Consider the following 64,297-nt stretch of genomic DNA (forward strand, 5'->3'; position numbering starts at 1 on the left):
AAATTATTTAAAACATTACTTCAGATTGGTAGCTCTTAGAATAATGGATGGAACGTGATTCATGTCCCTCACTTACGAACGGTACTCGAGATATCTTACGTGCTTCGAAAAACATATCATTCTCGTTACGAATCGTTACCCCCCACTCACATGAACATGGAAATTCAGAGTTCACGCCGAATCGCTAATGACTGATCTGCTTGGCCTGGTTAGTTAGCTCCTGATTAGATCATCCAATAATGAGGAATCATAGCGTTTCTGGACACAGTTTATAGTTTCAAAGCGGTAAAACGAGGAATGTATTAGCGTTGTTGCCGCGATTACACACCATTCATCAGTATTGATTTCTCGCAGGTTTCATTAAAACATCTTGGAGGACAAACTCCCCAATTGCGGTAGTTTCCGTGCAACTTTCCTGAATTATTAGTTGGCACCGCAGCTATATTTATCGTTGCTTGTGACGTGACTGAAATATCTCCGGTTCTGTATTTATATTTTTACCTGCACGGCTTTCGGTGGTTTTTATGTTTGGTTCGCTTCGATACAGATATTTAAATCATGTTTGGACATTTTTAGAGAGAAATGTATTTGAGTTATTGCAATTTTCAGATGTTCGGGAATTTCGGTCGGGAATAAATATTGGAGTTGGGCTTCCTCAAACTCGCCATGAATCAGATCGCCGGCAATACAGGTAATAGCTGCGAGGCGCTGCCCGATGAGTTACACTCGCAATTTTGTTGAATAATGAATTTCGCTAGACCGCGAGCTGCCCCGTCCTTAGCGGGGAGGCGTCTGCGTCATCCTTACACAAATTTACAACATTTAAAATGAAAATCTACTGATTTATCTCCGGCTTTAAATTGCAGAGCTCTGTAGATCCTAAACAAAGAACAAGGAGGGCTTTTGTCAATGTCGTCTGCACACTTTACCAGCTAGTGCAAATAATGTTTGTTGCAAGTTTTACATTTTGCGAGTTTACATGCATCGCGCAGGCGTTATAAATATTTGGGAATCTCATGAGATTACGTCTCTGTAGCGAGGACTTATGTCCGTTGTGATATTATTCTATGCGATATAACTACATATATAAGTATCCAATTATCCTTGGATTTGATCGTCACGGTACTTATTTTTACAGCCGGCAATCTAACAGAGTTTTCGCAAATTATTATCTAAAGATCAAAGTCGATAATGTAAAATGAACTGAAAACAAACTTTAGGGAATTTCAAAATCTTCGGAATAAAGCTCGTTTAATAAGTTTCGTCACTTGCTTCAAAACAGATTACGAATTCTTTGTAAAACAATATAGATGTTTCGTTAAGGAACGTCTTTGTAAGTTTATAAAAATTGCTTTGCTGATTTGTTTTAAACATCTTTGTAATTCAAAGAGATTTGTACTCCTAAATCACTGGGAATTATAATAAACTACTGCTGTAACCTTATCTTATTATCCGTAAGGAATAACAGTATACTTTTTTCGCAATGTTTTTTTCTTTTCATAATAATCCTCTACAGTATGACTTAGGTAAAAGAAAACACAGACAACTTTTAAACTTAAGAGATGAAAAAGCAGAATAAGAATTCATTTTTATACACACACGTAACATGGAATCCGTAACTTTAAATTTCATAGCTCGAACTCAGCGATGCAACGGACATCAAACGTGTAAGCACATGCCCGTGGTTGTCACACAATACTGCGGAGTGCGGAGCGTGTGACTTTGTACACGTTACAGCGTTCATATTAATTGGACGGGGTCGCACCTCACTTGCGGGCCTCGCGTGGCTGCCAGCCAGAATGGAAGATATAGGCATTAAATAGCTGCAAGCCTCGCATTAGTGCCGTGTTAAACACTATTTTAACAGCTTGTTTGAATATTGTTTACAAGTTGTCTCTGAGCTTCTGTTTTCAATGTTTTGTAGTGATACAAAAGTGAAAGTAATTCAGCCTGTTTGGTTTTAGTTTTGACAGTTAAATAACTAAGTTTAAAAATCAGAGAGAAGTCAGCTTGAAGTTCTAAGGATGGGCGTGCGTGAACACTCACGTATTATAATAATTATAACTTTAGACAGCGGTCTGTTGCAAGTTTCCTTGTCTTACCATTTTATTACTGATTCCGTTCTTTACTCGACTTTACTTTAAGTCTTCCGATTATCTGAAAAGATAGTCTTGAGCATTAATGACCGAGAAAAAAATCTTCTATCTTAAGCTTCTTGGCTTTGAATATTACTTGGCGAAAGTTTCCCATTTAACGTCTTATATTAAGGTAATTTTTTAAACCATCTTTTCCCGTACAAAACCATGAAAATGTCTCCTTTTAATTTATGTATAGTAGAAACATTATTAGGGGCTTACAAAATATGGTGGATTTTCTGTATGTCAGTTATAAGAATTGATATACCAATGTTCGGTGAACAACTATAAGTTTTAAAGCAAAATATTACTGCAATTGTAGCCTTAAAGTTGATGTTTTATTATTTGTTGCAAGACTGATCGCTCAAAATGAAAACAAACATATTGGTCTGTAAGCTATTCAACTTAAACCAGCTGGCTGGCTACCTACCATTAACCAACTCCTTTTTTATTTACTTGCTGCGCTAGGAAAAGTAAAGAAAAGCTTAGAAACGATAAAAAAAAAATATAGTCATCAACCCGATGACTATGTTTTTTGGTTAAATAGAGTCAAAAATACGTGGTTTATGTTCAATCATTATCTACCTAAGAGACTTAAAAGATTTTTGCTTTTAATCGTCATCCCTACTATGTGTATAGGCATAGACATAAGAAATACTACAGTTCCAGTCGAACTATCAGCCTTGCATATTAGCCTCATGTGTTTCTAAGCGCTATTGAGCACATAAGCGGAATGCTCCAAGTTCGAGAGCTTGTTATTTTGCATAAAGGTCCGTGATATATTGCTGGACACAGGTGAATTGATTGAGAGGCCAGCCGGAGCAATCGCGTGGATTGTTTGTATGCCAATAGCTAATACCGCCGGTATACCCGGTTGGTTTCATTGTTCTAATAAACCTTTGATTGCTTGAGTTCACTGTTTTTGGCGTTTAATTAGTAATGTCGGTCGTGATTGCTTGGTTGTGATAGAACTATTCGTGGTGGTTTATTTTTGTATGCGGAGATTTTGTTCTTTGTTAATAGTACTTTACTATCATGTTGATATTTAAAGGTCCAATTTGATGTCACTGAAAACTGTAAAAGTATTTTCGTGAATTAAGGTTCGACAAAAATTCTTTTTGAGATAAAAACTGAGGTCTTCCCTCTAACTCTTGCATTTTATTTTGGCAGTGGTGGAAAAGAGACACAGCTTTCAATCATGTAGAACGTTGTCACTCTTTCACATCTGAAAGCAATGTTATTAGACTAGGCGGCTAATTCATAGGTCAGCGACGGAGTACTTAAAGTTTCAAGCGAAAAAACAATAATATTAATTTAGCCGGCTATAAGATTATACGTTTTATATTTTGACTCTTTCAGAACATAACTCCTTATACATGAAATCTGTATAGCACTTTGCTAGTGTTGACATTAGGTAGGAAACAAATGGTGTGTTTGTGTTTCTTCTTTCGTCGCGTCGACAATCACCAACGTTGTAAATCCCACTTCACAACGAACAGCGAGTAGCGAGCTATCTCTATTTGCACACTAGAATTGTATATGTGATATGTGTTTCAATTTAATTGTAACCTACGATGCGGAAAATGTTAGTTTCAATGTTGCATGGATACTCTACTCTTTTTATTCCACTTCGCGGTATTGCAGGTCGATAATTGGAATATGAAAACAAAAATCTTTCTTTGAAATTAGGAAATAGCTTCATATAGCAAACTTCATACATTTTTTTCATGTTATAAGTCAATACAATCAATGATGTATAGATCTTAACAATACTCTTTACATCCATTTAATATTAATTATTATTTGATTTAATAACATGCAACTCATTTGCGTTATTATTTTTTAAATCTTTTTTATACATTTTTTTTTGTAAGTATAAACCTTATGCAGGTATATTATCAATTTATTGAAATACTCTGCATTAGTTTATACACTCGAATTTGAAAATTGTCTGGACTTTAAAAGAGACTGCGACCCCTGAGTTTTTTTCGACATTTCTTCTTAGGGTAGTCAGCTAGGAAATGTCGGCTCCATCGTTCTCAAAAAAGACATGTAAAAGTGATAAAAAATATCCTATTTGCAGAATAAATAATTTCATTTCATTTCCAAATCTCTCCAAATCGGTTCAGGAATTTCGAAGTGTCTGTGGAATAAAGGCACTAAATTCAAACATTAACCAACTCTCAAGACTTTATTATTTATAAGACGTAGATTTCATTTTAGAAAAATCACGTATAAAGTGCAATGGCAGACCAAAACAAAAGAAGCGTCACTCGAACGAGAGCAAGATGAGTACAGACAATATAATTAATGTTTCGGGTCGATACAAATGAAGTCGAGACTGTTACAGAACAATGACCATTACGAAGTGGAACTTAAGAACTATAGCCGTGTGAGAGATAAGAGACAGTAAAATAAGGAAAAAAAATATTTTTAAGTAACGCTGTACAATATTTATGAAATTATTTTGTAACTAGCTGTAGCCACTAAAGTTCGAAAATAATCCCATGGGAACATAAAATCGGGAAAAAAATCCTGTGTTAATCCCAGTTATAAACTATCTGTATACCAAATTTCGTCTAAATCCGTTCAGTAGTTTTTGCGTGAAAGAGAAACAAACATCCATACATACAAACTTTCGCGTTTACAATATTAGTTTTATTATACTTTAATAGTAAGTTTCCTGTAAGTGTATTCTAAAGTTAATGTTTATTCTCTATAATAAGCCGCTAGATACAGCTTAATGTGGCTGAGTAATGGCGCTTGAGGTCGTTATTTTTATTTCATTTCCCACTACTTGAGTCTCGAGTCATTTTGTGTAAGTATAATCACAGTATACGAGGTATAAATGCCTGTTAAAAACATTTACTAATAAAATGTATGCATTTACGAGGTTGCAGAAGGAGGGTTATGTTTATAGTGTATGTCGTATACAAGTCTGTATGTATACTATATGTACATGCGTTTAGTTTGTATATATGACGAATTGCATAAGTCTATCGCTCATTTTTTTTACAACTTTATTTTTTCTTGTGAGTGTGTGAATGTAGGTGTGTATGTATACGATCTGTGTTATTTGTTTCAATAAGGTAATGCAAAAAGCAATCTCATGCAAAAGGAGAAAATATGTTTTTTACTATCTACATATAAGAACATATGGTTATAACATTATCATTACATTTTATTCAACCGCGTAAACATTTAATATTTGTTCCTGTTGTTTTCCTCCTCTGATATTATTTAGCTATGCATGCAGCATATTAAAAATATATTCTTGAATTGTATTTGATCACGGCACATAGAAAGGTACGGAAGAAGAAGACATGTTGCGCCAACCCCAAATAATAATTGGGATAAGTGCAGGGGAATGATGATTATCATTTATTATTTATTATTACACTTGAGCTTTACGCGAATGTTAGACATTGAAATGAAACTACTTTTACGGATTTTATCGCGGTTTAATTTTAGATTTTAGTTCCCGACGTTTCGAAACCTTTGCAGGTATCATAGTCACGGGCAGACTGAGATGGCGTTGGGTAAATAAACTCAAGGCCAAACCTAAGAGCAGCGCTGCAAGACATCAAGACACAGTGAGCTCATACTGCGTAGGTCGGACCACAAATAATTAATTAAAATATGAAGGTAGAACGAGCAACATCTTCTGTCAAGACGAACGCCATCTCAGTCTGCCCGTGACCATGATACCTGCAAAGGTTTCGAAACGTCGGGAACTAAAATCTAAAATTAAACCGCGATAAAATCCGTAAAAGTAGTTTCATTTCAATATTACACTTGAATTTTATTTGATAAATTATTTACGTGTTGTCCTTTCTAAAGACAAAAGATTTCTTAAATGCAAGACATTTACTAAGCCACTTCATTTTTTAGCATATTAGTGACGCTACATTTCTTACAAATGTATTCAGAAGAAAATAAATAAGGTAGATTTTAAGAATAAGATATAGTTCTAAAATTCTAGGTTTCGTTTTGGAATTTTATTTCTAATACAGACGTCCAATTTGTAATAAGTTTATGTTGAGATTTTTGAATTATTCATTCATTCTGTTAATGTCTTGAAAAAAACGTTTTTTAAATTGTTATACTTTATGTTGTTTTTCATCGTTAGAATATCATAAGACTTATAATCGGTTTAAATATATAAAGCGATTAACCTTTGCTTCAGTGCAGTACATTTTAGTTGCTTGTGTCTGTAACATTTTAGTAATTAACATTAACCTATTTAAGTCGTGACGTCATGTTTCGGCATGTCGTCACACCACTTTGAGAATAGTCGAACAACCTACAGCTTTATACTTGTCTGACTTACGTTGACGTAATTATCTTGCAAATCATCTACTCGCGATAAGACCACCAATTGCAGTATTATGTAGGTATTTATTTTTATCGAACCCTTTACTTATATGGTATGCAATAAAGAATAGTCTATTCTTTTCTTAACGTCTATAAGTCGCCAGCAGCAATTTGTCTCCACAAACGTCACTTTTTAATATCATGCTATCTCTATCATTATTAAGTGAAATGTAGAGACAGAACATTTAAGACATCACTAAGCGAAGTGTCGTTTGTGAATACGCTGGCAGTCTGTCACAGTCGCAGTCTATTCGTTGGAGAATAATTAATAGCTGAGAGAAGGTCCTTGAGTGAGTGTAGATCGTCAAACGCAGTGCAGAATGCCTCTCTAAGTAGAAACTGACGACACGAAGAAGGCAGTTATGGTAGTTGAGATGTAAGAGTTGAAGTACATAATGAGGCTCTACTTGAGCGTGGCTTGTGTTAGAACTGTGCTCTTAATTCAAAAGTTTAATTTGTCTTGATATTTGAGTCAGTATTTATTTTTAAAAACTTTTGTTTTTATGTTTACCTGTCTTTTGGACACTAATCATTTTTTTCGGTGAGCAGCCGAAAGTGCCGTAGCTGTGGATGAATAAGGGCTGATGGTGATGATTTTTTTCAAGATACTAATCCAATTCCCGGTTTATGATACAAAATTGATTCACTAATTTATATACTTTATTTATTGATTATATGTGTCCAAACAAACCAGAAATATCTAAGCAAACTTTTTTCGTAATTTTAAGTGTTTTCTTTTTTTTAAAGTCTGATATGATTACAGTTATAAACAATCAGAATAGAATACACTACAGACATACATTTTAGTGTTTATTTAGTTAGCTTTTATATTTATTTGACATGACGTAGGTCTCGAGCCAGATCCCGCACGCTACAATCCTCTATTCCGTTTTGCTTAGTCAGCTAGATTTTTATCTGCGAAACTAAATTTTACAGTTGCGTGTTGCCTTCTGATAGTTTAGGCAATTTTTCTATGAAACGGGCATAATACCTATGGACCACGTATATTTAATTGGTAAACAAGTCTATATATAGTAATCATACCAGTACAGTAGACAAAAAGGAAATAATGCTAGTGTCGGTGGCTTATATGTATTTTTTAGATTTTTTACGTAGAACTAGACTAGTACATAAATCTAAAGTCTTTTACTTTAAATATCCGTTCATAAATCCCAATGTTTGAACAAAATTTGTGTCTTTAATACCATTTTCTAAGAAGTAACATTTTGGAAGCCATATTTAATTATTAAGAGAGAGTTATGTTAAGCAGTAAAATGTTCCTGGTTGCTATGCCAATCATGTAATTACGCCCACATCCGCCGCCTGTACTCATAAACAGTAAACATCTTTTTATTAAAAATGTATTTTTGAACACAAGCTTTTAATTCAGCTAGGTTTTTAGTACAATTAAAATTGGAGTGCAAACTTTTTTGTTATCTCATCAGAATCCTAGATCTTTTGCAAAAAATTAAACTCTCATATTATATTTCTGCTTTGCTATTGGCTTGGAGCAAACAAGAATGAGAAATATAATATGTCAGGAAAGTCATTTACGGTATCGAACAGCTGGACGAGAATCTATACCGAGTCTTCTTCTAAACCTTTACCTTGAAACTTTTTGAGATGAACGTTCAGATCGTTCCGTCACTTCTTCCTTGACTGAGCTTATCAACCCCGTCCATTAGTCGGCTCCCATTAAATACCTACTGATCCTACCTATTAAATACCTAATGATACCTAATGATCGCTATGTACACGTTAATACGACTTATTTCAAAACATTATTTCATGTAATTAAAATCTTCTTCGTAAACGATTTTTTTACTGTTACAAAGTATATTAGATCAGATAGGTTCTTTGTCGTGAAATTATTTACTTGATTTATTTGGCACGTGCCGACTTTAGCCGGACAGCAAGTATAAGGAAAGCTGGCAAAAAATGTACTGATCCCCAAAGACAGTGTACACCCTGATACCTTGATCCTCTTGTTTTTCACCCAAAACATAAACACTGTGTTTCAGAAAGGATACTGTTAAAGCTGATTTAGACGGGAGAGTGAGTGAAATAGTATAGAGAGAAATATCGTATGAGTTGATACACATTGTATCAACCCTGCGAGTCTTTGCAATGTATTGCAACGCGCATAATCTGAATGAACCTTTATAGGTTACGTTAATTAATCTTGCAAAAGAATTGATGTTGAGATTTCAAAAATTGCTTCATAGAGTGAACGCTTTTTTTACAATTTAATACAGACTATATGTTACTTACGATATAACCCATTTTTCAAGACTTTCAGAAGTCATTTCAGAATAAAGAATTCTGAACCACGGTACATATATATAACTTGAAAAACAAGCTCTCCTTTTTTGGACAGTCACGTAATAACGGCAACACCAATATTAGTTATTCAATCAACGCAATGGATGTTACTCACAAACTTGGATTTCATTTGAAAAGGTTTTAAATCAAAGAGTTGTGAATTCCTTCGTTATGTTGTTATGAGCCTTTCAATTAACGTTAACTTAATCTGTTAATAATTTACAGAAAGTTGACTTCGGTCTTTGAAATGAAAGAACGTCTTTCGTTTCTCTGAAGTAAGAATTTAAATGAGAGAAAGTTGCGGATGGAAGGACCCCGAGACGTTCATCAAACCTTTTTTACTCAAACACGTAGTATTGTTTTTTATTAAAATGTGTTTGATCTCAGCCGGTTTTCTAACATTGTGTTTGAAGCTCGTTTTACTGACATTTTATTTATTTTAGTTGTGCGTTTTTTGTGCAGTTCGGTTTGAAAGACTCTCAAACAATTTCACGGTTTCAACATACTCATAACGTTTAAGTAAAAGTGTTTGATCTTATTTTTGGTTCTTAGTTCGCAGCAAACCAAGTCCTGACCTGCCCTTTAAGTTAAATTGTGTTAAAGTACGGTTTTATCAAGATGTATTTAAGAGTGTGTTAGGTTTATTTATAAGCCGTGATATGAAGGGCTTACTGTGGTAAGCACGTGTCGTTGGATCGGTTATCCCGTGGCGTTGGGCGACGGATATAGGGCCCCTATATGGGCCATCGCGCTTATATCCCACGCAACATCGGGAATACACGACCTTTTCTTTTGTGCCCCCGCTGTAGAAAAAGTTGTATTTCAAACACAGACCAGAAAAAGTGGTAGAGGTATATAAGTAGATAAAGAAGTTGTATGATACATAGAGCAAGAACTTGTTCATGGTGACGGGAAAAAAAACTGCGAAGGGAAAAGTGACTATAAAGTATGGAAAATAATAAAACGTGCATCTCCCAAAAAATAACTAAACTCCTATTAGTATATGAAAGTTTTGTTTTAAAATGTAAAAAATACTAGTTTTTCTTGCAATTATAACCCTTCATTTTACTTTCAACAATAACATTTCAATTTATTGAAATATTGCACTCTTTTGAGCTGAGTTTACTTTTGATTTGATTCCGAGTACAATTCTATACATTTTTCTGCTCTATGGAATAAATGTGTAATAAAATTAACAAGAGCTCTGACCTTTATAATGCCTACGCATTACCATTATTTGTTGCGAAGTAGTGAGTTCCATCTAGAATATTCTATGAAGATAATAACAGTGAATAGAAATATAACGCGAGTCGTTGTTAATATACATTTTAATGGATGGCTACACAACGTTGATTAGCTAATATTTGCGTTGATACGAATAGTTAGCATTGCCATCGAGGGGAGGTAATTATATGCAGGCTGTGCTTGCGTTAAATTTTGATGAAGGTTCTGTGTTATATTAGTAAAACCTTTTTGGTTGGCGGATTCATAAGTATTTACTGTTTATTTTTTACCCAGATCGCTCGAATAGTTGTGTATCCAATCTACAACGTTCATAGGAACAAATTGATTTTAAATTGTTAAATACGTGATTTATGTGTTTGTGAAACTGCTGTAACTGCTTTGGCTTCAATCCATAGAAATGAAACTAGTTTTTATAAAATAAATTTTATAAAAATTGGATTCAATATGTATACGACCAGATACGAGGATTCATCAATCCACTGGCAGCTATTCAAAAGTAAGCATCTTTGCATCTGTAAAATGTTACCGGATATAACATCAATTCTATTTTATATAATAAAGGAATTTAATTTAAATTTCATGATCTCTGACTCGCAACTTTAAAAAAATGCAATAAAGCAGTGCCGTACCTTCACTTAATAAGTTCCATAAAATGCTACGCGCTTCTGTAGCGCTACGTGATTGCTACGCTAAGTCAATTCCTACGGTGCTACGCCGTAGTATTTGAAAACACTATTCGATCGACAAGAGATTGTATAGTTACCATATTGGAATGTAAAACTCTTAATCATCATGTCATGACATTTCTTTAAGTTTTACTCATACACAAAGAAGTTTTAATTAAAAATAAACGAAGTGAAGTCGAATATCGCTTAAACCACATATTTAATTAAAATAAGATTTCGTCGGATGCACGATAACAACTGTTATTGTTGACCATGTTGCTGTCTGGTATTAATCATAATCTGTACTTTGATTACTACTGGTGTATTCAAACATTTAATTTATCAGACAGAATTTGGCTCTGTGATGCTTGCATATACTCTGCGATTTCTAAGTCACTAATACGAGTACTTTCGAATGACATTATACTTTGGCTGATTGGAAAGTGCATGAAGAATTCATTTATATCTTGAACTACAGATTTCTTTCTGCGACAATCCTATGTAAAATGCAAACTCGTATGGCTCTACCATACACTCTACACAGCAATAACGCTAGGCGTGGTAAGTTCCAATGCCGCAGTTGCCGACACTGTATTACGTTTTAGGTTACAGTTTGGAGCAGCTGTGTTCGTATTAGTTCAGAACCGTATTGCACCAGCTTAGAAAGAGACGACAAACTTTTTGTCAATTACAAGAACTTTGTTACTGGATTTTCCTTCACCTTTATTTAAACGGGATTAAAATAGTGTACTACTATAACGCAGTGTGTAAGCTCGTGTTATGCGAGAAACGAATTGGCATTTTTCGGCCGCAATCCAACCTCGGGGCTTTAATTGAAAATTTTCTAACGGAAAAATTGGTTTGCTTTTTTCAGAGCTGAGTCGGCGTCCGCCTGACCAGACAATTGTTTGAAACTGTTTCAGGCAGTTTGCTAAAGAATACAATTGCTCGTTTAGGCGACAGTTTCTCTCTGTTTGTTAACAAGCCTCTTTCGTTTAGAGCAATCGAGTCGAGACTCTCCACAGGAAGCAAAAGGCATAATAAGCCAGTTCGCCAGTAAATGTTGCCAGTTAAATGGCTATGCTAATGTTCAGTACTGTTCATTTAAACTTGCTAAGGCAGTATGTTTAAGTATGTATTACATTCTCGCTAATTTATATTTGGAAACTTATTTAATAATTAAGCTGAGGTACTTACCATATGTTTCCACAAGAACATTATCAAGAATGTGTGCATTTTTCGGCACTGAAATTATAGAATTCGAAGAAAATTATCATTGGTACCATTATACCGTTGTTTCATTACATATTTTTAAAATTAAATAACCATTATAAATTAAATTATAATAATAAGGAATATGGATATTCCTTGAAGTTATATCCAAATGGATCCATTTCTATCAGTTATATTTTTACGGCTTTAATTTAAAGCCAGCCTCTCAACTCGATTGTGTTTTTGATCGTTAACAACATCATCATTACGTCCACAGTCGCTTTAAACTTTAACAGAACTTCTTTGAGCACTTAATTATGCCAGCCATATTCCTACAAGTCTTTGAAGCACCCTTACGAGTCAGGTGAGTACTTTTAAATTACTGATAGCAGATCTCCGACATTCAATAGAATATAAAAGATGTAAGAATCCGATATCTTGAATGTAGAACCTTTGGAAGTTCTTTAATATCGCAGATGAGTATAGCGTAACTACCCAGCTGTAGTATAGGGTGTCAAGCGAGAAAGCCTTTCTGTGTCACCCCTCGCAGCGCGGAAAGCGCCATGCCCTATATTTTCTATGAAAACTGTTTGCGTGCGAAAAGCTGCTTTTACGAACGTTTTCTTCTGACTATCATACTGGAGTTCTTAAAGCAAATGAGGCTGACTTGTGTCGCATACACTCTGCGATATTACAAAAAGTAGAGTCGACCGCCGAAATGAAACACACTTATGATTAAGTTATTACATTTATTTTAATTTATTCGTGACAAATAATGACAATACCTACATCAATTATTATTTGTAATTACTAAGTTTTGAGCGTATGAGTTCTCTCAATTCCTAAATCAGCCAAGCCAACCAGACGTCCGCCGTGACCGGGCACTCGCGTGTGACTCCTCGAATATTTACAATATTCACATAAAACGTGACTTATGTATCGGTTGTAAGTATACAGTAATAACGTAATGTACTTAGTTATACATATACATATATATCTTGTTATAAAATACACTGTGACCCTAGAATTTTGAACCGGCACGAGGAGTAGAGCTTGCAGAGTAATCGAGTTTGTACTGCAGACTGAGGTTGCTGACTCTACGTTATTATAATAACATTTACTTCTTCAAATATATGCGATATATAAATAAACAGAAACATTATTATTGTATGGATACAGTACGCCTTGTTTTCGTGGTCCTTGCCCATTCTTTTCAGAGTACCTTCATGACTATTTATAAGCAGTTTACATGAATACAAAACCTTTTTATTATTGTTTTGTACGTTTTCGGAGGTTATTTTGCTAGTTACATATATGTACGTGTTACTAAGGTATAAGATACAGGGTTCTGATCGTTAAAACTTTATAATTGGCACAATGAATATTTACAAAGATTGTAACTATCTAAACATTTTAAATTCATTCTAAAATATTCAAACCTCAGTCTACGGTACAATATTCAGATAAAGGAAATAAAATGTTTGACACCACTGAGGATTTAACTATTATCGTAAAGTACTAGAGTCTAGTAGAGTTTCAATACAAAATATCTTTCAAAATGGTTGTGATTGATTATGATCAGTTCAATATTAAATGAGATTATAAATATTACTGACACTTAAAGTACACACCTCAAGAAAATGTGATCAGAAATAATAAATTCCGATCACAGTAGAATCAAACTTTTTTTTGCATATTACATTAAGATTCATATTGTATAAATTTAAATAAATCGTATTATTCGTTTGGCAAACAATACAATTAACGTTACTTCGTTACGTTTCGATATAAAAATCTATGGTACGTTTAATGTTTATTTAGCAAAATGACACGGACATTCAACATGGTCTATCAAAATAATTAAAATTACCGTCTGTCAAACTTTAGCCTTTACAAAACGTTCACCGTACAATTCTACAGCCCTCGCACAGGGAACACTATTAAAAAAGTACATCGTTTTTTAAAATGGCGCTCGAATTTGACAGATTGTAATTCAGATGTTGCCATTTGTGCGTGTCCCAATGTTATATAATGTGAACAATGGATAAAAACGCCTCTTCCCATCCGTAAATCAATTTCACCGTTCAGTATTTTATTCCTCGGTTCGCAATCGAACTCTATCAAATAAAATGTTTATCTATAACCGACTACTACCTAACTACAATTTACATAATGCTTAAAAATTTTGACTATTCAGTCGGGTTCCTTAACTCTACGACGAATATTAGTTTAATGGGTATACTAAACACACAGTTTACATTATGCGACTTACGAATACAAGTTATAACTACAGCGATAATGCAAACAAATAATAAACTACACGATAGTATAGAATTGTGTATTAATTACATATTCATGTTTGGTACTAGTCGGCTGTATAATACATGACTGAAGTAAAAGATGAGACAGTTTAATACGCTTACAACACTAAAGAAACTAAGTTATTGAGTATTGTTCTGATGGTAACAACATCCGTTGCCAAAGTGATTAACATTAATTGTCTGTGAGAGTAAGATAGCATGTAAACAAATTGGTATTCAGACCTACATTTAGCCTGTAGATATCTTAAAGTGACATAGTTGCTGTTGTGAAAGAGAGAGACCACGCTACTGAATGTAGAGCGCTTTCTCGTTTCCACCACGGCATGCAAGTGGGGACAGGCCCTGTATTATGAAATAAGACACCTCACATGTTTTACAAATAGTTTCAGTTATCTGTTTTGAGCGACGGCAACGTCAATGTAACAAATCTGTTTCGAGCCATCACTTTCGTAATTCTAAAAAATAAAGTCAAATTAACATTTCAGTATCCATTTCTATGGTATCATATATTAGTGCTTATATACAATAACATAATTGCCGTGATTCACGCGAAGCATCTAACATTTTACTACTTGTATTAAACCGACGTTTACTAATCTAAATGTTTCTTATAAAATAGATGCTGTACAAGACGTATAATAGTATAGAAAGGGGTATTCTACGCAAATCATAAATAGATGAAAACGAATGTAGATGGGTAATACTCTAATATAAAAGTGTGCGCCACGCTTGAACTTAAACAAAATTGAAACCGCTATGAGGACACTCAACGTGTACAAAGAGTCGCGACGCAGTCTCTGACAATGGTCGCGTCTTGTAGATGAGTTTTGTTGATGCTACGTCTCTATGCCCCACACACACAATGCAGCAAGTTTATTCGTTATTTTTAAGATGTTTTATGTCCTCACATTCGCTGTCTTGTTTTCCAAATATTTTTAACAAAATAGTTCTCATTCCATCATTATGAAATGTTCATTTAAGACTTATTTTACTTTTTTATTTTTAAAATGTGTGTGAACAACTAGAATTGTGAATGCAAAGTAGGCATAGATTAATTGCCGGGGTCTTGATCACTTCTGCGATCGGTAAACGATCAACAAATATGCAAAAATTGCGAAAACAAATATCAAAAGTCTAGTGTTAGTCATATACCCATGTCGTTGTCTCTCAAAGTTGTATCTTATCCTATTGCGATGGTAATTCCGAATAGATTAATAATACTCAATTGACGCACGTTTATTAAGACATCTTGGTCCTAACTCACTTTCCTCTATTACTAATTACTGCGTCTTAATTACCACAAATCAATAAAACAAGCTGGATATTTTACAAAAATACAAAAGTAATCGTTGGTAGGTTGATCCTCCATCGAGGAAAGCGTTTTTTAAAACCTATTGTTAATTACGTCCCTCTCAAAGTCTATAGAACGGTAAAGGCACGGTCATGATGTGTATTGCACTTATGGAAATACTTGTCCGTACAGACAGAGAGAAGAAATGTCTTCTAAATGGTTCAAAACACGCTCTAATCTACGAGTCAAGTCGAGGAAAGCGTTTCAAGGCACATACTTTTAGAAACAATAGTAAGGTGACACAGATGGAAAACATAGCTGTGCCACCGTCAGGTAAGGTTACGTCAGATGAGTTGAAACCAGAGCGACCGCTAGAAGCGTAGCCTACGATAAGATTCAGTAATACACAATGAACCTCCTAGTACTAATCCCGAGCGCTCGGCTACCGATACAGGGTACACCGACGTGTACCATAGTGAATTACCCTATAATGTCTTTACACCGTAGTTATGGTAATAATAATACATACAATTTGAAATAAAAACTCTTAGAGTACATAAAACGTTTAACCTGCAATGTATCACCATTTTCACGAATAATCTAATCAGAGAACACTTCCACTTACACAACCCACTTAATACAACGAGGATGTCCAGTCGGGCGCATCACGAACTAAGCATCGCACACTCCGCCGTTCGCGATAGTAGGAATGTGATTCCCGTTAGTCTTCTCGTGAAGGCGGCAGGAGTGCGGCGAGGGCTCCGGTCAGAACACAGGAGGGTGTCGGGCGGTGTCGCAGGGCAGCGCGAGGCAGGAGCCGCGGCAGAGGTGGCGCGCGGCGTGCAGCAGCGCGGGCGCGCGTGGCGCCAGCACGGGCGACAGCGAGCCCGCGCCGCACGCGCTGTCCGCCGCCGACGGCGGGCGCTACACGTGCGTGCACGCGCCCGCCGCCACGGGTCACCCGCCCGCCAGCACGTCCTCCGGCTCCGGAGACCAGCAGTTGTCCGACAGCCAGCACCCCACCACCACCGTCACGAACCCGATCAATAGTGCCAGTATTATGTACACCTCCGCGTTGCCTGCACGGAACACACACATGTTATTTGAAACGTGTTCAAACGAGTAATCATAGAAACATTGTAAAGGCATTAAAGGAAATTCAATGTATAATTCTAACCGAGTTGCTTGCGGATCCCGAGAGGCTGCCGGCTGCGCCAGAGCGAGTTGATGAGCGTAGGGTCGCCGCGCGTGCGCCAGTCGCGGTACCCTCGCCCTCTGGAATATTGGCTGAATCTGCGAATCGTAGGGGTCATATTAATCGTGTTCTATACTAAAGCTAATTATCACTACCTACGTATAGCTATAATGCCTATATTAAAACGTTACTTAGGTATAAATAGCTAAGTAAGTCTACATTAATAAAATAATGTCATCACTCTGCTTATGAGACAGCAAAGCTGCCGAAGGTGCTTTGATCACAAAATTGGCGTAAAGCCAAGCCTTCAATGCTGAAGCTTACTGCTCGTACAAATTGTACTTTGATACTGACTGTAGCAAAAAAGCGAAATTGAATTGTTACCATTTTCCGTCCATAGGATATTTACGTTGCGGTTCGTGCATATGCCTAGTGTAAGTAAGTGGTTCATGCGAATGCAATTGTAACTACCGTGATAATAGGTATTATGAAACTATAAAATTTACTAAAGCGAATAAAATTTTGAATCATAAATTTTAAAACCAAAGCTGATTATCATGGAGTCGGGTATGGAATAGGTAAGTGATGCAGTTGGTTCCAAATTGCCGAAAAAATGTCTTGTTATATATTCGGATGATAGTATAAAACAATTCAATTTCGCAGCATTTAGGATTATTATTAGGTACGTTGTTTAACTCTAGGAGGAATTAACAGTATTAAGGTTTATACAGGAAATATTAGAGTTTGGATTCTAGATCTTAACATAATTTACTTGAGGATTCGGTAATGTACAATACCTACAGTATAATCTTTGGTTGCTATACTATCGAACAGTAGAATTGTTTTGTCATAGTCCCCGCATTCAATACCCTACAAACTACAAGTGAGTCAAACGTGCAAAATGTCAATCATGTAATGTTATCGTCATGCAGCGGATCTGTTCACCAATCGGACACAATTGATGGCTTACAAAAAAATGATCACTCTCTTTGGCTCCTAATTTTATTAAAAATAAAGATTTTTCAAAACACTCTAAATAACAAATGACTTACATTATCTCGTCGCACCGGTATTGTAGCGGATAATGAAATATGAAATACATGTATGTAGGTCTTTATACACATCAAAGAAAAACATAAAACAAAATGTTCATAAGTCAATATCCATTGTTTAACAGAGTAAACATTGAGAGGGTTTCGTTACATAGTCATGGCGCGTACGATACACGTACGTCTTGCTCGTGTGCGTGATCCGTTCACATCATGTCACCACAACCTCATCGCTTATCATACATCTGTAAGCACATACTTCAGCCGATGCCAAACGACCTAGTCATCTACATCTTGTATTCCCACTTATTTACATTACAAGGTATTTACAATAAACTATGTACGAGACTCAATTATGGAGAAAATGGGGATAGATACATAAAAGTACTTTTATGTTGTAACTGCCGACCTATCGTAAACTACAATGTTCTCATGATAGATACCGTTCACTGAACGCCGAAGCCTTACGCTGTTATCCTCATAAGGTGCTTTACGAAAGCGCTGAAAATCTCTATCTTATTGAAAAGAAATGGGGATTTTCGTTACACGGTCACTTAGGTCCGGTAAACTGGTAAGACAGCTATTAACAGTTTGGCAAGTGTTATAAAAATGTTAGCTTTTATAATTACATCAGTGTAAATAACTAAATTTTATATCTATGAATACATGTATTTGTTTATACAAATGTATGTATTTATTTAAACCATCATTAGAGACTCAAATATGACATTCGAAAGAAGACGAATTAATTATATTGTAATTATTTACGTGGCAACTATATACTTTACTAAATAATTAGTAGTTCGAGGCTATACTCGTACATAGTAGTTGAAACATTACGTTTTAAGCTCGTTCCAATGCCTCGTGATAAAATATGCGAGTACACAGATGCACGATGTATAAAGTGTGATGGACGCGCGATACCATTAATCGTGGTGATTACTGCTCGGGAATGCTGTATCGATCACAGGCAAACACCCCTCTACTATAGAATAAAGTAGTATAAAGTGTTTATAATACAGGTCATAGAGATATAACGCTGCGATACAAGTGCAGGGTTAGTTAAAAACTCTTTGCTTTGTCCTAAGGCTTTTCGTTGCTTTAAAAATTTAATCTTTTTTCTTATTTTTCCTGTCGTGTTCTCTCAAATTTTCTATTTTCTTTGATCTTTTGTACATAATTCTGGTATACAGGCAGTTTATATTTAAGTAGGTGGCAATATTTCGAAACTCAGCGATGTTTCTTAAATACTATTTCCAAATAAGTATGAAATAGGCAGCACACTTATTTACAATTTAAACGACATCTGAAGAACGAGGTTCTTAATTCGAATGTTTGTATATATTTTTTACGAATGTTCGAGAATAGCTCCAACAAATATTTTGTTTTTGGATTTATTCCGAAATATTCTATTTTTTCTTTTTTTCTACTGCTTTGATAAAATATTAAATAAATAAACTGACCCGAGTCGCAGTGTTGGACAAGTATACTATAATCAAACTTATAATGAATTTAATAATTATAATTAACCTCTTGTACAATTACTACACTTAACTAGTAGCAACATATCTATCATATAAGACTTCAGAGTCATAGGTATCATAACTTGAGAAGTTTGTTACATAAATAGGGTTTACTAGCACCAGCAGTAGACTCCCGCTCGGGGTCATTTTATGGGGCCCCGTGAGAGCCTTTAAACCATCGATTACAGTGTACGTCACTTGTTTTAAGTTATTGGTACTTCTATCTTGATATGATGTATGTTTATTAGATTGTGAATACGAAACAAGAATTTCTTTACCTACTGTTTAATATGTTTTTTTGTTCTTGTGATACTAATTTAGAAATATGAAGAAAAGCTTCATAACTGTTTGCCCAAAATCAACTAATCTAATATTATTGATAACTAGTTGTTGCCCGCGACTTCGTCCGTGGTTAGAAGGTATAAGTTATGATTTATATCCGCCCTGTTTTTTCCACATTTTCCATTGTATCTTCACTCCTATTAGTCACAGCGTGATGATTTATAGCCTAAAACTTTCCTCGGTGAATGTTCTATTGAACACAAATATTTTTTTTAATTTGAACCAGTAGTTCCTGAGATTAGCGCGTTCAAACAAACACACAAACTCTTCAGCTTTATAGATTTGTATCAAAAAACCTGAAATTGATTTAACTTCTTAGCCTGAATTAAAAGAATCTTCTGCAACAGTTTCGTGATGAATAAACAGCTACTGAAGTCCCGAGCGAGAAGCACTCCATAAATAAGTTTTGAATCACCCATCTAAAATTATACATTCCAATGCATGAAGACGAGTCACATTAAGTTAATTAAGCGAATACTTAATTACAGGATGAATATACTGGTCCTAATGTGTTGTATTCTCATAGCGACATCCTAAGTTCAGGGGTGTAAGGAAACGAGACAGAGCTATTCACGATGTAGAGCGTTGTCTCTCTTACACCACTTCATATCTTTCTTTAAGTTGGTGGTAGGGCGGCAGTTCAGCCATTAGACCGTTAATTAATAATTAACTCGGCAATTATAATAACAATATTAAAACTGGATTGAATTTAACAGTGCTCATTAAGACAACCCTCTGCATAATACATTGACGGATTACTTTGTGTCTCTTGTATCACAATTTGTTGATTTTAATTGCTTTAAGCTCCGCCATTTTGGATTAAACGGTCAATTTATTTTTGTAAAGATTTTAACGAGTCACATTCGTTGAGGATTTTTGATAGTTATGGTATTAAATTCTCACAGTTTATTTTTACTGTTTAACGTTTCGTGTTATCCTGTTTCATGTTAACTATTCTTTGATTTAATTTAAAAACGTGATCTCACTGTCACTCTGCACGTTTCTGTGTCAATCAAATTAAACTCCGAAAAATCTTTCCACCTATGTGGAAGAAATTTTATATGCCTAGTTAGAAATACCAAGAAGGGATTTAATGCGACACCTTACCGCAATAAAATTGGGGCGGGTGGAACCGCGGGCGAATGTTAGTCTGACATACTTTGTTAAACCGAACAGGAGGCCCACGTCTTAAAGCATTATATGCGGGTAAGGAAGAGAGATGCTGCTCTATAGTGTGTATTGCGCTATCTCTTTTCTGCAATCATATAACTTTGAATCATGGTGGTAGATTTTGTATGCCTACCTGAATAAGTATCTAGCGGTGTGCCTAATGTATTAATTGTTTTCTAAAGTCTACTACACTACTGTCGTTTATAAGTGAAATATTACATTAAACTGTACTAAAAAATTGAAAAGGGTTACGCTATTTGTTCATATATTTACCTAATGCTATAACTCATGTTGCTAGTTACTTACAAAACGTTTGCTGCTGCAAACGTGCTGTATTATGAATAACTATGTGTGGCTACAGTACTAGGTCACTCACTAACTGAATGTTTAAGACCTACAGTAGAATTAAGTTACTCCGTTGGATTCTGATTGGTATGCGAATATCACTTTGGTACCTGGGACCTTACACTAAGACACCTTTTAAAGTAATGAAGTATAAAGGAATATCGCTATCTCTCTCTCGCAACACATGGTATCTTTCTTTAAACGCTGGTAGTAGACCCTTGCACGTTTATCCCATTCTATGTTTAGAACTAGAGTTTTGTGTATTCACTTGGGATTTGAATTTAACATTTTGACTTTTTTTATCCACGTAGCTAAGCTGAAACTGCACAAGTTAGATCACAGGTTAAGCTACGCTTGATACTTGATGAAATTTTGGGGTGTTAGTTCTACATTAGTCGGTACTGGTGGTTAGAAGCTAGAAACTCTGGCAACCAGTCTTACTAAGAGGAATCGTGTTGTCCAGATAACTTTGTTGAGGATGTTACTTAGGCAGCCGTTTCCAACAAAATAATAGTACTTAGCTGCACCCGGTGAGACTGCAAGTCGATCCCAACATAGTTGGCAAAAGGCGACAAAGATGATGACGACTTCGGATTCATCACTTTTTTTCCAATTACATTTTTTTTGTAATCCAAAGATCTTAATATTTACCACAAGTCACATTTTGATTGATCGATTACTGCAGTCAATTCTCTCTAGCACAAAACGTATTCAGTTTTGTTGCCAAAAATTTCGTTGTACTTTTGCTTACAGAGAGACTGCTCAGAGTTTTATCTGCGGGTCCATAAAGATTTCCACGTGCATTATGTTCCTGACTTTATTACCCCAACTTGATTGATTAAAGTAATATTGGGGTAATAAAATGTTGGCGTAACGTTCATAGCATTTAGTTCATGGGGTAATTTCCCCATTCAAGTAATGACGTACTAAACGTAATTGTTGATTCTCGTTAACGTGTTATTTATTTCTTAACTTATTATTCACCTGTAGTGAGGATTTTATCGTGATCATTTATACATTGTGTTGTTTTATCGTTTAAGTAATTAAATCTAAGTATGTGCTCTTATACTAATTATAAATAATCTTAATTAGAGGGTTGTAACATGTGTGACGCATCTACCTTTTACTGTTGGTCAGCTTGTAACCGATCACATAATTTGTTGGTACTCTGTGGTCACTTGAAAACCACAATCTTTTCGTCCCAAAGGGTCATTTACCCTTCAAGTATGACAGTGCCTTAAACCTACTTACGACTTCAGTTTTTTGGGGACTGGTTTCGTTCAGTTTGCTGATCTTGTGTGGTCACTGTACTATCGATCCTTCTAGTTAGACTTTCTCTTAGTTTAAAGGGTTATTAGTAATATTAGTTATATATAGCACAACACCAATTAGCACAGATTACATATAAAGACACTTGATTCGTTCGTTTCGCCGACAAGACAATTTGCAGAATTAATTATAATGGGCCTCATTTATACATAATTATGTAGATATTTAATTTTGACATTTATAACATTGCTTATAATTACGGGTCAGAATAGCTTTTATAAAATTTCAAATTAAATTTAGAATAACTGCAAAATTGTCTGCAAACGAGCAAACGCGAAAACTGGACTCAAGAAATTCAATTGAGAAAAAAAAACAAGTGTCTTAATTTTAAATGTGTGCTATCTTATTTAATTTTATTAATATTATAAATATGTATGTACCTTCGTACGCCACCGACTCCGGCCGGCGGCGCGGTCGAGTGCGGCACGCCGGGCGGGACCTGCGCGCCGCCTTGCACGCCGCCCTGCACACTGCCTTGCGGAGCGCACACACAACACCCTGCACACACAATGTTACACTTCAACTGAAAGCTAAGTGTCAGCGGTGAAGTAAGGCTGGGACTACACTGGCACGACTGCGACGTGACGGTGATTTTGTGAAAACTAAGTAATGAAAACAAATGCCGTTGGCCAGCCTTAGCTATAAGGCGGTTATTTATTTGCTCGCATCACCGCCGCGTCGCTGCCGCAGTATTACAAGGCGTAGGCAGTTGTGTATCACATTAGCGTACTAGCTCTGAGGAGTTATAAGTGCTTAGAAAAGTATATCTTTTTAACAAGTCATGGTAGAGTGCGATTTAGTGAAAAAAAAAAAAGATTAATTCGCTGGCAACACAGCAGGAAATTAGCGAAACTTATTTGTTCCCCTCATCATGTCAGTGGCAGACATTCTCATCGCATTAGAATAGAAAACTTTAAATGTCCCGTACATTCCCAGTTTTTTGAAAACATTCCTTTTCGTCAAGTAACGTAACTTTTACTTCCCGGTTTAATACATCCGCAGCGATTTCTAAGCTTTACCGTTCGGAGTATTGTAACTTGTATATAGGCCCAGTGCAGTCTTGGCCTTACCTATTCACCTAGTCGAAGGGCTGCACCATTGTCGCGCCTTTATATTATATTCAGCCTATCGACATCGATAAAACAAGAGCTTCGAACTCTTGAACCTCTTTGAAGATAGTTTCGAGTAGACTGAAGGCTTATGGGAGATATAACACATATATGACTATAGTAGTATCGATAAAATATTGGAAAATCACAGCAGGTACGAGCAAAAATGGGTAACATTAAAAAAAAAATAGACGTCGTCCAAAGAGTATTTATATGAATATTGTTTGGAATTAGATTTATTTTGGTCACGATGATGAAGCGCACTATGTTTTACGTAATTTCCTAAGTCAATACTTCAACTTACTTAACAAGTAACATAATTACTTCCGTACATTAAAGTTCTAGCTTACCGTATTGGGTACTTAAGATCATGTAATATTTAAGAAAATACCTTTGACGTTTACGGCTTTTGAATATTTTGTAGCCTTTCTAAACGTGAGAGAAATGTGAAGCCACTTGTATTGAAGCTTGCCTAAGCGACCGAGTCATTATTCATATTTACGCTTACGTGTGTGCTTTGATCGTGAACTACCGGTGAAACCATTTATCCACTACATAATTTAGTCGAAACCTGTATGCCAAAACGTTGTAGGTGCGGTAAATTATCAATAGCTATTTATTTTTTCGATACGAAGTGAATTTGTTTCGAACGTCATTTGTTTACGAAGTTCAGTGATTAAGCGGTGAACTTATTAATACACTTCAAAGTTAATTAAGGATTCTCTTTTTAATAAGTATTGTTTTTTTTATATTAGAGGATTTTTTTAAATTCGAAAATCATTATTATTTCTTTTTAAAAATTATTTAAAAATAAACGATACTTCTCGAAACCAGTAACCCAATACCGCTGTTTAAAAAAAACATTCCTGTACTTTTTCGATGTATGCTATCCCATCCATTAAAACTAGAGTTCTGAGAAATGTTTTTCGGCACAGCTCCGGCAATTTACTTTAGTGTAACCGGGACTGCTGAACCGTACTTTTAGCTAGACCTAACTAAAGGCTTGGCCAAACTTTGGAGCACAAATACGTGACTACGGCTGGTTCAACAAAAACCCACCTAGACGCCAGTTAACGGGGTAAGAATTTCAGCTAGCTTTTCCTCTTGAATTGAGAAAATTTGTCACGGACACGTTTCAGGTTGTCCGTTATTTACATTATTTTTTTCTATTTACGCAATTCTTCTTCGAAATAGTTTCAAACACATTACTCAAATATATATTCCAATTTTTTATCAATTATAATTAATTTCTTTAGGGTTCCAAAAGGGTTTCATCATATCCAGCAAATAGATAGTGTGTTATTCATTGGTATCGTTGTACATCCTTACAGAATTGCAATAATGAGCATATGTACTTGTGCGACGGAACAACAACAGGCACTCAAAAAACTTTTAAACTTCAATCAAAGCAGTCCAATAAAAGGTAAATAATGCTTGATTCAATATTGACTAGAATGAGAGCCTAATTAGGGCACTTAACAAACAAGAGAACATTGAGTTTCGATGATGTAGGTATTGATAAATGGACAATATATTTTTTCAAGTACTTTTTTAATGAGTTCTAAAACGATTACGAGTACCATTATGAATGCTGTAGTCGTTGAAATATTTTTCTGTAGGTATAGTCGACCATTTTGGGATTCCGTACACAATGGATAAAAACGGACTCTATTACTGAAGTTTCGCTGTCCGTCCGTCCGTCACCAGGCTGTTTTTCATAAACATTTGTGGCTGGTTCAAAATTTTCACAGATGATGTATTTTTAGTTGCCGCTATTATAAAAATTAATAGAACAAAGATCAATTATAAAGAACAGTTATTACGGTCATAAATTTGTCGGTGGGTGACCCGATCGATTTGTTTATCTTTTGCCTATTTTACGGAACCCTCTCTTTCACAAGTTCGACTCGCATTTGACCTGTTTCCTATTTTTTATTAGAATAAAAAGGGCTTCGCGCAGTCATCAGACATACACTTGTAGGTTTTTACATAAGTACTCATTATACGACGAAACCTCTTTACATGTAAAAAGAGTTTTTACAAAAAAGTTTTATTATTACAAGGTCCTTGTTTAATAGATAAGAACGCATGCACACAAAGTGAAATTCAGTATTTTGCTTGAAGCACTTCCAGAATGTGTACAAGAAATTCTCTTGGTTTCTTGTAATTAAGCCAGCGTATAAATTCTTGCTAGTTTCAGGAGCATCTCAAAGGCACTTGTAAAATGTTTTTCTTTTATTGTAAATAAGATGTAATAAGAACAAAACATTTTTATACCGTAGTATGTTTCAAATGAGTTTTTAAAGCAAAGTTGTTGCTATTGTGGATCTAATGGCAACAGCCCTGCACTAAAGCTTATTTGAGAGGGCTCTCTTGAGGTAACATTGTTACTGCAGTATGAAGTAGCTTCTTTATTCTACTATATGGTATTCTTTGAAGATATAGTTTTGTAGCTGAATTTATATGCATGGATGTGTAATATGTGTATGCATAAGGTGCATTTTCGTTCCAAAATGACAAACGGGGAAGGAAAACATCTAGAAGAAACCTTGACTCCAAACATTGTAATCTGTAATAGCCAACCCCCAAGTGAGCTAACTTGGTGATCAACGCTCAAACCATCTTGTGTCTCCCACCAGTAGTTTGACGTTTAATGGCTGTTATTTAAAATTATTTATAATATAGTCTCATTATAGTTGAGACGGATACACAATGATAACATTAAATACATCCTAAACATCTCATAACCCACGACTCTATTGCAACACTTACTTCTCTATACGGGGGTTGGTTCAGAAGGTAGAGCAATGTATGTCAATGTATGTACCTCATTAATAAAATCGTTTAAAAAGAAGAAAACGGTCAGATCCCCGAGGCACTTAGCCTACATCATCAGCTTTTTGCTTACTTTCCTATAGTATAAACGAAGGAGATAATATTTTATCCTCAACCCCTTGACAAAATAATTTATAAGTATTCTCTTTGAAAATTAAGGTACTATCTTATCTTGAGCGATGTTTTCTTATCGAAGTATCGAAGGCAAGCCGCAAACGTTGCTTTTAAACGTAACATCAACACTTCAAATAGGATCGTAGAGCAAGCGAGAGGGTACTACAATCAGTATATTGCGCTGTTTCACTCCCACAATGGCTATTGTTCTTCGGAAAGTCATAGTAAGGGCACTGAAGTCAAGTGTCAAAGTATTGTTTTGGAACAATCATCAAGGAAGACACAGGTTTATGACATCAACGCGATACCGTTATAGTTTAGTTAATTTTTTTTTTAATGGACTCCAAAGCTAGCTAGTTATAAGTTACTTCAAAATAGCTAGCTAGCAGGTTAGTCTACACGTTGTGTTACGTATTGAAACTGCTGTAATCTATATCTATACTAATATATAAAGCTGAAGAGTTTGTTTTTTTGTTTGTTTGAACGCGCTTATCTCAGGAACTACTGGTTCAAATTGAAAAATTATTTTTGTGTTGAATAGACCATTTATCGAGGAAGGTTTTAGGCTACATAACATTACGTTGCGACTACTAGGAGCGAAGATATAATGGAAAATGTGGAAAAACAGGGCAAGTATAAATCATAACTTATATCTTCTAACCACGCGGACGAAGTCGCGGGGAACAGCTAGTTCAACATATAGGCATCCAAAAAGGCTTGAAACATCATAGTCTTTTTTTAGACAAATATTTTTATTGGTACGATTGGACCATTCTCTTATTTTTAACTAAACTTAGCCAATGCTTCTAAAAAAGATGTATTTTAAAAATACTGATGTTACGACTGATTGCTGACATGGCAACTGCTGTCTTACGAAAAACTTCTGAGTGTAGTTACTTAAGTAGTCACTCAGTTTTAAGTGGCCAATAACAGCAATGACATTTATGTTAAAGTAAAAGAGATTAAGCAATTTTAAAGTAATATAAAGTAAAAACTGTGAAAGTATAAGATTTCTTACATAATTGTAGACCAAGGTAAAGCCATACAACTTTTACATTTATTGCTAGTTAAATAATATTTGAAAAGGTAGGCTATGAATGTGCATTGCCGGGAAATTGAGCGCATTATTGTCTGCGGCTGTCAATTCGAAATTATTTAATGATTGAGTTGAACCAATTTGTACAGTTCAAATATTATTATTGAAAACGCTATTCTGTCTCTCTGTCTGACACCCATTTATCGACAATCCAAACAGCCGAATTTGGTAGAATTTGAATACTTTGACTTCAAGAAAGAATTCGGAATCTATATTATTTCAATAAAAAAAAAACTATATTCTTTCAAGCTTCTCGTAATACGTTTTACTGCGATGTGATTTTCGCGAGCAATGCCACAGGGGAAAGTTAGTTATTAATAACGCTGGCAACATTTTACATAACTCGCTACCTCAGAAAGCAAACAGCACTAATTCCTTTATTTAGCTGGTCGTACTGTTTGTCTTTGAAAAGCAACTTCTTGGTTTATTCGATTAGTCTTTCTTGGTAAAGTTTAAGAGCAAGCGATGTTGAGTAAAAAGTTTCGTTGTTTGTGCTCTTCGTAATAAATGTCGGTTATTAATATCAATTTAACAGTTATTGTTGTTTGGTGATACTGATAAAACAGTAAATTGACTTAGTGTAAATTAAATTCGATTAATTTTAGGGCACGGCAGTGCCCCAGCCATAAGATCTTTACGTTATCTACGTTGGAAAATACTATTTTTGAATTTCTAGCTATTTCTTCTCCATAAGAATGATATTTTGAAATATCATTTTTATGGTGGTTTTATTATGGTATTTCAAGGATTTGAACAAGCCTTAAAAGAGCCTTCTTGAAATAAAAACTGTTTGAATTTTAATTTGCTAAATTTTAAAACAACTAAACCACTAAGCAATTACATTTAACACTCAAATGAGGTGATATCACGTGGTGAAATATACTCGACTATCCATGCAATCATAATTACTTGAAACACCGATGAACAAACATGTTAATATTACAAAACAGTCGAGTATACCGCTAAATCGTCATCAATGATAATGGACAATGCTAAATCGGTGCAAATTAAATTAAATTGATGTTCCTACAAATGGGATCAAATCGATTACCCTCAACATCGGACACTCGAATTAGAATCACAACTCTCATCGATCAAATTATTAAAGCGGTATATATACACCTATATATAACTCTACGGACCGCCTATGCATATTATTATATGGGACATTGAAAATTAAAAGAAAATATCGTTTAGACCACACGCTTCTGCCGTGAATGAAGATCCGCCTTAAAGAATAAAAGGTTCGCAAAAATAATAAATATAGTCATATCTCTTTCTATGGCCAAAGGTTGAAAACAGAAAATTTACGTAGGCACTGCTGCCTGTCCTTTTGTCTGTCCGACCATCATCCATACATCATGAGCCGTTATAGTTCATGAGATAAATTTGTCTAATGATTATAACCGTTGCCACTTAAAAAACAATTACTAACAAAAAAGATCAAGAATGAGTAACAATTGTTAGGTCCTAATATTGTGTCTCCCTACTACCATATTCATTTGTCACCCAGCGTGTTTGTTTTTCTTAAATTTATTTATACGAATCAGTTTCTAATATCTTACGAAATAGAGCGACAAGAATTATGTAGCAAATAAATAGGTTGGGCAACACCAGTATTAAAGTGTAGAGCCACTTTTCTCTACCTATTCATGTTTCATGTTTGCATACGACAGCCATTTACATAATTTCCTGAATTTTATTACAACTATATTTTAAAACAAGATCTTTAAGAAAACGACTTCATAAGGTCTGACGCCATATTTATATAACAACTAAATATGTTGGGGCTGTAAGTAGTATCCTGCGCTGTTATTTGAAGCTAAGCGCTTAAGCGTTGGACGTATCCTAGTTTACAGCGCTGCTGTAACGCTGCGGTATACTGTTATTAAAAGCGATTTATTTAGATTGTTTTCAAATGAATCTATAATATATTTTTTAAATTACGCCCGAATTAAGAATTTTTTTTCTTGTTTCGCGGGCTTATTTCGACGTTTCTTCTCGGACTAGAGTTGTCTCAGACAGTTAGGAAATGTAGACTCCAGCTAGCTTAAAAAAATTATATCTAAAAGTGATGACGTCTATATTAATTCCAGAAAAAAAATCATTTAATTTAATTTCATACAAGGGCACCCAGGCTCAGGACAAGCATTCATGGATCAAACAAACGCTTGTCTTACGCGGGGATCGAATCCGCGACACGTCGCGCTAAGTCGGTTTGACGTGATGACCTCAACTACTCTGTTATATCTGCAGTCAAAATCAGTATTGAAATATAAATACTGTGTTGTTATTTACCAGCAGATCTCGCAAATTACCTACTGTGACTCTAGCGCGTATATAGTGACGCGCAACTAACAATTATCGGCTCATCTTAACAATGTTAATTATGCATTCGACAGCGTAATAATAACATAATCATTACAAATTATCGGTGTCCAGTATTACTGTAAGCTGACGCATAAAGTAAAGCAATAAATAATGTGAACAATAGTTTATTAATCCCAAATTCATATTTTGTATTTTGTCCGAAACGACGCCATAGGCATTTGAAGCAAAATATTAATATTTTATCGCTATCATTACTAGGGTTCTGCAAGCAAAGTGTTAAATGGGACCTGGTGAAAGCCGCTGGGTCTCGTTGGATGCAGGTGGCAATGAACCGGTCGCGCTGGAGAACGTATGGAGAGGTCTATGTCCAGCAGTGGACAGCTGTATGCTGAGATGATGATGATGATGAAGCAAAGTGTGAAAACTTAAGCCTGTTAATAAGGTTTTGTACGTTCATCTGTCACCAGTCTCAAGAACCATGATAGCTAGGCCGTTGACGTTTTCAAAGATGCTGTAATTTGTAACAATCGTTTACCTAGGTCTATTGGTACGGAGTCCTCAATATTGCGAGTGCGACTCGCACTTCACCGGTTATTCCTAATTTACTTTTGCAAGAGAAATTATGAAACCAATGAATTTTATTGTGTTTGCTTTTTGAAGCGCTGATATTTATGCATTTAGAATCACAACCTCTATAAGCGAAACGTCACCGTTCGACATAGTGATGCGTCATAAAAATGTGTGTAAACAACAATGCAGACAAACCACCGCTTTCAAACTGAGACTGTATGTGTTGCGGGAGCGAGACAGCACAACACAGCCTATAGCGGCATCTCTCTACCGCAACGAATAAAATCAGTGAACCTCATTTAATGTATTGGCGTTAGAATTCAATGAAATAAAAAATATTTATCCGTAAACATTGTACGTATAAAGACTGGCCACAAACAAATACAACTCACTCTTATATATAAACTTCGTGTAAATAGTAAAAGTAGAAATAAAACCTACTTTTATCGTATAGACTTATTGACATTTATTTTAGTATCCATTATTGTGCTGAAATGTTTACGACGTCTGATATACTGGCTACCATAGTGTTTAGACTATAGCAATAAAAATGAGACTCGAAGTATGTACTTAGTAGGTATGGCTTCGGTAAACTCGCGGAAGAATTAAAGAACGATTATTTTTTTGAGCTAAAAACAGAGATGTAATAAGATGAAGAACAATAATGAATTCAATAAAAAAATATTATTTATAATTGTAAGCGTCTTACAACTTGCCAGAACGGATAGCCAGATTAGCGCAATTGAAAAGCTGGTTAATAGATAGGTATCGCAAAGTCTAAACCTCTCTAAAACTTAAAATACAATGGGGCTGATGATAGCCGAAATACAGAATGTTCCTAGTTCGGTTAAAGAGTGGCGATCACATTTAATCCTGTCATGAACAGGTCTCTACAGGAACAGGAATCTACTCGAACAGGAATTAAAAAAAAACTGTTATAAATGACGTCTTAGTTAAGCGTAAAAGCTGTGATTGACGTGTTTACTTCAAACGCAGTGTTATGTTTACTACATCCACAAACCGACGTCAGCGTTTGAAAAGGACCACAAAAAAATCAAAAGAACCCTTTGTCATGGTTTTTATAATTTCATTTATAAAATCGACTGTCTTTTACAAATAATTACTCGCAATAAATACATTGCAAAGTCAATTTGAACCCATTCACTACCTAAATTAACTTGATATTTGAGTGAGATAGTTGCTATTCCATTACAATGTTAGCCTTTGTGCATAGCAGACGAGTATAACTCTAGTTTTCAAACACTCGACTCGTCGGCCGGGCGAACGCGTGCGAGCGACTAAGGGATTATATGTAAGGCGAGCTCAGAACCGCGTCTAAAGGAATCCATCACGTGAATAAACTAATTAAAAACTTCATTATTTGAGGAAATACCTAGTTCTTGTTCCCGGTTCCATCGGTTTCTAAACATTAGCTTCCTACGTATCCCGGTCTGACTAATGACGTTCGGAGCGGGCGCCTTAATCACCTCGCTAGAGTACCGCCGGCCGCAACGCAAATGTATTACAATAAACTTTTAATACATCTATTATAATAATGACATCCACCGTTATACATGAGGGTGTTCTAAGCCGAGGGCATTACTGTATCAAAGTAATGTTGCATAATTTCCATCACAATATCGCGGTCTACCGAAGCGCAGTGGGAGATATGAACAGTGAAACCACTATTGTAGTGCCGCCATTGACTGATTTACGACGACCATAGTTTGCCTTAGAGTAGCATAATAGATAGATAACGATGCTACGTACATACAGACATCCAATTAGATTTATCTGCGTATGTATTGACCACAAGTATGGGCATATGTAATATGTGTTACGTTGTATAATGCTCACTATGTAATAAAAATATCCGCTTGCATCTGTCAACTTGGTGCTATAAACACGAATACTACAACCAATTAATATTCTGCTTAATCTTAATCCGAATATATAAAAGAAGTACTGTATATAACAGATGGCAAGCGGCAGCCAGCTTTAAATCCAACCCTTTTAAATTGCCGGCCACGAGGAACGCAAATTCATGTCTTTGTCGTCGAAAATAGCGTTTAAGTTATCTATTAAATATCATTATAAAAGTCGGGATGTAATATCAAATAGCTGGCGTCGTTCACAATAGACGACAAGCGGAGCAAGGCGACTGGGAGCCATGGTGACAGTGCTTTTCAAGACAAGCAATGGCACTACATTCGCTCTTTTGTTTTCGTTCAAAAGCAATTCAATAGACGTCGTTTATCGCCGCGACACAAATACAGCTCTTATGTTTCTATTTGCTCATAGAGAGGGGGCGCGAACGACGCTTGAATTATTCATTTAACTTAGTCGCTGTCGGAGGTGAGCAGCAAATCATAATCCTCATAATCTGAATCTACTTGTTCTGCGACGCTTTAGTGACACAAATTATGAGCATAAAATACAAGTCCGCTTCACTAATGCGTCACGATATATGGAGCGAAATTTTATTTATAGCTTTAAGCTTTAGCGAAATTTATGTGTGGCCTTCCAAATGAACGCAGACAATTATTGTGTTGATTGAGCTATACGGGAATAATTCTGGGGAACATTGGTGAAAATGGATTTGTATGGAATGATATGAATAAGTATTCAGCTAGTTTTGGCAACGTATTAACATGTGACTTCACGTTTCATCTCGAATGTTTCTTTTCAGGGATCGATTTTGTGTGACTAGGTTGAGTAAGATATGCGGGTCTTATCGTGCGGTACTACAAAATACTGAGGCTAGTCTGAGCGACTTTTCTGAACATAAAATGTTGGTCATGTGTATTAGGTTTTAAGTACTTTGTTATTGCGCAAATTTCTCGCGTAACCTCTAGACTATCTGACGCTTGTTTGCATTAGAAAGAATTTGAAAAGCACATTTCATACTTCTATCAATAACGTACGAATTTTTGAATCCCAAACTTCACGGAAAGTGTAATAAAATGCCGTCACTAAGTCCGGTAAACAATCATCTGTTACCTTTACATTATTGCAGTGTCTCGTTGAATTAAAATAGCGTTAACATGTGTCGTTTTAGCGCGGGTACCGGCAATGTATCTAACAATAATAGCCATAATAGCCGTGTTTGTTCGCAGCACTAAACCACATTTTAAAGTGCGGTCGTCAATAAACCTCTCAATCCAGATAACAGTTGAATTATTACAAGGATTTTGAAGTAGCGAGCAGAGGTATTTTCTTAAAACTTCTCACTTTTGTTAGATTGTGAGTAACTTTTGGACATTTAGAACACTGAAAATACGTTTTGGTTATATAAACAATAATCTTTTCATTTAAAAATAGATTTGCAACGGATATAAATGGACGGAAAGAAAATAATAAATACAAGACAAAACTTAAACAGATCAAGCATGGTTATTTTCTTTGCCAAAAATCTTCGTTCAAAAATTTTTGCAGAAAAGAAGATACATTATCCCATGTCGTAATCATATAATTTTAAAACAAAAGGTCTCGTATTTTGTGTCGTATTTTCGTCACACATTAAGAAGTGCTATGGCAGAGAATTCTGTACGAATTTCCGCACGAAACTGACAACTCTTAAAAGGATGGCACACGGCTAAAAAATAAGGTTCTCGTGTAGGTATCTTTTATGTATGCCGTATAACATTTTTACAGTGCAGCCAGATTTTTTGTTCAGCTATTAGCTACAATTTGAAGTATGTGTTGTCGAGGTTCATATATTGAACTTTTTATTTTAAGATTGCCGACTTTTCGGACTATCGTGGTTGCTTTGCGGTTTGCATGAATTTTTATGGATGAGGTGCAGTTTCGATCCCAACGTAGGCAAAGTACCATTGCGACTTTTCAAAGTTATATCCACTTTTCGATGTATGTACTGAAGAAAAATATCGTGAGAAAAACCTGGATTCCAAAATATTGGAAGTTGAAATCGCCAAATCGCGGCGAGCTAGCGTGGTGTTCAATGCTTAAAGCTTCCCTGCAAAGGAAGAGGCCTGTGCCCGGCAGTGGGACATTTATAGGCTAGTATTATTATTATTTTCCACTCTTCCGAAATTAGAATTACTTCTGATTTCCATTTCCGCATGACACAGCAGTTAATATGTCCGACTACTGGTACATTTAGTTATCATCGTGTCGAATGGACACCGACCCTTTTTGTGGGTCTAAATACTTTTTTGTTAGGTCACATAAAGTAGCCTACCGTTTCTTAACGTGTTTCCTCCATAGGAACAATTATCAAAATGTGTAGATAATAAAAATGTAAATAAAGTTCCTAATTTTTTTCTTCTCCTAATTAATTTCCTTGCGAGTTCTAAGACACTCATTAGCTTCCCATGGTAGTTCCCAGTTGAACTTTATGTGGTGACCTTGTTGAAGTCCAAACAAAAGCTGTGTACGGTTTTCTACTATCTTAGTTCGGCATAGAGGCACATTACCGGCGAGTGCTGCGATGGTTGCCAGCGTAAGGAGGGCGGAGCGGCTGCGTGCCATGTCAGCAGGGCATGCCGCGCGCTGCGCGCTGCGTCATCGCCGCGCCATGCTCCGCGACGCGCCCTCCGCAACCACTCTCCAACAACAGCCTCTTTAGCTGCACCTGAAACAATAGCACAACACTTAATCATATGTATGTCATTGGAACCTATTACCTCCTATAAGTCAGATTTTTGAAGTTGGAAGAGAAAGACTGGAAGAAATCTACATCAGTTACTTTAAGAGAATTTGTCTGAGCTTTTATTTGAAAATTAAATAAAAGGACTTACAAGAACAAAAGAAAACAGCGCAAAAAGAGATGGCTTGGCTAATGAAGTACTGGGACGAACACGACCCCTTACAACACTGATTTCCAGCCATTCCTTTTCCCTATTCATGGTTAATGCATTGTTGCACAAAAGGACGCTATGTTGGTGTGGGTGCACAAAGTATTATGACTCAATTAAAAGTAATTTTATGAAATGGAATTGAAGTAAACTAAGATCCAACTAAGTAAAGAAACGTTATTGGGTTGGTAACATTTATAAGAAGAGGAGAGGTCAAAATATCTTAACCCGGCTTCACCAATTCCCAATCCTAAGGTCGAAAAAAGAGACAAATCAATCAAGTTGTCCGGACTCTCCTGATGGAGAGCTCCAAGCGAGTTGATTACGCACGCACCGAAATTAAGCGAAAATGAATTCGAAAATATCGAATGTTGACGCAAGTATCTAAATATTACATTTATTTTATTTTAGCTGGTACGTAGGAGTATTTAACCCTGTTACCGAATACGCCTACATGTTCGTATCATATTGATCATCGTTCAGTATTTATTCAGAAGTTTAATAAAAAGCTCGCTTTATTTGCCATCGGCCACTATCAGATGAAAAAATACACTACCAATCCGATAAACCTTTTTTGGATTCCCAATTCATAATTACGTAATGGATACGTGTACAGCACACACGTGACATTCACTGTACGTTCTATTATTTTATTCATACTACTGAATACATTCGGTTTTGTAAATCAGACTTTGCTAAAACTAAAATAATGCTGTTATTTAGTGCGGGACGGGACATAAAGTTCCACACAAAACAGGTGGTCCATATTTAATGTTTATTACTTCGGCTACAATTAATTTGTCATTGCTGACCAACGAGTACGTCGGCGGGGAACAGGCGCGGGTATCGACGGCGAGCGCTCGGCGGGGCCGGTGCCGGCGCTCGGGACGGCCCTGACAAGGGTCATGCTTGCCAAAACATCCGCCCGACTGATATCTGGGGAATTTCTCTGTTGCAGATTTATTTAGTCCGCTAACACTGCTTTACTTTTAGGTGATGCGGACACATCTTTGTGGACGCAGGTATTTCTTGTAACTTCACGATAAAGTGAAACATGTGACTAACACATGAATTAAATCAAGGGATAAGAAACATGATTGAGAATTAAGTAAACTCAGCTAACAGCATTAAAACTCATTCGCCCTACTCTCTGTCTATGCAAAACTTAATATACGCGAAATTTACTAATAACTGACTACGGTAACCTTTGTACCCGTCAAGTTTCGAATACAAATTAAATTCAGGAGCCATTTCGATGCGGTACGTACACTCCGTATTTCCATCGGAAATACAAAGTTTATGAGGGCAATATATCATAACTTGAGCGTCGTATGTTTATAAATGTAGAGATAATGTCCTCATCGACGCTATAAGTAGGTGTCGCAGAGAACTTTTATAAATAACGTTGGTAGAGTGTCGATAACTTTAGCGGGGGCTATTTCAAGCGGGGTCCTGAAGTGTTAGGAATTTCCAGTTTGCATCGCTTGCATCTATTTTAATAAAAGGTCTACAACATGACTGACACATCAAGGATCTATTTTTGACAAGAATATTAATAAATTTGACTACGTCGCTACGAGCTACATTGCTACGAGCTACGTAGCAAGGTAGTCGAGCACAAGATATGAATTATGAAAACTTGTTTATTATAATTTTATAGCCCACGAGCACAGCCTCGGATTAATCAAGGCTTAGCGGATACGAAGCCGGGTAACAAAGCCAAAAAAGATCATCTTCTGAATTATTATACTTTTAAACGCAGCGGAACATTTCTCGTGAAACGTGCTTCATGCAAAACGAGTGTGTAATTGAAATTCTAGAACATTCTTCAATGTTGCGTTTTTTTGGTTGGCATGTAAATATGACATTGCAATATGAATAGGCGACAGCGTGATGAATGGGGCAGCACGCTTGTGGAACAACAAAACACGGCACGTGCTTACGAACTCATAACCATCGATTAAAATTGAGGCCAGATATATTATTGTGAAGGGAAAAAGCTTTGAAGTCTAAATACAAGATTTCAAGACTTCTTGAAATAAAGAAACAAATAAGTAGTTATACTCAGCAGCGGGTACCCGACATAGTTGGGGAAAAGGCTAGGCCAATGATGACTCAGCAGCGGGTAATATCGATATGATAATAAATTAATGTGAAATAATGTTGTTAATTGCAATCATTATTATTCAACGTCTAAACTTCCATTCCGAGAACTTAGAATTTAATATCATTGTCTTTAATTAATTTAATAGTATTATGGCAAACATAAATACAGAAATATCTAAGGGATTTTAACCTTAACTGTATTTTAGAAAGTAATTAATTAAATGTTACATACCGATATTGAACGACGATACATTGATTTGAATTGTCGCCTGACGTCACAAAATTTAACAATATGTAGGCTTATTACGTCCCTAGATTTTGTAGAAATTCGTGACGTCATAAGCCTCTGCATGTTACTGGACTTTTTTCAAGCCTACATTTGTCAAAGAATAAAACATGTTTTATTCTTTGTCAAATGTAGGCTTCTTTCTACTTTTTACTAAAAAGATGTTAACTTTTAACCATTCCCCAATACTCTGGATTTTATGATTAAGATTCTATTATTAAAAGCCTTATATAGCTTTAGTAATTTAGTTATAAAAATATATTTTAATCTGTCTACTAAATTTCTTCCAGACGAACAAAAAACTGTCTACAACTTGTATAATTTAGAGAGATAATAATAAATCTAATCGCAAAAACTTCATTAAATATTAGAATTACTTGGATCCACGAAATGAACAACCTCATCCATAAAGAGTTAAGATTTATTCTTATTATTTTTAGATTTATTATTTGTTAACTCAACCTAATTTGCCACCGATTTATTGCTAAAAGAGAAGGGTTTTTATTTAAACACCTTTTATTTTTTGCCTATTCTCCACAATAATCCCATTATGAATGAAACTATCCAACTAAGGACTTTGTCTTTACTCTAGAGCCTTAAAACTCTTTTAATTATTTGAACGAATACTTCATAAAATCTACGTGTTAAAATCGATATTTTGTGACATATTGTTATCCTTCGTAACTAGTAATATATTCAAATTTTAGTTGAACAAAGTATATCATGTGTAAAGTTATATATTCTCGGTACACTTGTCCGACACTTGGACTTCCTGCCATCTTGAGAGAACCAAACTATACTCCTATCAGTCCCCTCAGGGAATACAGGTGTGATACATAAACATTATATATGTACATATGAACTTGTGTTGCCCCTCACCGCAGCAACAAAACCACAGACTAAGTAAAACAATAATTTATCATTTAAAATTACTTAAGCAAGTCATTATACACTCTAATGTATAATTCATAATTCATGATATTCCAACAATGTGCAAAAAGAAAAAACCCTTTTCTTTAGAGAAACCTTTTTGTAAATTTATCGCGTGCAAAAAGCAATTTCATGAGAGGAAACGCGAATGCCGAAACAAATACGGGGAAAACAAAATCACATTTTGATTAATTAAAGATAAATTCTCTTGTAATATGAGCAAAGCCTTCTTATATCGTTATGTACCTATATAGAATAATAATGATGTTAATCTATTTGTTGAAATAGATTCTAGCACCCACTTTGAATACATAAAACGAGAAATAGATTCTACAAATACTGGAATAATTGAATTGAAGATTGATAATTGATTTTATAAATAAACTAGCTGTTGCCCGCGACTTCGTCCCCGTGGGCAGAAGATATAAGTTATGATTTATACCTGCCCTGTTTTTTCACATTTTCCATTGTATCTTCGCTACTATTAGTCGCAGCGTGATGGTTTATAGCCTAAAGCCTTCCTTGATGAATGGTCTATTCAACACAAAAAGAATTTTTTAATTTGGACCAGTAGTTCCTGAGATTAGCGCGTTCAAACAAACAAACAAACTCTTCAGCTTTATATATTAGTATAAATGAACAGGGAGTCTACCCCACGTCGTAAAATAATATTATCATTGTAAAAGCGTGACAGAGAAAAACATGGTATAGAGGTCCCTCTATCACACCCGCAAAAGTATTACTTTAAGACTTGGCAGTAGGGCTCCTGAATCTGTTTCGTTGATGTCACCGATAAGTCAACAGCGCAACCAATCAAAATCATTAATGACTGAGTACTTGTTTTGCTTAGTTCCTGTAGCCCTATCTAGTATCTCTTCATAATATCTCATTGTACTACAAGCATCAGAGGCCCACGAACAATTGAAGTACATTCGCTTACAGTTCATATTTACAATATGGTCTCATAGATATGCATGCCCATGAAACACCGAATGCAAATTCTATTCATTGTTATTAAAAAAAAAACTTAGCTGAGATCCCGGGCTACATCTGTTTTGTTTCCGTTCTCTCGTGTCGTGAGTAAGATAAAAAATTATAAACCGAATGCTTCGTGCTTTACTCAATACTGTAAACCACCACTGTGTTTTAATATCGATTCATGAAAATGAACAATTATTTGTAAAAGTTAAGTACTATCAAAAAAAAGAAATTGTTCTTTACATAATTGGTGATGGTGGGGTGAAATTTTCATGTCAACATAGTAATTGCTTCCTCTAATCCCTTTATCAAATTCCACTCATACTTGACTTGACTTGACTCATTTTTGACACAGATCCTCAGTATAACAAAACGCGTCCAATAACAAAGAGTATGATCGTCGTATTGCCGTTACAAAACAATGATCCCATCTGTATACATGAGCCGCCTTCAGACAGAGTGCGAACGTTGGCGAGGTTATGCACAATCACTAAATGTTTGAGTGTACTGCATAAGCTCTTTATACTTAACAGCGTTGAATACAGTCGCCTAATCACTTAACGAAACTCGTTTGAGGTAACATACGGACGAATATTCACAAGGCACGTGGGTGTGCAGCTCATAAATTGTTGAGTGTAGTGTAATATAATAAGACTTTGTAATATAGTAACACACCTACTCTTTAATGTTTTCGATTTTTTTCTGTTTTGGTCAATGTCACTAATTATCTATACTCTAAACTAATACTAATATATAAAGCTGACAGAGTTTGCTTTTTTGATTGTTTGTTTGTTTGTTTGTTTGTTTGAACGCGGTAATCTCAGGAACTACAGGTTCAAATTAAAAAAAATATTTTTGTGTTCAATAGATCATTAATCGAGGAAGGTTTTAGGCTATGTATCATCACGCTGCGACTAATAGGAGTGAAGATACAATGGAAAATGTGGAAAAAACGGGGTAGACCTAAATCATAACTTATATCTTCTAACCACGCGGACGAAGTCGCGGGCAACAGCTAGTAATGTTATAATTACTCAACATACACAAAAAAACAACCGGATTGAGAACCTCCTACTTTTTTAAGTCGGTTAAAAATTGAACGTTTCCTGGGTCCCGTAGTTCACCACGTATTTGAATTGTTAAAATGTATTGAAGTGACAATTCAAAGTCAGATCACTGGTCATTGTCATGACATTCCCATACATTTGTAGTGATCTCTCGCGACGACGCCAACGCGCTGTAACATTGTCTAGGCGCTGGTACTTTGACATTTACGTACAGAGTAACTAAAGATCGGTCGCGTCTCGTTCTGGCGGATATCGGTTATAGTCAGCGAGTATATGAGCTTAAGTTACAAAGTCTCAAGTAATATATAGATAACAGGTAAAATAGTGACATTGTCAAAGACTTTTTTTTAAATGTCTATGGTTATTTTTGGTATTAGTAGTACAGGAATAAAATAATTCTATTAAGATTGTGGCTTGATAAAACCAGCTACATCACGAAAGGAATATTTATGTCTGTCTGGTTATACAAGGCTAAGGTAGCTATTAGCAGAATTCCCAAGAAGGAACATAACTTACGATAGTACACTGTAATGCTCCAAGCAATTTGGTAAGAATATATTTAGATGCTTCAGACTACCATAGAGTACTCCTCTATGGTAGTCTCAATATAAAACTCAATATAAAACGGTAAAATCAATTAACTAATGTGTGATTATTCGAGTAAGTTTCGTTAGAAGGGGACAGATCACTGGGCGAACATCCATTGTGCCCCTGCATGCATCATTACTATTCATGAACTTTCAAATAGTCTGAAAACCTCCATAGCTTGACTAGCAGTATATTTTTGTTACCACTGCGTTGTAACAAGACAAGGTTTATGCACAAAAATAGTTATCAAAGACAAAGATTAAATTTTTCGCCCAGAAACAAGACGAAGCACTTCAATGTGATCACATAAAGACGACTCTCTTCAGTGTGCCATTACTTTAACGGCGTTCCAAATTCATTTGTTTTCTGTAAAGTGCTTGTATATTACGTATACTAGCTTGTCATTGACGCTTAAACCCTATCCCATGAACTGACGTCACCAGAAGCTACCACCGAAGTATTCGCGGAGAAGATTGAAGATCGTAAATCATAACTAACGCGGTTTCCCTTCGCACACTTGTGAATATGTAATAGAATATTTAGGAGCGCTTAAACGAGGGCACTATAAAGATATCATACTGATATATCAGACGGGATTCAATCAGTTTAAAGTGTTTGTGCCGATTGGTCCTCGTTGTGTAGCCGAGCGTTAGCGCTTAACAGACTTCCAGGATCAGATAAGGCGTTGTTCAAAGGTCAAAAGGAATTATATCCCAACTTTAGCATCACTTTGCACAGCACACGCTGAGTCTTCACGACCAAAGTCTTTGCCGAATTACATTTTTGAAGTTTGAAGTAGATTTTCATGTTTCACGTCCCGATTTACGATCGGTGGAACAGACAGGCGACGGCTCGCGCATATTTGCGTAGGAAGATATAAACGGGAGGCTCTTATACATGTATAAACTGGCCGAGCACACAAAGCGAGCTACTCAGGCAATCGCTTTCAAAATTGTTCGTACCCTACGTTAATTAATTAATCATTATTGACCAGATTGGCCCGGTGTCAGGCTTACGTGAATACTCTTGAACTGTTTAAGCCTTATGCCTCTAACATCGCACAGACAAGATGTTTCGTATGAAATGTAGATATGTAAAATGAATGGATTGTGGGAATAATGATATGAGAAAGAAAGGAATGAATGTCGAGATGAAAAATAAGAATGATGTGAAACATAAAGATTTGGAAGAGGGCAGGGAAAAGAGGATGCTATACATAAAATAAAAATTAAGTGAATAAAGTGTTACCATCCCGTGAAATCGACCGAACCGGCTCCGCGACTTTTGATATTTAGAACTCTATATTCATACAGTACATTCCAAATATCAAGTATTATCCAGCCAGAACTTTGACAAAGGAAGTAATCGTGTTAATGTTGTTTATTTTACTCATAAGCTCAATAAATCTTTATTACAGCGACCAAAAAACTTCACTTTTTCCGCATCAAAATTATGGAAGTAATGGATGTAATTACTTTTTAAAAAATTGTGGCCTAAATATGTAATAATATTTGAGCAGAGGGTAAGCATCACACCTACAATGTATAATATTATAAGTTTAAGAGGTCAATAAACTAAATTCATCACTCAAAACGGTTCAAAAAGCTTTTCAATTATTTCCTTTAAAAATCAATGATTAAAAATTAAATTTTTACACAAGTACTTACAACGTTCCACAAATATATATTTTCTCAAAATTCGCCAAAGTTCCGTAGCATTTTTATATATCATCAGCACATAATCACTTTATATCAATCATTTTCGGTTGAAAAACAAATTAACACTGCACAGTGATTTAGTGAGAAAGCTTAATATTAAAGTTTGATATTGAAGCCGGTCGTATAAATTGTGATGGCGAGGCTCACGAGCGGGTCGAGGCGAGCGGAGCGCGCAGGCGGCGGGCGCGGGCGTCGGCGCCACCTGTCGCTGTCGGCGCGGCGGCGGAGGCCGTGCGGGCTCGACGGCGGCGGCCACGGCGGCTCACTAGCGACTGAGCGCCCGGGCACGTGGCCCCGCCGGGCGCCGGCCGCCGCCCAGGTGCACCTGCACCCTCGCGCACCCCGCCGCCGCCGCCGCCAGCCCGCGCGCCCCCGCCTCCCCGCGCGCCCTGCCCCCGCCTCGTCTGCACCCGCCTGCACTCTGTCTGCACGCGCATCATCTAATACACTACTAATTATAATTCGTCGTGTGACAACTGCACACCTTGTACATGTACACCACTCATGCGAAATATCAACTCGAGGCATGCATGATGCCTCTACGAGCTCGCTCATAAAATATGCAACACGCTGAAGATGGAGAAAATGGAACGGGGAAAACTATGTGTCCACGTATCTATCGAGCTTGAAAGATATACTGTGTGATGTGTAACTGAATTCATTATAAGACGTGTACTTTTAGTCGGGTCTACGGCGTAGCATATTCGTAGCGATGCCGTAGTCAAATGTTTATCAATTCAAACATAGCTTCGTAAATAGAAGTTTCCGCAACGTAGAGAAATAATATTTGCATAGCCGTGGTTACGGCTGCGCTACCGGCTCGATGAGAGAGGATGGTGCTACTCGATTGAAAAAGAAATGACAAGGAAATGAAAACAATTCCAACCCCTTCAGTGTTACATTCCTTGAATATTTAATAATGATATACTAAAATAGTATAATAGAACGGGGGGTGGCTGCGATTTCTATTTAATAACACGAATATACAAATATAAACTTAATCTAAAACACACGCATATAAATAGTTAAGACGTAATTGTGTGAAAGTGCATTGCATTATCTAACAAATTCTAAGCGGAACCGGTAGTAGATATGAACGCTCCGAACTTCTGAACTGAGAGGAAATTGTGCTCCGTCCAACCTCAGGTTAAGCGTAACTCACTTATTTCCACTCATTAACTAGTTAATATAATTTAGTTTCAACTAATACAACTTTAACTGTGTATGTTTTTTTCGAGACTCATTCAGAATAGAATATATTAAAAAAAACGTAGCCAAAATTGTTTGTTGCAAAAATCCAAACTTGAAAGTAATTGGTTTTATTTTTTGTTCGAAAACTATTCGCTTCAGAGTTTCAAGTTCCAAAACAAAAACATATGAGCGAACGTTTTTCTTCAAACAAACTGAACAACTCAGAACTTCGAGCCGTCAACAATGTTGCACATATTTTTATGATTTACCGCTACTCTCGACTATAAGTACAAAGTTCAGACTCTACAATTCAGCTCAAATAAAAATCTTTTTTAAATTTAAAAGTGAAAGTTTAGTCACATTTATACCAATTTATACCCCTTCACGGTGAGAGGGGGCTGTGAAGGAGCAATACGTTGGAAACAGCTGTTCCTGCGAAGATAGAACTATAACAATAAAATGATTACTTATGTAATACTCGGCATAAAGTCACACCGGTTTCGGGGGAGGGTAGATACTGCATATTTCCACGGTACAAGAGCCAGACGCTCCCCTTCCGAGTCATTCGTTCTTTTCACATTCGTTCGCTTGTTGGTTTAGGGCCCGTTCTGATATAATGATCTGCGTTGGTATTTCTTTTGAGCACTTGCCTATATTTATGTTGTGCTTCGTTTTACTTGATTTGAGATTTACTTGGCTTCAAAATTTTTATGTTATGACGGGTTTTTTTTTAATTGTTCCATAATACGAGCATTTTATCTTATTAATGTACGACTGCGAAATAAGTAGTTAGTTGTAAGTAGGATACATTAAAACCATTCTCAAAGTTTAATGGGTGATTTTAGAATATTCTAGTTTCGTGATTTAAGTTTTTGTATTTTATTGTCCTCAGTAAACAATAGACCTGTACAAATGTTCAACGCAATTCGTGGTGATCCGTTTGTTCACACGTAAGATTTCCGATTCACGCATATTGTGTTTATCTTTGATCGCGGAACAAAAGTCATTACGAAATAAATTGAGTTTGGAAGTCGAACAGGAGCAAATTTTCTGAAAACGTCTTGATGTAGAGCAATTCAAAAATCTAGATTTTTAGTGCGAATTTTGTAATTTTAAGGGTTCTATACACAAAGGGTAAACCAGAACACTATTACGAAGGCTCCACTGTCTGTCCTTCTGTCACCTTTATCTTATAAACCATGACGACAGACAGTCGAAATTTTTGCTCATAATGTATTTCTGTAGCGGTTATAACAAAAAATATTAAAATTGAAATCGAGATTAAGCAACTGTTGGTACGGTTATAAAAACGACGGATGACTTATATCTATTGCAAAGGTCTTTCACTTTTATTGCGTCTAGTCTTTCGTCATGTAATGAACAGCTCTAATAAATATCTAGAATTTTATATTTTAGTATTTCGCTCACAAAATCGAGTGGATATAATATTTTGAATAGTATTCAATACAATGGGAAAACACAACAAAGCAAGCAACGCTCAACTAATTCTATTTATATATATTTTATCATTGACATTTTGATGAACATGTATACATTTGATAACTGAAATTTAACGTCCAGTCCTTAGAATATTGGCTCTATTTGGTACATTATATTAAATTGTGTGATATGAAGTAGCTTTGTCTTCAACATACTCTATGTTCGCCCGCATGAGTGCGATTCACATGAGTGGGTTCACATTTGTAGGTACAAACCACTTTGAAACTGAATGTTACCATTTAATTAGCTGCTATGCGTACAACTAATGTGTTTTGGTGTTTAGTAAGTGGTGATTAGGATTCGATTTGGTGTTGTTATAGATATAATTTATAAGTTAGTGTGAATGTATTTGTTTCTAACCCTCTGTGTGTCTGTGTATCTGCCTCTGTGCTTATCTGTGGCATCGTAGCACATAAACGGGTGAACAAATTTGGATATGGGTTTTATTTGAAACACGGTTTTGAATCGTCGCAGGAGTTTAACAATCATATACGCAAAGCTACCTTGAAATAGAAAAACACATGGGTGGCTAACATTAATGCTTGATATTAACCTGTTAATGAGCGAAAAGTTATCTTAATTCAACTTCTATGCTTGTCCTAACTAAATAAACGGCCAACCAATCGTTAAAACCTTGTATATTTTGAACACCTATTGTTAATGAGGTCTAGAGGTAGCAAAAGTTCACAAGGATTTCTGGATTGAGAAAACGTGATCTGAAAACACAATAGTTATTTGTTGCGGTGAAACTTTAAGGGTCGCGTCACGTTGACAACGTCATCGTTAGTCTCTACACTGTAACGAAAGTTTTACAAAGTATTTCGAAGCATTTTTGTAGAAGTCAAGCAAGTGAATAATTCGGTGTGTAATTAAAACCTTTTTGGAACTTTTTGGTATAGCAGAACACATTTTTATTCAGTCTCTTTTCAATATTGAGGTATAGTGACGTTATAGAGATACTCTCAGAAACTACTGATCCTGTTTTGAAAAAATATATGAAAAAAAGCCACATCACTTGTAAGTCCAGTCTAGTCCTTGCAACACAATTGCAGCTACTTGTATCGTATCGTTGGAAGCTGCTAAACTATCTTCCAACATCTCCCATCTACACTACCATTAGTCCAACATCACATGATGAACTTTTAAGGATCTATAGTTATAACATTAATCAGCTGGAGATTTCCCACTCCCGCTCGAGAATACAGTACTTAAGTGCAGGAGGTGAAAGCGGAACCTATTGATCTAGCTCAAGTGTCGGTCTGTCACAGGCTTCCAACTTCTAAGGCGTTTTATGTATCAACTTAGTAGAAAGATGGCGGGTGCATACATGGTACTTGTGTAAAAAATGAGGTGGGTTAGCAAGTTTTGGATTTCATCTGATAATAAATTGGCTATATCTTCAAACACTAGTATTTTAAAAGCAGAAGTGCTTTTGGAATCCTTATAAACTTTAACGTTTTAAAAGTGCCTGGAAAACGGAGTATTTGAAATAGAGTTTTTCATTTTAATTAAAGAAACATCGATAATTGAATCACACATATTATGAACACTCTACACCTGACTTTATTTTCAGATTGTGAATGTAAATCATCAATTTAAATGAAATGATTTTTAAACCATCTTGTTATACGCTTCATGAATTACCAGCCCGAATCACATTATAAGTTTTATACAAAAAAACTGGCTTAAGCAGATGGAACGAATACCGTCCAAAAATAGACAGGAATCCAAGACCGCGCGTCCACTGTCGAAAAATAAAATGAAGACGATTATTAAAATGAGGAAAGATAAAATCTGTAAGAATTTCGAACATTGTTCTTGTAAAGGAAATGACGTCGACCTGATTATCGCAACAATTTTACATTGAGGGTGGCGAGTTTAATCCCCGCCGGAACAAAAGTTGTACCGCCTACTAACGGACGTCTGTTGGTCTGGGGGTTACTTCGGATCGCTGTACTTATTGTTTATAATTCGTGAAACGGGTACGGAGAAGCAACGAGGTTGTATAACTTGTATCTTGTCGAGATGTCGAATTAATATGTAAAGGGAATACGCAGCGAATAGGATTCTAGATTGCATAATAACACCACAAAGGTCATGACACTTCAGCCGCGATAGTTTTATTTGCTTTGTCAGATGGAGGAGCATCGATCGGGTTCCGTCGGAAAGAAAGGTTTATTTTCCGTTTCGATTTATAGGCTGTGAATCTAGTTCCCGATAGTAAATTATTCTTGGAATTTGTTTCTTTGGCCGCCTGTCACAATATATTCTTTGAGTTAGATGAATAATAATGCTTTTGATATTTTGTTACTTATAAGGTCAGAAATACCTACATTACAAACATACATGATCATTTATTTTTCTCTGTTGTAGACTGAATAATAACTACAGAATCATGACGTCATAAAACGTGGGGAAAATCTAAATACATTAAAATTCTTTCTCCGCATTACTCACAATGTCTCATTAAGTTGTATGGGCAACGATAATAAAAGCATTTACGCGAGGCGAAGCAGGAACGTGGCCGAGAAAATTAAAACAAAGTTCAGTTCGTGAACAAAACCATAACGGGGAAATAGTACCTATAGGAGAAAAAACAACAAGGATTGGGTATTGTATCACAACAATGCGCAATTGTAGCTTATAATGTTGGTAGTGTAGTTTCATCGGCCTCGCCTCACTTTTATCGGGTAGGAGTTGTAAACTGAATAAAATTGTTCAAAGAGTTCGATGGGCGCTCGCTGCCGCGCCGCGCAGCGCCGCTCCGCCCCGCTCGGCGCCCCGCTCGGCGCCCCGCTCGGCGCCCCGCTCGGCGCCCCGCTCGGCGCCCGGCCAGGCGTGTGCAAGCCTCGAGTGTCCGCTACTTATTGTATTCAGTGGCGGAAACAACCGGGAACACATTCGCATTTCTCTACGACTCCAGTTATTTTGTTACTTCCTTATTTCCGCTAAGATGTGTAGGAATTTATTACTAAGGGGCTGGTTTTCGGATGGTATGTTTTTACGTATTTTTCGGCAATCGGTGTAGATTTATTAAGATTATTTTTTAGCAACAGTTTTAGTGAAAGGCAGAATTGCATAATTCCAGATGTATTTAATAAATTAGGCTTAAGCATTTGTTTTTTGTCACTTATATTTGAATCACCTTCCATTACGGCAATTAAGAGAATAAAAAGGAACTATCGTTCTATTCTTTACAAGACCAACCAAAGACATGACAAAGTACCCAAAACTAATTATCAGCGCACAACGTTATTAGCGAAACAGAAATCTCTGCGAGTCAAAATATTCAACGTTTTACAACTATGGTAACACAAAACGTGTTTTAAGGACAAAACGCCGGCGGCCATGGACGCGGGGCAGAACAAGTTATAAAATAAGCCGCTAGAGGCGTGTAGACGAGCCGCTAGTCGTCCCGATGCCGACACACTATGAAACACAAAGACGAGGGAAGCGCACCTACCCTGACGTAGTACTGGTACCAATATAACCAAACATTATTTCCCTAGCCCCCAATACAGGTCACATTTGCCGGATTAAATCACTCCAATGCAACAATGTATCGAACTGGCAAATTGTAGCCACATTATTTGTCGAATATACATGACAATGCAAGTGTGTAGACCTGCATCAGATACTTTTTCTTTATGGCATCGTTGTTAGCATGTCACAGGTTGCAAAAAAAACATATGATAGTCAGGCGGCGAATAAACTAAGGTTAATTGTAATCTCCTAACATGCGTGGAGCTTGAAATAGCACTTCTACATATTTCTCTGTTTCCATGTCGGTCCCAATGCCGTCAGCGGTGTTCGACCCGGCGATATTCGACCCGGCGACTGGAGCCCCGCCAAGCCTTTCAACCGCTTGCAATATAAATACGTGCCACGCGTGGTCGGACTATTCAATTGCTTCCTAGCTTTATGCCCGATCATAATCCTCGATTTATTGTTTATTATTGAACAATTCCAGCATTTTTTCAGTTGAAATAACTTGAATGCTTGATTGAATTTTCAATAGAGCGATCCACTAATGAATTTTATAACTAGAAAGCTATTTTATTATTTTAGCTTCGTTTCATATTTGTTTATATTAAATTTATGTTCGCATAAATTATACAAATTCAAATGTGAGTTTGGCACTAATCCAATAGAAAAGAGCACGCCTAATTTAACTGATAGGCATTGTCAAAATTATTGTGAACATTCGTTTTATTGAAACAAATATGAGCAAAATGCCAAGTGACAATTTTGTTGTGTTGGTCTTGCATGATACATCGAATTAACAAATTCAATGTCATTTTGTAAATGTTAAATTTAAGTACATTACGCTGAGAGCAGAGAAAGTTTCTGAACTATTAATTTATGTCAAGTATTTGATTTCCTTAGTCAAAGCACAACAGCCTATAATCGCCTTTACTCGGCGCTGCAAAAGAAACGAGCTGTTGAGAAGATTATTTATCTTAGTTCCTTGAAACGGACATGCCGAGAAACGTACTTTTTATCGAGATGCGCCAGCAAACCGCATTCTATATTCTTTTGAAAAAACGTAACAACAGACGGTTTACGGTTTAATAAATATATCAGAAGAAAAGAAGCAGAATATTTAATTATTTAGAAGATTATTGTTACAGAAAGTGTTACATGGAATAAATACCAGAATATTGTACTATTAATACTTCTTCCAACTTATACATTGGCTCTCCGTACTTTAATCAAATCCAATCAAATTCTTATACCTATATTTTAAATAACCTTCTGTCTATTGCTTGTAACTGCACAAAATAAGTACGAGAAAATAAGAATTTCCAATCATGACCTATCAAAAGTTAGACGAAATGTCAACAAATAAAATACACTTAGGTCCTCCTATTTATCAACTATTCAAATAAATCTTAGTAAGTGTGGTATTTACCTTAATACGGAATGTATCAAATAAGCTGTGTAAGCAACAAGTGCAGTCAGGCGTACTTTATTTATTGTGATATTATGCCAAGTGGGAGCTCTATTGCAGCTGAATACATTTTGAGTAAATATGATTTTAATGTCACATTTACTTAAAGGTGCTTAGTACTAAGAAATACATTTTAAACAAAAGAGGTTGAATGGAACGTGTGATAATGAACAAGTAAAAAAACAAATGCTAATCATATTTGTCGTATTTATTTTGGGCATTTTAAATGTCAATTTCGAATTATTTATAGAAATCTTTACTCTTAAAAAAAGATATGAGTAGGTAGGTTATTAACTTACTTACTATTATTACAAACATTTCTTTTTTCAGTAAAATTTTAGATTCTTATGATAACTGTCTAAAAACTTTCAATATTTGTGCATGAAAATGAGGTGCGGGGCAGACCATCAATACTCAAAGCGTTACTTCTGCGGTTGTTAAAGCGAGACATCGCTCTACACCGTGTAAAGTGCTCTCTCTTTCACAAGAGCAGCAAATGTACATTAAAGGCTGGTGGTAGGTACTGGGAGCATAAGCTGCACTTTAGACAAAGTTAAGCGAGTCCTGCAAATGGCCGCTGTTTACCTCAAGTCACAAACATCTGTTATTGACACCGTCCGGAGTTTACATACTCTAAGTATTAACGAGAGAGCTCCATTAATATTCGCGATGGACGCGAACAGCGCCGCCATTTTACTTTTCTATAATGGGCGAGTTATGTGTGTGGATCGTCTTAATATCGTATAAGTGTTATTAAATATGATATTTTAGGGTTATTTATTTTATAACGTTTGTGTAAAATAGTATAATACCTATGTAAGAAATCATTATTTTAAACATCTTCTGCAGTAAAGATTATAATCATTCACAATGCAAACCACTTACATTCATGTGCGAGAGGTGATAAATAGGACTTAAATACCTCCATAGACACTGTTGACAGAATTTTATCAACCGTTAATAACTATAGTAAATGTATGATATAGCGTTGGGCATTATATCACGCATTTGCTCGCTCGTGATACATTGATCATTATTTAAACTCGCAAACCAATGAAATTAAATGATAAAATTTAAATTGCACGTGTATCCGGTGGGCTTAATCACCACTTCGATATATTTTATTTTATTCGATGTACCTTTACTTGGCTATCATTTTTCTACATATAATGACAATAAACGCCCGTCAATAAATAAAGAGTAATGACTCCTGATAGTAAAGAACGTTTTAATGATGATATTTGATTAGAAAAGAGCATTTTTAAGGAGAGGAAACGCTGGACTTACTAGTTAATAGAAACAAACGGAGATAATTAATTAGCGAGGGAATGAGACAGGACTAATTGCCGTGCTTCCCTCCGCTCTCCGCGGACGCCGAGCGGTACATCAAAGTGCGGAAATACTCGGTACGTGTAAAGAGCAAACGAGACAGTTGAACTTGGCTATCTCAAATATTACGAGTACGTGTCTATTGGAATTGTTTGAAGGCTTCGTAATTACTATCCCTTCTAATATAATAAATATGAATGTAAGTTTGTTATGCTTTCAAGCGATACTTAACCGATCATCAATGAACTTTGCACACATGTTCTTGGAGGAATTAAAAGTAGCAGAATAAGGTTATACTACGAGGTTGGATCATCGGGCACTCATTAAATCTGCTTGAAACAAGTGAATACTGACAGTCAGCTTTAACGAGTCAAACTTAAAACTGAACGCCAGACATGATTGATAACCTTGCGGCCTTTAAATGAACGAAACCTTTGATTACTTCGTTGATGTTTTTAATCTATATAAAGCCTGTAACTAAAACCTCAATCTTGGGAAAAAGCGCTTAATTAAAAGTATACAATAATAAAAGAGCTCTGGGAAGCTGGCCGGCGCCTCTCGCGTGTTTTCAATGTAAATCCGATTACCGGTAAATCGTTTGAATATCCCCAATATTGTTAACTCAAATTGATTGGGAGAATCCATATAAATGGTATAATAATGTAGACAGTACCATAAGTATGCCTACGTTTTTTTTGTTTATTGATAACCCGATGCGTAGCGAAACAATTTGCGTCATATTTTCAATACATCATCTGACCGTGACGTAATTGTTGCCAAGGTGACGGTTTTAGGGATAAACAACACGAAACAATTGATAGATTATGGCCTTCATGTCCGAAACGTTGGATGTAATATACAAGTGAAAATACCATGGGTCATGAGATAATCTATGGACAAGACACTGTCGGGAAAGTTGTTCCATTTGTTTTATTTCTTGGATTATCTTCAGTCTTAAACATAGTATAGTAGTATCTAAAGCCTAGTAATATAAAAGAAAAAATAAAATCATTTTTTTAACTTACTATACAGGGGAGCTTCTCCCAGGGAAAACAGTTCCTGTGAATTAATTTCGGGGTTCGGGTGGTCACGCGGTTAATCCATTTTATTGACAAATAAAACAACCTTATTGAACACAGCAATTCCTTTTCTAAGTTTTCTTACATACAAACAACTCTTTCTCAACTTTGCTCGGTTTTAAAATACAAGCAAACCCACACAAGAACATAAAGCGAGTGAATAATCTGAAAATAACAGTTTCACTGGACAGCAAGACGTGTGTTCTTCTGCTGTTTTGAACAATGCCTGTACCATGAAACACAGAAAGACTTACTAATATATGATTATTGGCATTGTGGGAGCGAGATAGGGAGATATATTGCGTATAGCGGTGTCCCTTTTCCACATCGTTACGTTTAGATTTTAAAGTGAATGTGTTGGATGTTGAGAACTTGTATACGAGGGTTTATCCCGAAGTTTTTCATGTTTATGGCGAGTTCCCCTACAGATTCGCAATTCGAACATTCATATCTGTAATAATCCGTTTATTTGAACTTTAACTCACACATAGTTATTTATACTTAATACGTGTGTGGCTCTACGTCGTTCGAATATATAAGAAGAGGACTTTTTCATATCGATGCTGCTTTTTTAATAATATCTTTATTTTACATACTTGCAATAGTTTTGCATCTACTTTCGATTCTTCATGTCTGTTCTCCCATAGAGCGGAGGTGAATGATCCCTAGTAGATGCCCCATCACATTGTAGACTAAATTTCTCAAGAAGGCCTCTGCACGTTGGACCTGTGAAGGTCTCATGAAGTTAACCCGTGAATGAAAAGAGATACTATAAATAATATAATACCTTTTATTTTGTAACCATATTCGAAAATTAATAAATCATTATTATGATGATGATTGTGATTGTAATTAAGATTAGAATTCTTCGCATTTGCTTTAGGAAATGAGCCTTAACCCCACACAGGTCATGACTCTATATAATCTTGTACTGGAAAAAGTAGAAGTCAAGCTGTCTCAGTTATGATTAATTTGTCTTTGTCAAAAAACCCGCCCCTCATTTGCATTCGTGTTTTTAAATTTTAAATCGTTCGTTAAAATGACGCCGTATCCCGAGAGAAGCAATAGACGTTCTTTCATTTATATTAACAAAAATAATAAAAAATATACATAACTAGCTGTTGCCCGCGACTTCGTCCACGTGGTTAGAAGATCTTGAAGCTCAAGCAACGGAAGCCCTCAAAGATGAATAATTTTCCCCGTTTTTTCCACATTTTACATTGTATCTTCGCTCCTATTAGTCGCAGCGTAATAATATATAGCCTAGCCTTTCTTGATAAATGGTCTATTCAACACAAAAAGATTTTTTCAATTCGAACCTTCCTGAGATTAGCGCGTTGAAACAAACTCTTCAGCTTTATATATTAGTATATAGAGTATAGATTAACCCTAGTTTTTATCGTTTAATCAAATGCTAGAATTGTTTTTCATTAAAATTTTATTATTATTATTTTTCCAGTCGTAACGATCACCGGCAATTATTTTTCCGGCCCGGTAATCATCTACTCAAGTAGCAATAAATTTACGTATATTTTGAAGAATACTTCAAGTGTACCGAGTACTTACAAAATATCTCTCATGGTTCAATGCTCTTAAGTATATCGAATGGTAAAAGCAATCAGCGATAAGATGGGGCTGTGTGAAGGCTGTGGTAAGTGATCAGCCTTTCAATTACAGACACCAGTGAACATTGCTGACTTGTACAGACTCAATCATCGGGATCCAATCACAAGCCTCTACTACAATCGTGTTCAAGCGTATGTTCTGTATGTCCATGTTCTGCATAGTACTTTGTTGCTACGGTGCGGACACATTGGTACAAATTTTATATCAAAATTTAGATTTTGTCCCTAATATATAACATATTAAAACCGTATAAAAACATAACCAAACATCCAGCAGTACAGTTCCTTACCCCGTCTCAGTTAAAATAATTTAAAAAATGCAATACATTGTCTGCATTCCAACCATTAAGCACACATTACCCATCCATTAAAAAAAACAATTTCTTGTATCAACTACATTGCGTAGCGCATGTATTGCTACGGCGCTACGAGCGTAGTACTACGTGCACTCAATGAAGTAGCAATTACCAACCGCTCTCGAGCTTGCTATCTATAAAAGAGGGATCGTTGGTTTCTATTAATGAGCTGCGTCTGATTTATGTTACTTGCAATTAGTGAGGGAATAATAAACCTGACCTTTTTGTACAGCTCTACAAAGTAGAGTTCTTTGCCATCTCACGTATCTGTCCAGGGCGGTCAAATAACCGCCCATTATTTAAACAAAGTTCTTGGATGGTGAAGCAATTACTGGTTGAAACGCTTCTTTAAAAAACTTTTCACAGTATGACGATATCATCAAGGTTTTACGCCATTGCCCGCGGCACACGCCCACATTGTCTTCAGTGTCGTAAGTTAAGTAACGTTATGACATGCGGGGATGTTCTAAGTGGAAGAACAAGGCTTATGTTCGCGTAACTGTAAAATAAAACCACGAGAGTAATCCTCAAAGGATTAGTGAGCAGGTTGCTCTACACAGTTTCCCAATTACCATGTCAACACGGTTTGTAGAGTGGGAATTACTTATCGAGGTACTAAACTGTTGAGAATTAGGTCAATTTTTAAATCATCATGAAAGCAGATATTTTACCTTTTTAATCGTCATGAATTACATGTTTTCTATTTCTGTCAAGAAAGTGTATGTATTCTGTGTATGATTCTGATTGAATACGGACATATACACGTCCGTCCTACACTAGGCTGTTTCTCTTGAACTGTAATACCTAGATATTTAAATTTTTACGCATGTCGTTTAGCCGTTATAATAAAAAGTGTAAGAGACTACAAAAAGATCTAATTAAGTAACAATTGCTTTAGTCATAAATTTGTTGGCGAGTGGAAAATAAAGTTTAGTTGTTTTAACAAAACTTGTATCAGCTATCATCTTTTTATGAAGTTCTGTTACTTGCAATCAACTTTAAATAATTCCGTCTTATTTAAAAAAGGCACCAACATCATTTATCAAGCCACCTTTTTCTTCGTGGAGTGTTTCAAATCGTTGCCTAACTCACCGTAACGGAGCTCACGAATCAATATAATCCAATTCCGCTAAGTAAAATAGATCCCATTACCAGGTTCGTTAAACTTTAATCTTTACGCAAAAAGCTCTACTATTATGCGACATAATTGCGAGCTGAGATTAATCGTGCGAAAAATGTTAGTCGTTTGATTTACCTGTGCCATCTGTCAGCATTAGGGCTCGTTCACACCGGCGACCGCAACGCTCTTTACACGGAGTTATTGCCGCCTGCTTGTCTTGGCAAGCATTCAGCTTTGCGGAATTTAAATATTTTCACTTTGTGCGCACCCTAAGTGGGTATTAGGCTACTTTTGTGTTAAATAATGGGTTCTAAGTATTAATTGCTTTTCGTGCTTATTGATGATTTCTATAATGTTTAGATTCTGAGAATAGTAGTAATATGGAAAATAGCTTCGAATTGAATGTAACAATTAAATTTTCGATTTTTGGTTTAAGGGTTCATGTAAACTAAGACCAAGTTTTATCAAGGTCAATGCCTTGGTTAGACTATAACCTACATCCTAAACAACAACAAAAACTGACAAAATAGTATCTACTAAATCAACTCGATCATGACTCTACAAAACCCCGTCCAAACCAACACTGACAAGCTACCCTTGCTAAAGTAGATTATACCTAAATATACACATCTGTAGTAATAATGATACACAACAGTGACGGGTACTCGGGTGCGACCAATATCCAGCCGTGTAATCAAAACGAATTAATATGTCAGCAAACATAAACTCGGTAATACAGCCAATCCCTTCCCTCGCTTTACGTATCATAACATTTATTTAAGTGAACTACGTCGGAGAGGGATATTTTATCAACGCCAGTCAATATCGTATATTTCCTCAGATTCGTCGATGTACGAATTTATAGTATTTTATAGTTAACGTCCACATTTGGGTGTGCTGACGTGAAACTTGTCAACAAACAACCTACCATCACTTAAAGTAGGATTGCTGTCGCTGTTGAAGTGTGACAGAGCTATACGTAGAGCGGTGTCTCTTTTCCTCATCAGCAATGATATTACTTTAAAAGGAAGAGGTAGGCGCTCAGGGCGATGCTATCAATCAAAAAGAAGTATTCATTCACTTAATGTATGGGTGTAAGGATACAAATTTATTGCCTCGTATGGTATTTATGTAGTAAAGTGGTCTGTACAGGGTCGAACGCCATATCGTAAAGTTAAAGCTCTGGTTTTATGGTGATCTCTGACCGTAAGCGATACGTAGGCTTTTTAGATATATTTTACTTTTTACACATGAAATAGAATGTAAAAGTCGCATGAAATTCAAAACATTCAAACACAAAATTTCTATTGAAAACAATGTGAATGTGACCAGTCACACACTGAGATTCATTTTCAGATAATTTTTCCATTAGCGGTTTTTTCTTTGTTTCGAAGCGGGCGTAAAGCTCTGGTTGTCGACATTATTTTTTATTAAACCTGCATCTATCATGCATTGCCTTTGTACTTTCAGTAAACGAGAAAAGTATAATATACCATGCACATTATGTTAGAAATCTCTACCAAAATTTCAACAGTGTGTTAGACCTTTTAAAAACTACGCAGCTCTTGACTAATAACGAATCTACAGGATCTTAGAGGCTTATCTATATAAATAGTCACAACTAAACAAATATATAGGATATGTTTCAAGTCGCCACTTTTTTTTTTGCACACTCCATACTCTAAACGGTATTTTTCCGCAGAGTAGAGTTAATTCTTAAGCCGTTGATAGGTAACATCATGGTTTAATCCGGCGCCGTGCCGTCACGCCACCGGCGCCGGCTGTAAATTATAATACAAATGGCCGCCGTGCCGCGCCGGACTCGCCGACGACGGTGCCGGCTTCAAACCGTAAGTATTTACACTAAAGGTTCTTTTCATTAAATCGCATTGGATGGGTGCGTTTACAAGTGAGTTTTAAGTATTTCTCTGTTTGTATCGAGATTTTCACCACCTTCATGTACTGAAGTATTTTCTTTGAAAATAAATGTAATGAAAAATAAAAAATGTAGAGTAGTAGTAGTACAATTTATAACGAATTCTTCTTCTTAGAACATTGATAACTTAACTTAATCAAAAATAACAAACATTTTAAATTAATGGTTGATGAAATATGTAACTATTAACCCCAAAAAGCAATTAGATGATCCTTGAAGAAACATTAATTCCAAAAGTATTTTAATTATAATCCCACCTGGGTTAGATTACCTTCAAGCGTCTCTCATTCATATGTAAATACAAACGATACACAAAGCAATATACTCGTGATCTACGGGTGTAACAACAAACCTGTGCTCACCCGTCACTGTAAGTGACGTCTAAGGGCCATCATTCACCTGTCACCTTTGCCTCTAAAGTCGGCAAAGTCAATTAAGCCGTGTCTCCCCACACAAGCAACACGTGGCCAACACTCCCTACACTCTATACACATACATAGAAGGGGAGACATAGGGAAATTGGTAAAGGATCGTGGTTAACACAGAAACGGGAAACGTACGCGTTGAAGTGGGCTCGCGGAGGGAAGGCCGGCCGACTGCGGCGACGCGTAAGATAGATTTACTCTTGACGAGATGTCGACAATATTAAACAATGCCTTGTGTTTCAAACATCTTTTGATATTTGTGTAGAATAATAGTAAGTACTAAAAATATTATTATTCTTACAGGTAAATACCTTGCTGTTCCTGTCGTTCTAATTTGAACCTTAGGTATTGTAACTACTATCGTAATATCTGTTTATTTGTATGTCTTCAAGCAAAGAGTGGGCAGGTACAAAATTATACCACGTAGAATTTGACCTCGCTTTATAACGTAGTTCAGATTAAGTTTTGAATTAGGATTCAGCTCTACTTACGCATTCTATCATACCAATATACTCGGAATTACCTAACTCTAATGTCCGGATGTAACCACAGTTATTTGAGTCCAATGACGATATCACTTGCGGTCGCTTACTTATTAGTGCACATCAGTTCGCTGGTTAACTCGCGGCTTATGTTCGATGAATATACAACATGATAGAGCAGATATTGGTCATGTTTTAAAAATATTTTCTTTTAACTAAAATTACAAATTTCTCCTAGGAATCGGTATTTATCTGATTTAAGAAAAAACAGCTGATCATACTGTCAGGAGGTTAAAAATTGTTAGTTCGTTGCACTCCAATGGTCATAGTTCTCCCATAAGGTACGCTACGGAGGTCCTCTATTGTTTTATTATACCCTCAGGTCCTCAGAAAAAGGCCATTGGTTTGTTTGGTATATTGCGCATTACATTATACAGTATCCATATTTGAAATATGACCTAAATTCCCCAGAACATGTTATATATTGAGACGCTAATATGTACACTTTATAGCTTATATCAAGTGTCCCCACAACGCGGAGTCGTCAACCTACTTGCATACGATTTCCCGTTTAATCGCTTCCACTGAATCCGAACCATGCACAAGGGTTCCATCCAAAGATTTAATGCGGATCATAACGGTACTGTTTCCAGGTTTTGCCACTTTCAAATACCAATTCATTGAATTTTTAACAGTTGCTCTACACGATGTCGCTTTTCAAATGGTTTTTGTTTTGGTGTTGTGGTCACATCAGTATTTGGTTGTACTTGTGGTCAAGTTATATAATGTTAGGCACGTCGAAGCATAAACTGTATTTTTTTTACAATAATTTTGTACATGGATTTTGGAACTGACGAGTCCTTGACTAGGAGTAGGTAGTAAGATACTCGCCGGTCAGAGGGACCTTAAAAGATATCTAGCTCTGTTTTCATGGGGAATAGTTAAGATGGGAGGTTGTGGTGCATCTTGGGAGAGGCCAATGTCCAGCAGTGGACCTAAAGAGGTTAAATTTATTGATTTGATAGTATTTTGATTAGTCACAAAGTAGTGTCTTCATTGTTTTAGATTCCTATTTCATTTTTATTTTATTTTAATAATATTTCGTCAAGTTTCGTAGGTCTAAGTAAAGTAACATTCTCTATTGGATAACAGAAGCTTATGCAGAGGATCAAATACACGACATCAAGAACTGCATTCGTTTGAAGTCGAATAAAATGTGTCGCTTCTTTCAACTTGAAATAAATAGAGCAAGTAAACCATTGTCTTTGTTCTGCAGGATTTTGTGGAACTGTTAAAGAAAAGCATTGAAGCTAGTTGAATATTTCCCTTGTTCAATACAAGAGTTCTTTATATAATTTATGTGCTTTAGAATGATAGTTATTTTGGGATGGGATTTGAAAGAAATCGTAATGAAATTATTGTGTAAATACTTTTGTTAGTTTATAATTCGTTTTTGTATATGAAACATGCACACGCAATGCTTTTTTGCACTTGCCATCTCAATTTTTATCGGAATAAATCTAATATTTTTAATGATAAATTAGTTATACGACAATATAACAAACTTTGTTTTACCGTAGCACAAAGTACATAACTCGTAGCACTAACTACATAATTCGTAGCATTAAGCGCAAAACTCGTAGGACTGAGTAGTAACTCGTAGTACAAAGTCAACATCGATGAATATTCACTTTCACGGTATTCCGTAGATGCGAGCCGACGAATATCGTAACAATATCAGTCCTATGGGAAATTTTTCAGTGTTAACAATAAGCTCGTATTTTATTTTCAGCCAAGATTCCAGCACGTTGAGGCTGTTGAGGCAATCCTCGTTAATATTTTAAAAATGAAAATGTTCTTGATGTTTGCTCGTGAAAGTTTGTTTAGAAGTGTATCATTAATACTTTTATGTTCGAGAATAACACTACTGCGGTTTTACTGGTTGGCTAACAGATTGTAGAGCCAAAGTAAAGTCAAATAAAAATATTATATTGTGATAAATAATACTCTAAGATAACACATGTGTATGCCTCCCATAGGGACACAACAACCCAAAGCCACTACACGAACAAGTTTTAATTTTTAAGGGTTCGTGTAGTTCACAACGCCTTGAGTCCTTTTGAAGTATCCACAATTCCACATATGACGGATGAAGGACGGACTCAAACCGAGCTCTACCACGAAATCCCGTTTTTGCCTTTCAACGTGAATACCTTACAAACCTACGAAATTGTACACACTTGAAGTAACATTTATGATATTCAACCGTAGATAAATGTTAATGAGATACATGTGCACCTCCCACGTTATACACACGACTATTTCATTCCGTACTTATCTGAGTTTGCAGAAATTTTAGTGGAATAACAGACAGCTCTTCTTTCAATTTTTTTATACTCCTTTATTTTATGACATTCAATGATACTGAAAATAAAATTACCCCAATATAGGGGAGAATAAGATAGCGTTAGAGCTGGTCAGTTATTGAATAATTATATTATCATTAATACGGGTCAACAATGAGAACTAATTTGACTTTGATTAGTGGCCGTTTTGGTAAAGCTGTGGCAATTCATCACAGTATCATTCATAATAGACAATGAATCCAACCGTCTTACAATACGACCCCAATGTACACCTATTGAGGAAAATAAACGAAATAATTACAACAATAGACTATTGTGCGCCATAGATTAATTTTGGTAGCCCGTGGATATAACAATGTGTTATGATTCGTTTTTAACGGTCTTTCAACTGAAATAACAGCCTGTCAAGTAAATATGTATCGTATATTATACATGATAGATACCTTATTTGCATACTAGGTCAAATGTACACGTAGTTTCACGTTGTTTCAATATTCTAATAGAGAAACTTCAATTCCAGTGGCAAATACATCCTGATCGGGCTCAACGGACAAGCAATCGATTGTTCTGACTTCGGAATTGTTCATGCCATTGTAAAAGAATTGGCCAGTCAGCTAGTTAGCTCCGGGCCTGAGTATCCAGGGTGGGGCGGACGTACACGGGGATTAATAATTGAAAAGGCATTTTGTGCACCTCCCTCTCAAATCCCTCTTATTTCAAAGGAAAAATCCACGGATGATACTTGACTTTGCCTAGCAACTTTTATACTCAATTCATTTTAACAAAGGACGCTGAAACTTGTCCTTTGCGTTTTGTAATTCGGTTATTGAGCCGTGCGACGTTATCACAGGGAGCAGTTTAGGTACTGAATGTAGTGAATGGTCGTCAGCTCGGCGTGAGGATTCCATTTTGGAAGGCTCGTAAATCCGGCCACTGCCAAATTTATATTCCCAGCTTCATGCACATATTCAATTCTACGATACTCGGTCAGAACCGATCGACATCTGAATAATCACATGTCAGAGCAAATTGGCGGCGCGCCGGACTTTGAGGGTAATCCTCGGGTTTTTGCGACACACAACACAAGCACAATTAGTATTCATTATAGATTTATATTTATCAGTGGACCGAATTTTCATAATGACAAAAACACGATTCTCCGTAGCGGTAAAAGATTTGTAAATGGGTCGGTCCAACATAATTCGAGGATCATAATTGTTGAAAGATTTTGAGCTTAGCCCGGGCTGTACTTAATGAGTTTTTAAACATATGTACGAAATTTATTACGATGAAAAAGATTGTGAGAGCGCCGTAGCTTTGTATGAAAATTAATGCGACTTATAACGAGCAATTAAAGTACGCTAGTAGTTTTTAAAATCACGCGTACTGACTAGCGGATATTTTGGGTCTTCTCATTAGCGATTGTAACAAATAAAAATTTTGGCACCAATTTAAAGATAATGCTAAGTACATTAGACAGAAAGAGTGCACATATATGGATTCATCGTCTCATGTAGAATATTTGAAATAAGCATAGTTTCACAGGACGCCTGAACTAGCTTTTGTGCATCTCATTTCTGAATCGGCACAGCATGGCTCAATGCTAATCGCCGTACTAAAAGTTAGCAGTTCGCTCGCTAAACTGAGTCCTTTCGATACACTAGAACAGAGAACGGGAACTATTCCCGTTTAAACTGTCTCCATTCACACGAGACGCGAAATATTCACGTTCAAATTCTGTTGCCTGCAGCGAGAGCTGGCGAGAGCACGCGTTTGACTTTAAACAGGGATATACCTAGAGCATATATTTTATATGTATCGTAAAACTTCCCATAGTCTAAAAGACGAAACACTAACATTTAAACCCTCCTTCTAAATTCATAACTGTCCTCTGGCCCGCTGTCGTCCGCTCGTCCCACAATTAGCGGCAGCTCCTCGTTTTTCTGTTAAAACAAAGAAATGTGCAAACAAAGTTTCGCAGTTCGTTACCTACATCATTACAGGGTGCAAAACTCTTCATTTGTTGTACTTTTTGTCACGCTCTCATTTATTTTGCCGGTGGCCAATTAAATATACAGGAGATGGCGTGGAGTTATTTTTTCATCAGTCAAAGGGTCAGGGGTTCGGCTGCCCCGCGAAGATAAGGCTAGAAGCGAATAATTTGGTACACTTACATTATTAACAAAGATTTTATGAAATATCTTAATAAAGTCAAATTACGTCGGAGCCAAAGTTTTAATAAAGACTTAATTAAATTAGTTTGGCAGGACTTCAACTTTTTTTTCTTGAAATGTGCGTTTATTTTTGGCTTTGTTCGTACGTTTGATACAAGTTTCCATTTACATATGATAATTATACTGTAGTTTTGCATTGAATTAGTCTAAAAACGTATAAATGTAGTGCATTAACGGGTATCTATAACAATGGAATCACTGATACGAGTAGATAGTTCAATAGAGCTATAAATTATCTCATTACGTACTTTATTTTGCCGCACAACTCGCTTTGTTTATTACCTATAAATAATGGTACTGATATAGTCATTTGTCACTGATCATATTCACAAATTAATTTCTCGATGCAAAATCATTGTATCATATCCACTCACACTTTTAGCATGAAAATGTAATTAAATAACATGGTATTAGACATATATGTTGTGTTAGAGAGGACTGAAATGTCTTTTCTAAAAATAAAGGAATGCTAGACCGATCTTTTTGCATCGTTGAAGTCGGCGTGAATTCGCGCGGTTCACGAGATCTCTTAGCTCAGTGGCTGGGACGGTGCCAATAACTCACTGAGATAAGCATTTTAAGAAATTTCATAAATTTCAAGGATTCTTTTTTGTTTTATCCTTTCCGTTCGCCATCGATT

At 36.0% G+C, this 64,297-nt stretch overlaps 1 protein-coding gene across 2 annotated transcripts; it reads right to left on the minus strand.

Moving 5' to 3' along the window:
- Positions 1-16,490: 16,490 nt before the first annotated feature.
- Positions 16,491-43,214, minus strand: LOC113492172. Of its 2 annotated transcripts, XM_026869518.1 has the most exons (5): positions 43,013-43,214; positions 35,010-35,167; positions 22,899-23,016; positions 16,743-16,858; positions 16,491-16,644 (listed from the first exon to the last, which is right to left on the minus strand). In XM_026869518.1, exons 2-5 carry the CDS (start codon positions 35,062-35,064, stop codon positions 16,523-16,525), a joined length of 411 nt encoding a protein of 136 aa, XP_026725319.1. In that variant the 5' UTR covers positions 35,065-35,167; positions 43,013-43,214; the 3' UTR covers positions 16,491-16,522. The 2 variants fall into 2 exon arrangements, with proteins under 2 accessions (XP_026725319.1, XP_026725320.1); XM_026869519.1 differs by lacking the exon at positions 43,013-43,214 and having other exon boundaries at positions 35,010-35,301.
- Between the last annotated feature and the right edge of the window lie 21,083 nt (positions 43,215-64,297).

Source organism: Trichoplusia ni, chromosome 3 (assembly GCF_003590095.1).
Source record: "Trichoplusia ni isolate ovarian cell line Hi5 chromosome 3, tn1, whole genome shotgun sequence".
NCBI classification, from domain to species: Eukaryota; Metazoa; Arthropoda; class Insecta; order Lepidoptera; family Noctuidae; genus Trichoplusia; species Trichoplusia ni.

Coding starts and splice junctions, on each gene's coding strand:
- LOC113492172 (XM_026869518.1), bottom strand. CDS start 35,064: ATGGCACGCAGCCGCTCCGCCCTCCTTACGCTGGCAACCATCGCAGCA. Junction 16,859..22,898: donor GGAGTCGGTGGCGTACGAAG/GTACATACATAT, acceptor TACGATTCGCAG/ATTCAGCCAATATTCCAGAG. Junction 16,645..16,742: donor CGGGATCCGCAAGCAACTCG/GTTAGAATTATA, acceptor TGTTCCGTGCAG/GCAACGCGGAGGTGTACATA.